Genomic DNA, 53,074 nt, shown 5'->3' with positions numbered 1-53,074 from the left:
TAAACAAAAGTTTTTAGAAGGGACTTAAAAGATGATAATGAAGTAGCAAGTCTGATTTCAATATATATAATATTATATATATAATATATATATTATATATATATTATTTATATATATATTATTTATATATATATATAAATTTATATAAATGTATATAATATAAATATACCCTAAAATAAATCAGATCCAACTGTAGATTTTGCAGAGTGTAGAGTTAAATATAGCTCTGTCCTCTCCACCTCTGGGCTAATGTATGCACACCTGGATGAGTAGACATGTGGTGCTGTCATCATCATCATCAGCAGCAGCAGCAGCAGCTCACCACAGAGAGAGAGAGAGAGAGAGAGCTGCTGCACCACAGCGGAAGTGCTGGGAAACCAGGAAACCGCAGGAAACCGCAGGAAACACGACACTAGCTATTAGTGTTATTATTACACTCAAACACACAGCTGCTAACTACCACAGCTAACCCACCACCCTGATACTCACACACATCTGGGGGATCATGGGGGGGTCTCCAAGCGTCCAGATCCCTGGAGGAGGAAGTGAAGGCTACCACGTCCTCAGAGTAAGAGCAGCTTTCTCCTGTTAGCTCCAGAGGCTCTGATAGCTCATGTTGTAGCTGAACTACATAGTGATGTTAAACATAGCAGATACCAGATAGCAGCTAGATAACTCAACATGTGTGGATGAGTGTTTGCAGGGTTTAGTTTGGTGTGTTATCGTGGAGCTGTTCGCTTGATATTCATGTATTTGATGTTACTCATGATGACGTATGAGCTGATGTGTCAGGTTTGTTTTTTTAAAGGACATTAATTCATGTGACCTGTCATGGTTATGATAGGTATTCAAACATGCACAGTCATGATTTCCTCTCTTTAACCAGCATTAAACCCAGAATAACCGGTGTGGCTACTATACTTAGTGAAGATGATGGGTGTGTAACCTTCATTTAGAAAACCTTATTTTTTCTATTACACACACAGAAGGGAAAGCAACTCTGATCCCGATGAAGCTGAAACAATAAAGTTGTTCTTTATACTACACTAGTTGCTGGAGTTTTGGACCTTAACAATTCAAAACCTCAATATGTTTTATTTACTATCAGACTAAGCCTTTAAATATTCACATTTGAGAACCTGGAAATGAGCATGATATGGGACCTTTAACTACCTGCCATCAGGTCTTCTGTGACTCAGTTTGAGGTAAATTGATTAAACACTGTTGCCTAGCAACGCAATTCTGTTGCAATTCCGTCAAAATGCGCTAAAACGGAGCGTTTCAGACAGAGGGTAAATACAGGCATATTCAGACTGACAGTATGAGGAAAATAAAGGTTTTATTGAACATTACAGCACGTAAATATGTTCTAGTAGAAACACAAAATACAAGTATGAACCTGAAAATGAGCATGATATGGGACCTTTAACTACCTGCCATCAGGTCTTCCGTGACTCAGTTTGAGGTAAATTGATTAAACACTTATTTATTTAGGGGATATGCACCATGTGAGCACAATATATATAATAATAATAATAATAATAAACTTTAATTATAAGGCACTTTTCTAAACAAAGTTACAAAGTCTTTTTCAGAGAAAAAAAAACAAAAAATAAAAACCCAATAAATCAGCAAAAAATAAAATACAATCAACAGAACCTGCTAAATATCGAGAGGGCAGAGATGAGTACCGGCAGCTTGGGAGAAGTGCCGGTACGCAAGAAAAAATCACGGTACGGAAAGGGACTCTTTATTACATTTGTCCAGGATTGACAGATATCTGATACTTATGATACAATGCAATTTCTTAAATTTAATCTCTTCAAATGGAAAAAAAAAGATACATAATACCTAAATGTATAGGCCCAAAATCATCTCGTGACACCTTGAAGGGTCCTGACCCCAGGTTGGGAACCACTGCCAACCACTTGATTTTTGAGTGACTGAGAATAGGGGAAGAATAGGGTCAATGTCCTGAATTTTGCATTCCTCTTTGATTTTTGAAATCAGACATGTATAACTCTACGGGTGCATATTTCTCTCATCACTGTCATTTTCTAGTATTTTGTCAGTTTTAAAATTTTAAAAGCAGTAATATTATACACTTCCACCTTAAGACTCATCTTTCTTTTCTTCTTTAAACAGCACCATTATTTATTTTTCCTCCAGATCTTGACATTTTCATCTATCTACGTTTGTCAAATATTTAATTTTATCTAAATTGCATTTTACTTTTAAAAATATGTAGATTATATTTGAATCCTTTGTGCAGCCATTCCAAACCATGGATTATACACTCAGTGGCCACTTTATTAGGTACACCTTTCTAACACTGGGTTGGTGTTAGACCCCCTTTTCCCCAGAACAGCCTGAATGTTTTTTGTGACCTGGATTCAACAAGGTGCTGGAAACACTCCTCAGAGACTCTGGACCATGTTGACATCATAACACCACACAGTTGCTGCAGATTTGTCGGCTGCACATTCACGCTCTAAATGTCCCGATCCACCAAATCCCAAAGGTGCTCTATTGGACTGAGATGCGTAAAACTCTGTGCAGATTCACGACTTCAGCCGTGTGTACGCACCTAGACAGAAATATGCATACAAGTCCTTTCATCACTCATAAAACTGCTTCTCAATCATTGTTGAACTGGGCACACAGTTAGCCATACTGTAAATAGATATAGAAACGCACATAAATCCGTTTGCATATCGATACTTGTGCCCACTCCACCACTCATGAGACCTGTCAATGAGAAGAACAGAAAAGAAAGTGCAATTTCACCGACCGCCAACACTAGGATCAGCATTGATTCATGGACAAACTTTTCGTCTGGTCAGCTAACATTACTGCCAAGCAGGTGAAATATAGAGTGATATTGTGGTTTTAGCTGACGTGTGTGACGTGTGTGACGTGTGTTTGACGGATGCTCGCTCACATTCAAGTAGCGCGAGCAAGTACGAGCCCGACGCTGACTTTCGTTGACTTAACGGCCATAGGTGTCGCTGTTAACAAGCATTTCTGATTCTTACAAACAGTCCCTTTAATAGTTGACAACTAATCGATTAATCTCTGCAGCTCTACTCAGAATGACCATTTTCAATGTTTGCAAGGCTTTATTGTCCTATCTTGATGATGCTGTATTTTACAGGTGCAAGACAATTCCCCCGGTCGCCGTGCAGGACTGGAGCCATTCTTTGATTTCATCATTTCCGTTTGTGACACTAGACTTGTAAGTTTACTATAAGTGCAATAATAACACTTGCTGCACCTATCCACCACCTGCTGGAGCTGCTTTAACAAGTGTCATGACTGATGATTAGCATGTTTTGATCTCTGACAGAACAAGGACAATGACACCCTGAAAGAGTTGCTGAAGATGAACGTGGAGAAGCCCGTCAAGATGCTGTTATACAGCAGCAAGACGCTGGCAGTGAGAGAGACAACCGTAACACCCAGCAACATGTGGGGCGGCCAAGGACTTCTGGGAGTCAGTATTCGCTTCTGCAGCTTTGAAGGAGTCAATGAAAATGTTTGGCATGTTTTGGTGAGTGTGTCTGTTTGACGAGGAAATATCCTGAAGGCTGCTTAAATGTTATATATGATTTTTAGATGTTTAACCATCCAAGAGCTTTAGGGTTTTAACTGGGTTGATCAATACTGAGCATCACAGATTTGGCAAAACATATTTCACATGTTTCATACATACAACCTGCAACTGCAGATTTTTGTTAAAAAGTAATAGCACAGTGTAAAATTACATTCAAAGATAAACATGAATGAGAGGTAGGTATTGCTATCAACTATTATGTTTATACGTGTTGTTTTGAGTCCAGGAAGTGGCACCAAAGTCTCCTGCAGCCCTGGCCGGTTTGAGGGCCCACGCCGACTACATTATAGGAGCTGACAGCTTCATGAACGAGGTACTTTCTTTGCAGATCAGTAGTGACGACCCTAATGTTGGCATCAGGTTGACCTGCAGCGTATATCTTCTCTTTCAACAGAGTGAAGATCTGTTCTCCGTGGTTGAAACAACTGAGGGGAGGGAGTTGAAGCTGTATGTTTACAACACAGATGCTGACAACTGCCGCGAGGTGGTTATCATTCCAAACTGTGACTGGGGTGGAGAGGGCAGGTATGAAAGTTTTAATTTTACTTTTGTTGCCAGTTGAAAGCCATGAATTTTGGTATGATATTGTTTTCTTTCAATGTGGCTAAGGCATGTACAGTACAATGAAATAATGTCTAATAATGTTCCAGGTACAAATCTGGCCCCTTTTGCTTCATGAATAACACAAACCTCCTAAACGTCAACGTGAAATGGCAAAAAAAAAAAAGCATAATTTTAACAATAAATGCTTCTCGTCAAGACAAGTCAACTTTATTTGTATAGCCCAAAATCACAGATTTGCCTCAGGGTGCTTCTTGATTTCACCTGATAAAATTGTCAGGTTTTAAATATTTGTAATGTAATTATGATTCTAATAACACTTTTATATAAAGTTAACATGTATTTACATTCATTTTTCAATTAGCATTTGGTAAAAATAATATTTAATCCCATTTGACTCTGAAAACAAACAAACAAAAACAACAGTTATTTTGTTTTTATTTTACTGCATTTTATATTTATACACACTTGTATTATTTTTCCAGTTATGTTTCCAGAAATTTCTGTTACTTTATTTTAGTTTTAGATCCCATTGCTTTTCTGAGTAAATGTTGAATGGAAACTTAAATGGTCTTTAAATTGTAGCATTATATCACAGCTTTTATACCAGATGATTTCCCAGAGTTGATGTTTTTTTTTTTTTTAAAGTCACCTCTTGCCATTTGGATCCCCCAGACTGGAAGTTTGTCATTTAACATCATCTTTAAGGCTACTATGAAATGTTTGGACTCTCGGTCTCTTCAGTCTAGGATGTGGGATTGGCTACGGATACCTGCACAGGATACCTACACTGCCAATTGAAGAGGACAAGAAAATCAGTTTCCCTGCACAGACTCCCAGTGAACCAGTAACTTCACCTAAAGATGACTTTAAAGAGGTAACTCGGCATCTTAAACTAAAGAAACAATTGCTTCCAGATCTTGTAAAAATGTACTGAGGTGACATATTTTTGGTTACCAGGTCCATCTCTCTGCTGTCACTCCAAACCCTCCAGTTGCTGTGTCTTCTTCTGCTTTGGCTGGAATAGAGCAGTCTCTTGCCGGCTTGTCAGTCAGCTCTAATCTGACCACTGTCGTTAACAAACTACAGACAGGTACACTATAATCTCTGACTGTTAGAAATATCCCGATTGAATTACTGTGAGGTTGACCAAGCTATTGCATGAAAATTAAAGTGTATGTGGAGAATTCATCAAGGTGTTGTGTTAATAACCAAAAAGAACAGTGTAAACAAACAGACAGTAACGTTTTGGTTTCAGGAGCCCCTCCCGTCCCACTGCCCAGCCAAGTCCCCGCCTCACAGAGCACTCCCCTTTCTGTCAATCCTGCTGCTATACTACCAGGTTAGTAGGAATTATTTTGGGAGGTTATAGCTCCCCAGGTGTGGTGCCAAAGCCAGCTACTCTGAAGCCAAACTTGCATGACATTACCCTGCTATCCTAGCATTGTTTAAAATATATAATATCTGTTGCACAGGTTTAATGCCCTTACCTGGAGGTCTCCCACCCTTTCCTCGTTTACCTAATCTAAATATCACCTTGCCAGACGTGGGCCACGTATTGCAACCTGGAGTTGGTGGATTACAACATACAGGTATTGTGTTGTCCTCTGTGCTTGGGTTAGTTGTAAATAACCTTAAAGGTAAAGTCTGGTGTTGTTCTATATTTTTCTGATTGTCCACATATCCCATGAAAAGACAAAAACTTAGGATGAATTGACTGTACTAACAAGTACTGCATGTCTAGCCAAAGCATAGTATAACTAATTCCTTCTATTGTTATCCGAAAAAAAGTCATAGTATAGTATGTTGAAAAAAAGTCAGTCTTGTATGTCGAAAAAATGAAAAAAGTCATAGTATAGTGTGTCAAAGTTTTTTAAAAAGTCATAGTATGTCTAAACAATAAAAAGTCATATTCATAATTCTTTTTAAAAAGTCATAGTATAGTGTGTTGAAACGTTTTTTAAAAAGTCATAGTATATAGAATTTTTTTTTTTAAAAAGTCATAGTATAGTATGTTGAAAAAAAGAAGTCATAGTATAGTATGTCGAAGAAATAAAAAAAAGTCATAGTGAAGTATATCGAAAAAATAAAAAGTCATAGTATGGTGTCAAAGTTTTTTAAAGTCATAGTATGTCGAAAAAATAAAAAGTCATAGTATAGTATGTCGAAAAATGTTTTTTAAAAGTCATAGTATAGTATGTCGATAAAAAAAAAAAAGTCAGTGTAGTATGTCGAATTTTTTTTAGAAAGGCATAGTATATATAGTATGTCGAAAATATAAAAAAGTCATAGTATAGTATGTCGAAGAAATGAAAAAAATTATAGTATATTATGTCGAAAAAAAAGTCATAGTATAGTATGTCGAGATTTTTAAAATAAAATCATAGTATGTCGAGAAAAAAAAAGAAAGTCATAGTATAGTATGTCGTAAAAAAGTCATAAAATAGTATGTCGAAAAAAAACTCAATATGTCAAAAAAATTTACTATACTAGTTATAGGTAGTTAGCCACCACATCTAAACAGACAAGAACAATTAAAAATGCAAGAAAAAAAACATCAGTGAAATGTTGCAAATTTTTATTTTACTGCAAGTAATGACTTTAAGGACATCTATACGGTCGTAGGTAACAGTTTCTGTTGTGCTCCACAGGTCTTCCACCTCTCACCCTGCCAGGTGTGGTCCCCGGTGTAACTCTGCCTCCACCTGACTTTGTTCTTCCCCCAATCACTGCCAATGCATTGCCTGCTGTTACACTGGATACCACATATCCCTCCTCCACTATCCAAACGAACAGTTCACTTACCAGAACCCCCATCCCATCACCAGTGGCCACTTCTGAAACATTAAATATCAGAATGACTACAGACTCATCTTAGCAGAGAGCCCTGTTTAAGGTTGTCAGCTTGCTCTTAAGTCTTAACACAATATAGAAGGTCTATTAACTGCACCACTCCGTTGACAAACTGTTCCTACTCACTGCTGCGATTGTTATACGAGCTCCAGTATCTCAAGGATGCTGGTCTTCTTACATGAAGCGTGTGTCCTGCAGCAGCAGTCCTGCATTTTAAGAGCAGTTTGTTGATAGGAGTAGAAGAAAAATTATAAAATTACATTAATCAAACCTCTCAACGGAGTTCCAAGTATTCACTCCGTCACTCAATAACTCAATAGTTTGTGTTAGCACACGTATTACTATGTGGGTTTTTTGAGCTTGGCTCAAAAACAAAGTGTAAAATATATGTGGGAAACAGGTTACTTTTAAGTGTGCAAGTCAGTATCGTTGCATCAAACTACCACAGAGCCCTTGAAAGGTCACAATGGGGATTTTTTTTTTTCTGTACTACTTTTGAGGTCCCTCGTAATATTTTTCGCAGTTAGTTTGTTGGGCCAGTCCAGCTCTAACACAGGGAGACATAATTGCTCATTACTCCTCTCAAAAGGCCGAACTCCAACAGCTGCTCTGCTTGGCTGTGGTGGTTGAAGCTGTGGTTGTGGATACGATTATTGCTCGGACTACGGTTGCAGTTGAATCTATGATGATATGACTGTGGCAGCTGCACAGTGACCAATCTTTACTGCTCCTGTTAACGATGCTTTCTCAGCTAAGGCTAAGCCAGAGGACTTGAACTGGCATTGCTTATATTAGATATGACATGCCTGTTACCTAATACACCACAGGAGTTCAGGAATACAGTAGCTTAAGTACAACGCTCAGCCACAACCATGTCAATACACTGCAAACATACAACCCCTGCATGTAGGTAGTGTTACCCATATTATAGATCAATTTGTCACAGCCATAGGTAGATCCACGATCACAGCAATGGCCAAAGATATGTCATCCCACAGCTACAGCCACAGTACAGTTTGTCTCAATCAGCCTTGGTAGCAGTCTGTGAAGGAGCTAGGTCAACTAGCTCTGCTTGTTGTCTATCCAGCTGCAACGATAGACTTTTGCCTGAGCCACACAGCTGAGGGTGAACCTGCACAAGGTGGTCACGAGCAGTCCACTATATGATACTACAATCATAATACAGCTCAGCCTCTCGATGGATCAGAGGAAATGCAAAAACATATTGCAAGGTAACAAAAAAAAGGAGTGGAGAAAAAATAAAAATAAAAATCACACCGTGACCTTTCAGTGGCTCTATAAACTATCGAATGTCTTCAGGGGAAGGTGCGTCAGTGACTTATGCTACTGGGGATTTTCCTTTAGAAAAGCAGGTTTGCTTGCTGCAGCACTATAGCCATTAAATATATTAAATGGTTTCAATTTTGTACAAAAAAAATAATTTGTAAAGTGAGATATCGTTACCTTGATTAAACTGATGTATTTTATTAATCTCAGCCTCTGGTCCCTGCTTTCTTGTGTTCGTCTCTTAAAATGGTTCATGTTGAGCATCCTTGGTACACCCTGCAGTACCAAACAAAGCCACAGGGTGTCAGTGTAATCTAAAAAAAGACAAATGCTGGCAGATTGCACCCTAAATGTACAGTGTACTATCATGTGAGTATGTGTGTTGACTTCAGAATGAACAGACTGATTCTTACCATTCACTGGGAGGGGAAAAACATTTCCTGGCATTTATTATTCACTCTTAGCAGAACTGTACAATTGTACCCGAAGTGGAACATACAGCCCTTGAAAAAGTAAGAGCAACAAAGCAGCAAAATGAAACACTCCAGGAAACTAGTTTTGCATGGGGAAATTTTAACTCTTTGTACACATTACTGCTGCAGTTCAAAATTTGAAAATTCACCTGTACAGCATATACAGTTTCCAATTTATCTGTTAATTAATATTCCTGCATAGGATTTTATACATTGTAATTTTTCTACATTTGGTTACTTTGTGCATTAAACATAAGTACGCTGCCCCAACCTACAGGTCACTAGATGCCACTTGTATGCTACACATTACATTCTCATGGCTAAGTAACTCAAATTAAAAGCCTAACATTTGTGAAAAACAAAACATTTAGCCAAATCAATAGTGAAATCTTTGAAGTTCTACATAACGACAACTGTCCTCCTCACAGTAAATTAACTTCTAGCAGCTGAATCATTTGCACCCTGGCAGGACCATGTTAATCTAAACGTCGGGCTGCCAAGTCTCCCTTCGGCCCTTTAAGGCTTTATCCATCTGCAACATCTGAACAGAGCGCCCAGTCACATTTTCTTCAAGGTACGTCGTCAGTTTCAGTGCTTTTATCGGACCCTCAAAAGATCCTTTTATCCATGTCCTTTTAAAACGTCCCCTCACTGTCCCTCCATTGATCAAGCCCTGGTAAACAAGTAGAAGCCTGGCACAGGTCAGAGGAGGCCAGGTGAGATCTCCCCACCAGTGTCCTGCTCCTCCTGTTGCCGGCTGTTCCTTCTCCCACAAGCCAGAGCCTCTGAGAAGCTCTACAGGCGTGGGAGCAACTTGGTCAGTTTGCCTTTTTGTCACAGTACGAGGCTGTCAGTATGAGATGATACTGGAGGAGGCAGGTCCTGAGCCAGCGGCATTCATCGGCAGATTTCCAGAGGAGCTTGACCTTCGCATGTGAGGGAGCAGGTACGGGTCGCTTCCCATCTGGTGAACATCGACCCGGTCCTCCTTCCTGTATGCCAGGCACCGCCTTATGAAGGCCTGGAGGGGGGAGGAATATTGTCAAAAATGTGCAGGTCAATCAGGTGTTTTAAGATATTTTTTCTTTGATAATACAAGAATTATTTTAAAATAGCTGTATCCCTTTTGTATGCAAGTTCTCCTACCTTTGCTTCATTGCTGGAAACAGGCTTGACAGGGAACTGAATGTCTGTAGCTTTCAGTATGGTATTCTCCTGCAGGATGTCCTGTTGTGACTGATTGTGGCCAAAAGGCTAAAAAAAAGGAGGTGCAAATTTGAATCCTCATGCAAGAGATTACAGAAACATTCAAGGCTAGAATCTGTATTGTCCTCCTTACCTTCCTTCCATACAGACACTGAAAAAAGATAACGCCCACCGACCACACGTCCACCTTATTGGAGATCTTTGGAGGTTCTTTGCCAACCACAAAACATTCAGGAGGCAAGTACCTGGCCAGAATAAAAAAAAAAGTTGTTTAATGGAAAGTAACTTTGCACATTTACTCTGTAAGTACTATAAATTAAATATAATTTTGAGTTACTTATCCTTTACTTGAACATTTCCATTTTATGCCCCTTAGTATATTGTACTTTTTACTCCACTACATCTATTTAACAAATATCACTGGTTACTTTTTATATCAAAATGTTATACATAAAACATGATCAGTTTAAAAAATATGATGCAGAAAGTTGATTAAACTACCCCAACAGTACATACAATAGTTAAAAGATAGTGTGTGTAGCATTTGGTGGCATTAGTGGTGTGGTTGCAGATTGCGACCAACTGAATACCGCTCACTCCCTCCCTTTCCAAGACTGTGGATGTTCGCCTCACTCAGAGGTCATTCTTATCATAATAACACTACTTTAGGAGCAACGGAAATCTGACACTGGCTGGCGGTACCACGGTTTTGCACTCTGCTAATCACATTACTGCAGTTTCACAAGCGTGTCGGAGAACTACAGTGGCTTTCAGGTAACGTAAAAACTAGGGCTGTCAATCGATTAAAATATTTAATTGTGATTGATCGCATGATTGACCATAGTTAATCGCGATTAATCACATTTTAGTACTGCATTTAGCATTAAAAAAATATGCTCAAATCACAACATGGCAAACTCAAACCCAACAGGCAACAACAGCTGTCAGTGTGTCAGTGTGCTTACTTGACTATGACTTGCCAAAAACTGCATGTGATTATCATAAAGTGGGCATGTCTGTAAAGGATTAATGCGTTAAAGAAATTAGTGGCGTTAAAACAAATTTCCATTAACACGTTATTATCACGTTTCACTTTGACAGCCGTAGTAAAAATGCAAAAGGCTCTCTCTAGATCCAGTGTTTGGTTTTTCCGTTTTGGGCTACTGTAGAAACATGGTGGCCTCCGAAGAGGACCCGCTCCCTATGTAGATAAGGGCTCATTGTACGCCAACGAAAACACAATGATTCTTAGTTTCAGGTGATTATACACTAATGAAAACATAGTTATGAATATTATATCACATTTCTGCTAATAAATCCCAGAAATGTTACACACGTTATGCCCTGTAAACTTGGCCCCACTGCAACCAACTACATTATTAAAGTACTGCTTACACGTTCATAAGATAACACTGAAAGGGACTGTTTTGCGTAACCACTTTTACTTCTGATACTTAACGCACTTTTTTTTTTAGAAAATTGAATGCAGAACTTTTACTTATAATGGAGAATTTTTAGTGTGGTATGGCTAAACTTAATGTTCTCATACTGTACGTGATGTATGTACATGTGGGATATTTCCTCTCACCAATAGGTCCCTGCACCCTGTGATGTCAGATCCATCCCATCCACGCCATAGTTGTCATCATCCATGATTTTTGACAGACCAAAGTCAGTGATTTTGATTTCCCCACAGGCTGTGCCGTCCACCAACAAGATATTGCCTTGAAATCAAAGTAAAAGATGTCAGCACTAAAGAAGCAATACCATCAATAAGATGGTCGCTTCAGCCCACTATATAACTGACACATTCTGATTTAATGGAAAGTAAATACTTAATTAATTAATGTGATGAGAGTCATCAGTAGTCTAGAGGGCCGTGTTTACCTGGCTTAAGGTCGTAATGGATGATGGGGGGTTTGATTTCATTCAGGTATCTTAGTGCGTTCACAATCTGCATGACTATAGACCGTGCCTCCTTCTCGGACATGAGCTTATGCTGTTTCAAGTAGAAATCCAAGTCGTTGCCTTCGCAGTACTCCATGACAGTGCAAAACCTATTGAATGAAAAAAAGGACTAAGAATTACGGCCCAGAACAGAAGACGAAGAAGAAGTGAAAAGTGCTGGAAATGCATGAAGAAAAATGCATGAACAAGAATGCATCAAGTGCACTAACGTGTCTGTGTCCAGTGAGAAGTAGTCGTAAAGTTTCACGATTCGGGGGTGGTCCAGCTCCTTGTGTATTCTATACTCTCGACATGCGTGCCTGTGGAGAGGAAGGTAATTATGCTTCTATTAGCAACCAAAGCATGAAGGTGTGGGCGCTGTATTCTGCGCTGACAGCCCGGCGTTGGGGCTTATGGAGAGGAATAACAATACACTGCAAGTAAAGGACATCAGAACATTTGAAACACTAACTATAGTATACTGCAGGTGAGGTTACATATTTCCACATGGGACGACATACTTGTGATAGTTCTCCTTTTTCTCTTCTCTCCAGTTCTTGTTAAGTTGGTGGATTTTCACAGCAGCATATCGTTGTTCAATCAAGTCAAAAGCCTGCAGAACATACGCACAAAACGTTGGCTTATACTTGAAAAGTAACACCTGCTAAGAGTATTATTTCACTTTGACATCACCAGTCAATGACTTACCTTGTAAACTTCACTAAAGCCCCCTCTTCCTAGGAGGTGTAGTAGCAGATATCTTTCATTCAACGTTGGATGATCTTTAAATCTTTGGATGGAAAAAAACAACACAAAATCAAATTTACGGATACTAACCTACGTGTCAATGACAAAATTCTTCAGCATTAGTTTTGCTGTGCCAACACATGACCAATGTGGAAAAAGAAAAGAAAGCTTCATCCAGTGGGCAGTTAATTAATAACACCACTGTGGATGAGGATATTGGCTTTGTGTGTACAACATGTTCCAATGTCAATGCAGTAAATGTGAAAGAAATTGATTCAGACTCACTGTGAGCTGTCTTCATTATTTATTCTCTTCAGCTCCCGAATGTGAAGGTTGCGCACTCTCTCCAGACGCTCCAGCTCCGCCTGGATCTCAGCTTCTTCCTATAAATGATTCAAGCGCACAAACACAAAAAATGCACAGAAGGAACTTCAGAACTCTGACTACAAGGAGAGGAGCTCATCAAAACCCACTTGTACACAGCTGACTAGTTCTGAATTAAATATTTAACGGTTGACTTAGTACAAAGTCTGTCAGGGGCTGCCTGTGATGCTTATTCATCGGGAAAACAATGGATACATACACAAACTACAGGCTCGCTACATCCTTAGGGTGATTCACACAAAAGGAACAGTGGTTCAGCTCTGGAAGCAGGAGAATCAGGCTGAATATGTTCAATTATCTTCATGCTGCAGACAAGGATTTGCTATGTTTCATAAGACACCGACTCGAATTAGGTTTCAACTTCCAAACTGTGAAAAAATGCCCTTTATCCTTGTTATATACTAGGTCCTGGATAAATTGAGTAACTTATGAAATGCTTTAATACATGTGGCGGGAGTGCACTGGAACAGGACAAATTACCCGCCAAAAGAAAGAAAAAAAAACAGTTTTAATATGTTTTTAATGTTGCTGCAGGTTCAGCATTGGGCAAACCTTCTTGAGATGTCCAAGTCGCAGTTTGAAGATCTCTTCCTGTTCATGGTACTCTGCTAGTGTCAGCCTTTCCAGGATAAGAGAGATAAAACACCACTGTCAACACCATCGCCATGTTTACTTAGATTACTACATTCAGTTATTCACTTGCTGTGCACACAGTCCTGTTAAACTTTACAACAGCAGACTATGCAAAACAATAAGCCAAAACTACACTGAATTTTATACACTGCATTTGCCTGGGGAATGGCTGGTCTGATATCTGTGATATATACAAGGCCTGGACTTACAGCTGAGGTAGGCTGGGTTTTAGAAAGGGATCACTTTCTGCTCCATTCACTGCCTTGGTTTTGCGTTGCTTTGGCTCTGAGTTTGTGGTTGGTGCTTGGGAGTTGCTGGAGGATGGAGGTTTCCTCTTGGCTAGAAGTTTTCTCTGCCTCTCAATGTCCTCTCTCTGTTGGTTTATCGACTCTTGCTGTCTGCAGATGGAAAGCAGTGCTTTTTGTTAGATGAGATTAGTACCATTTCCATACCCATGCTCCACCACAACATTTTAATTTGACACCATGATAAAAATGATGAGCAAATATTAAAGTTGTAACGTTACTGTTCGGCCGCACCCGAAATATCATTTTTCAAGTTGACACATGCAGAGAAGGTGCCAAACACTAAACTAATATAGCCTACATATCAGGAAAAACTAGAATTAACGCCTTGCGGTTGTATGCCTCCGCTAACCAGTCAAGTTGCATTTTACATCCATGTCTTTCCAAAATGTCATCACTTCATCATTTTATCTTGTTAGACATTTGTGTGAAATTGTCATAATTAGCATATGAATTCTTGAGATATGGCCAAAAGTGTGTTTTGTGAGGTCACAGTGACATTGACCTTTGACCACCTAATCAGTTCATCTTTGAGTCCAAGTGGACATTTGTGTAAAATTTGAAGAAATTCCCTCAAGTCGTTTCTGAGATATCGCGTTCACAAGAATGGGACGGACGGATGGACAACTCGAAAACATGATGCCTCCGGCCACAGCTTTTGCCGGTGGAGAAGAAGGCATAAAAATGCCATATAAAAAGTCAGAGAATAGTATGCCATAAAAATGCATAGTACTGTATGTCATAAAACAAAGTCATAGTACAGTACAACTAGGACGCACAACTTGAAAACATAATGCCTCCGGCCGTGGCTTTTGTTGGCGCGGAGGCATAAAAAAACTGCTTCCCCATGACAGGAATGTTTCTGAAGAAGAGAGTGTTTCTCTAAGGATAAATAAAAGTTATAAAAAATATATGTTAAACAACAACTAGACACAGACAATCTCATTAAAAGCCTCTTACTTCACAAGGTTTTGGAAGGCATAGCCGTCAGTCCACTGCTCTGTGAATGACGCTCCATGTCTCACTGTAGTGAAATGGCCTAAACGAAGTCTATCCTGCATACTTTTCTCCCGACAGGCCTGCTTCTCCTGGGTGCTCTGAAGGACAACACAAAATATAGGTTTGCAGACATATACTGTATGTTGAGTGTCCATAAAGGGTTAACAAAAACAATACATTTACCTTTTCTATGAGCAACTTCTTGCTCATGGTGATGCATTTATTCAAGCGTTCCTTGTACTTTTCAAGTAATTTTTGTTGTTCATCTATCTGTCTCCTGAGATCACAGTTTGCCTACGAAGGAGAGAAAAAAAACTACATCAGCAGCTGCACAAGTTATATCATGCTCCCAATCCCCCAATTATTTAAAAACCAGACAAAACAAATTAAGATCTGTTCTTTTACCAGACATTCTGCATTAAAGTGACATCACAGCCCAGAGTAAGACCTTCTCCTTACCCTCAGCAAATCGTCTATTCTCCCCTCCTTCTTCTCAAGGTCTAGATTCTTAGTGCTTTCAAGGGCAGCCAACTTCAACACTGTGAGGTCAGTCTAGAGTGGAAAACGACAAAAGAAGTTGTTTAAAACCTTGCCCAGAAATGTCAAACACATAAGAACGATTACAAAGAGCTGGTGGTGTCCAGACTATTCACAATCACCCCTCTCACCTGAACAAATTTGACTGCTAGTTGCTTTGGATGCGTCATGTGGTCCCCAAAAGACAGACTAGTAGGAGATGAGCTATTTTGTCTAACCTGCAACAGGAGAGAGAACCTTTATGACAGGGCAACACCAAATGGAGCAGCAAAGGAGATTTTGAGTACAAGTTTTGGGGTGACTTACAGCGATACCCTGAGCGGAGTGGGAATGTGAGTTCTGGGGCGAACGAATCACTGGTGGGACACCTCTCACAGGACTGGACCCATTTCCTCCCTGGAACTGAAAGATTAAGAGAAGAAAGGGGACATCACTGCCAAACATTCAATAACAACAGACCCACTAGTGGCTCCTTTTCTATTACAGTTCTGTTATTTTAGAGACAGGGAATGGATTATGCCTCAGTGGTTGATGACTAATATAGCAAACATTATTCGCTCAACACTTCCTTAAAATGTATGAGAACTCGGACACGAAACTGAAAACTTACATCAAAATAATCACTTATTTTGGGTCCTCGCACAATCGATTTCCCTGTGAAGGCAAAAGAGTGTTGTTATTTATTAAAATATTTCAAAGATATACTTTGAGCAAGAGCAGAAATATAACCAGTTTAACACAGTTTGACACTCACCTTGGCTGCTCTCTGATTGGATCTCAGGTTTCCTTTTCCTGCCTCTGGCTGTTTCGGACTGTTTCTTCTCCGGGGTCTGAAAGAGAAATGTTATTAAACAATGTTTTTTAAAACAATTACTACACAAAAGGCTGTTTTTCATCTTTAGACTTGCTGCTGTTGTAACTGCATCACACCACTGTGGTTATGTGAAGCTACCTGTGGAGGCAGTCTAAAACAAACCTAAATGTTTATTTCTTTTCAAGCTGACTATAAACTGAGGCTGCATTAAGCATTTATTCCAACACTGAATCAAATGACTCACTGTCAAAAGTACTGCTGACCATGACAGATGTTATCCATAACAATTACAGATCTCTTACTGCTCTCATAGCAGTTTTGTCCTGTCTGTTAAAGGAGGAGTCTGTGATGATTGTGATTGTCAAATTCAGCAAATATCTCCTCACGTTCAGCTAGCTGTCTGTTGTCTGTCTGCACTGAAAAAAACAAACTGTGTTCATACACAGCCCTGGTTCTGTAAATAAATTAAAGTGGATCAGACGGAGCCACTAGGGCTGTACCAAATGTTTTTTTGTTTTTGTTTTTACATCTGAAGCTTCTATTGAGGTTTTTGAATGAAGCAGGTGTGTGCCTCCCTTTGTGTGTGGCAACCAGAAAAACAATTGTTTTTTGGTCGCAGTGACAATGTTGTTTTTGAAAGGTCAAATGCCAAGAAATATGGATTGAAGCAAAATATTTTGTTAAATAAAAACATGTTGTGAATTTTGGATGTGAGTTTTCACTGTGTAAGAGAGAGAGAGAGAGAGTGACAGAGAGGGGAAGAACAGGTATTTGGGTGTTGCGTTCAAATATCATGTAACTTTCTCCAGAATCGCTGAAAATCCAAACAACAGCACTCATCAGCATAACTGCTGGTTTTCAGATTTCATCATATACCTACCGAATAAGCAGGAGAACTGCCTCTTTTCACATCTGACCCCTATTAAGTGAGAAAGACAAGATTTTTAGACAAAAATAATTGGGTGTAACCAGGATTAGACATTAACCATGGCCACAAAATGTTACTCTGTGGCCACCAAATATCCCCTGTATTGCGATCCGTGATAAAATCCTGCATCGTCCCATCCCTACCTTGTTGTATTGGATCTATGTTGTATTCTTTAAAGAAAGTTGATTCAATAAAAAAGACTTACTCATTTGTATCCGGTGAATCCCTTTAATCAATTGAGGATTTTGTTTGAGGATTTTTTTAGGGTGATTACGTCATAATATATAATGACAGACATTTGAAGCTTCATTCAAAAACCTCAATAGAAGCTTCAAATGTTAAAAAAAAAAAAAAAAAAAAGACAATTGGAACAGCCCGAATATGTTGAATATTTCAAGTTTGGGACCGTTATTGAGAGAGCAGATATACCGTATATACACAACTCTGTCACACTATGACACACTGGTCTACTTTCCAGCTGAGGAAAACTCTGATCTGAGGCAATTGTCACTCATTAATTGGGCTCAGCTCTACAGCAATAAGCAAGAATAACATATTTACTTATAAATGATAAATTAACATATTCATAATGATTCGTCAATAGTTCTTGCCAAAAGCTTAGAGTACCTCTGACTCCTTGTCACTTGAGGATCCCAGGCTTCCAAAACTGTGATTTGAACATTCATTATTGGTCAAACCCTGACAAAAAAGGAGATCATTTTAGGATAAGACTTGGACACTTAAAACAGTATTTTGATCAATTCTTATGTACAAACGCTGATACAGCTAAATATTCACTCACTTTGGTTCCCCCGCTTGTGCTGCCAGTGCTGCCCCCTGTGCTGCCGCCGACCCCGCCCATAAAGCGTGCCTCCAGCAGCTCCTGTCTCCGGGGGTCCAGGCTGTGCAGCTCCTCCATGGTGCCTGGGAGGATTAGAGACAATTCACAGTGTGTCTCAGTTATTCAAGGATCAGCTTAATTGAAGCTTTTGAATGCACCCACTCAAGAGCAGATGACACAGTGTAGCAATGAGCAATGATAATAAAGGTGACTTATTTACAATCTCAAACCCTCACAGTTGATAATATTTTAGTGTTGATCAGAATAGACCAAATTCATGCCCATTTCCTAGAGTCATGGGTTTCTCTACTGTGAAGCACTGAGGAGATGAGCAAGATCTTCATTATGATTACTCCTGTTACCACGACCAGATCTACTAGGAGCAGCTTAATACTACTACTGCCGCCAAAATAATTTATAACTCAAAATGCAGAATAAAGGTCCAGAAGTAACAGTGCCACAAACACTATTATACTGAGAGTCCAAGAGCAATGTTTCGACTGCTCGGCACTGATGAATACTGTGCTCCTGTGGGACTGTTACGTGAGCTCCCTGGGCTTCAGTGTTGCTGCTGACTCAGAGGGGTCTGCCCACTAAACCTGTGCTTTAATGAGACAACCATTTTGAATCTACAAAAGGAATCAAATTAAATGGAGGAGAACATAAACACATTGAAGAAGTATTCTTAAAAACTACAAAATCACAGCAGCTGGGAGTGGAGCAAAGTTGTGGTCAAACAGAGATTAGTCAAATGATGAATGTGTACCAAATATAGACAAACACGCTCATAATCCATTTAAAGCCACACACCAATCAACTATAACAGCAACATAAGGAGTTAGTTTTCACCTCCAGAAACTAATTGCAACATACCAGTAGGTGAATGAGAAAGGTAGAAAGTGAAATACACCATACCATGCTGACTAGAGAAGACATGCTATGATATCATCTGATATTATGTGATATATAAGATATGCGTGCCTTCAGCTAATCATAAGGGAGGCAGGACATTAGTGCATCTAAGGCTAAGAAGTGCTTGAGGGAACCGACAGAAATGGCGGATAATTAAAAAGACAAAAATCTCTTTCAGATGGAAGGAAACAATAATGAGAATGTGGTTGTCTGAATAGCAGGGCTGAGATGATTAGTCGATTAATTGATCAACAGAAAAATAATTGGCAACTATTTTGATAATGGATTAATCATTTCAGTCATTTTTCAAATGAAAATAGTGAAACAATTTCAATACTCTCAGATTCCAGCCTTTCAAATAAGATGATTTCCTGCTTTCCTTTGTCATATATCATTCTGAACTAAATATGTTTGGCGTATTTGGACTTCTGGTCAAACAAAACAAGACATTTGAAGAGGCCTTGTTTTTTGACGTTTAGTAGACTAAACGATTATTGATTGAAAAAATGACAGATATAACAGAGTTCACACCAGAGCAGCTGCGAAGTGCGGCCTGCAGCGAGTTGCCATGAAATGTTTATGAAAAGCTGCTGTGGCCAATTCCAAGCTCAGCGAGCTGCGGCCGTTTGAGTCTGCGAACTAAAAGTTGGGAAAAGTTTAACTAATAGCTGCAAAATGCAGCCAGAGAGGACCCGCAGCCAATCAGTAAACAGGTCCTGTGACATGTTGACCTATATTACAAAGAATTTTCTTCCCACCTGAAACACATGAAGACGTCTGCATTTCGCCGCTGCCTGGTGTGAATTCCGCGTAATCAATAATGAAAATAATCGGTAGCTGCAGCCCCACTGAATAGCTCATTTCTTTACCATACGTTTATTATAAAACCACAGACTTAACAAATGTACTACTCAATAAGTAGAAGTTGTGGAAAGTCAATTCTAATTCTTTGTTGACATATGCAAATAATAAATAAAACTGCACAAGTTTCACATCTCAAAAACCTTAAATCATCTTATAACTGCACTGAATATCGAACTTAATTGAGGTCCACAGTTGTAATGTCCCGATAAAACACAATCAAGCCTTAGCAAGAATAGCTAAACAAAAAGCCATTGATCATATCTTCTAAAACCAAAACACTGTCTGCTATCAAGTTATACAAAGTAATGCAGCGGCCACACAAGCCCACTTCAGTGCAACATGAACTACTTGAGAAATGTATTTTCAGGAGTTTGACAATATAAACTAACGTTTGCCAACACACTTTGCCCTGATAACACCTAAAGATCACAGTTACAGTCACTACCATCCCGCGCTTGGAGACACTTGCGTAAGTTAAAAAAAAAAGTGTGAAAAGGACAAATCTTAGTAACAACCAGGCAACAGGTCCGTCTCCTCTTCTTAAAGCATCTCTTGGGGTTCTTTTCATTATGCTAACGTGTCTCCTTCATTCTTTTCCTCGCCTCCTCTCCTTGCGTCTTAGTCATGCCAATGGGAGATGCAAGCAGGAGGCAAGGAAGAGACGCGAGGAGAGAGGAGTCGAGGCAACAGGCATTTAACAAAATGAGGAGCCGCCTTTTTGAAGCGATGTCAATTAAATATGACGAGTGGCATTTGTGACGTTTGTTACACTGCTATATTTTATAGTGTCTGTCAGATGAGAATAAAAGTGTTCATAACAACTTATGCATTTAACAACAACTTATATTTAGTATTAATTCAATTCACACATGGCATAATGTGAAAATAATATACGGATCTTTTTATTTTTAACACACATATATTATAACCTTTATATATTTTGTGTGAAGCACTACAAATGTCTGTATGAAAAGTACTATTTTAAATTAGGAGTGACATATTATATGATTGAGTATACACAGTATATATATTAGGCTATATGCACACAAACACACTCCTGTCTATCTATATGACAATATGAAATAATTCAAATTAGAGCTGAATGTAAGAGGATATTATTGACATAATAATTTGCCGTTAGCAGCTGTTTGCACTTGTAAACATCATGTCACGTTTATAGCAGTTGAATTGGATGTAGCCTACGATAAAAACATAATATCAAAGTGAAATGTCATTAAGGAATGCGGTTGGAACGGCACCTTACAAGGCTCTACACAAACAATGAAGGGCAGAAAGTTTGATTGTGCATTTGATCATCTTAAATACCTACAACTTATGAATACAAAAGGAACAGTTGCATTTGTAGAGTCCTGTCATGGTTTGAGATAATCCCAGCCGTGTGTTACGCCTCTTTTACGTCACCGGTGGCGAAAGACTTCCGCAAAGGATACACCCGTGATTCCTCGCTTATAGCTCCTCCAGAAGGTTCCTCTCTCCTCGAGGTGGATATCCAGGTCACGGGAGGAGAGAGGACACCAAGGCCTATTGAAAAAGGCTGGGACACGGGTTTTGGGGTATGGGGTATGACACATACGCAGTGTAACTGGAGCGGCGGTCATGCGTTGCGATTGGCTCAATTTCGGCGAGTGCAGACGAGATTTTACACAAATGTATGATTGTACCCCAAAGATATGCCGCGTTGATGACGCGTGCCATCTCCTCTTTTCACCCTCCTTGGAGGACACGAGGAAGCATAAGTTAGCATAATGAAAAGGACCCATAGACAAAGTATGCTTGTCACATTTCCCATGATGCGTCTGTGGCTTCTAAATCACATTTGCAGTCTATTTTGCTTAAGAAGTCAATTACTACAGTCATCAGTCTTACACAACTAGAGGAACAAGCAAGACTATTTTGGAATGAGCACATACAACAGCAGTACTAAATATTCCGCCTTATAATCACCTAGACATACAAAGACAAGTTTTCTCACCTCATTTGCAACTATTCAAATGAACAGCACAATTTTCACCTTTCACCTCAACACAGTTTGAATGGCAAGTATAACTCATGCTGTGAGTCAGCACTGCAATACTCACAAGAAGCAGTTGTTGTAAGCGTTCAATCTACCCTGTTGAAACGCACCATTTTTACGATTTTACCTATAAAAAAAACAAAGTTTTACGGAGAAGGAGCAGCTTTAAGCCTGTATCACATCATAACTACAAATCAGCTGTGTGGTGTTCCTCAAGGATTTCCCTTTGTTTCAAACATGAAGGCCTCAGTGCATAACTATTATCTATATTCAAGCCCCTGCAGGAACATGTGGTTGAACCCTTACATCTCTTGCTGTGGATGTCATTTTAACTGTGTGCTGCTCAGTAGGGTGACCACCTGTTTATGGCACACACTTGGAAAGTCTAAAATCTCTGGCATAAACTGGGTTGGTTTACTTCCACCTAGGGTTCACTCATTGGCAATGTAAGCAATAACACAGACAACAACAGTCTCACAATTTGCAATATTTACCAGTGGAATACTGTGATGCAGCCATAATATATAATACACATATACATATTACCTTCATGTTAAGGCTATCGCAGCAGTGGGCACTAGCTTATTTGCATTTAGCATGAGGCATTTAATGGGAGTGTGTGTATTAAATTAAGTGAGGATTAATGAATTTTGCAAAGTCTCAAAAAATGAATTTGAACTTATTTATACTAATTTTGTAAAATTTGTATATTTTCTTTTCTATATTTTTTCTATTTCAAAAGTTTTTAACCTAATGACTAATAATAATAATTCCCAAATGAAGTGAACTTTCAACTCAACCTACAAAATAAAGGAGGGAAAAAGGAGAAGCTGTGTGTCATTGAGTGGATTCCAGTTAAAAATCTTCGAGTGGATGTTTCAATCTCTCTCAAGTTGGGATACTGCACATATTTAAACAATAACTTAATTGTAAATCAATGTATATACACAACACTGATAATACTAAGAAACGTAGAAGCTGCATTAATGCCCAAAGCTAAGTAAAAGTCCTCAATCATTTGCATTAGCCAGTGAAAACTACTGAGGGTGCAAAGTAAGTAATTAACCTAAGTGACAACTACATTGGGGTCACCAAAACTGACCAAATAAGCATCAGCTATGTGTATGCAGTGTGGGTTAGTATGCTGTATCCCATGGGTGCCCCCTCATTTCGGTCGTTAAATGACGGTCTCTTTACTCTAAGTTAGTAATACTAAAAGGTCAAACAAGGCTACCTACCATCCAATAGCATCTATAGCTAAGGACTATCTTAAAAAGGCCATAACTACACTTAATGTTTGCATGTTTAAAGCCGATTTAAGACCCTTATGAGCCGTTGAGATGATGATCAATGTCAGTTAGCTAACGTTACATACATTGTGACCACTGTTTGGTAGGGAAAAACCACATCTACACACACAAAGGATTGCTAACACACCTAACTTATACGGTGATATAACGTTAACATTACGAACAAAAATGCTTGATTTCTCTTCTTGTATTTACTAACGTTAATCTGTGTTTAGCATCCATCTGTAAGTAGTCTGCCATGGTGGCAGGTGACCTGAACTTTTTACCTGCAACAGCCAACATTAACCCTGTATTTGGCAGGTGGCAGGTGCCAATTTCATTCCCTGGATGCAGCTATGCATTGTAAATCAATGTATATACACACACAACACTGATAATACTAAGAAACTTAAGAAGCTGCCTTAATGCCTATAGCTAAGTAAAAGTCCTCCATCATTACAATAGCCAGACTGAGGGTGCAAGTAGGTAATTAAGTTAGTAACACTAAAAGGTCAAACAAGGCTACCTACCATCCAATAGCATCTATAGCTAAGGACTATCTTTAAAAGACTATAACTACACTTAATGTTAGCTATATACTGTCATGTTTAAAGACCCTCATGAGCCATTTGGGATGAGGGTGCATGTAGGTTAATTAACATAAGTGACAACTACATTGGTTCACCAAAACTGACCAAATCAGTCATGTGACTGCAGTGTGGGTTAGTATGCTGTATCCCATTGGTGCCCCCCTCATTTTGTTGCAGTTAGCGTTAAATGACTGTCTCTATACTCTAAAGTTAGTAATACTAAAAAGTCAAACAAGGCTACCTACCATCCAATAGCATCTATAGCGAAGGACTATGTTCTAAAAACCAGATGTATTGATACGGTTATGATTACATGGGATGTTTTTCTTTGACTGCCAACCTATTTTTTTCCTTACCCTCTCTTCTCATCGTCCCCACTACACATTAACCACTTACTACAGAAGCAGTGGTCACATTTTCAGGAGTTTGACAATATGAACTAACGTTTGCCAACACTTATCATGTTAGTGACAACTACATTGGGTCCCCAAAACTGACCAAATGAGCATCAGTTATTTGACTGCAGTGTGGGTTAGTATGCTGTATCCCATGGGTGCCCCCCTCATTTTGGTCGTTAAATGACGGTCTCTATACTCTAAGTTAGTAACACTAAAGAGGTCAAACAAGGCTACCTACCATCCAATAACATCTATAGCTAAGGACTATCTTTAAAACACCATAACTACACTTAATGTTAGCTACATACTGTCATGTTTAAAGCCGATTTAAGCCCTTTATGAGCCCTTAAGATGATGATTAACATCATATATTGTGACCACTGTTTGGTAGGAGGAACACCACAGTCTACACACACAAAGGATTGCTAACACACCTAACTTATCCGGTGATATAACGTTAACCATTACGAGTAAAAATGCTTGATATCTCTTCATGCATTTAACACATTAATGTGTGTTTAGCATCCATCTGTAAGCTGTGAGTTTGCTCGTATAAAAGCAGCTTGCTTAAAGAAGGATGCACACACTAAACAGTGTTAACCTCTCAGCTGTGGTGCAGGTTTATCGCCATTATGCTGGTATTTGTCTTTAAGGTTACAGCACTGGCCTGAGCACAGAGAGACGAGCTAGTGTACCGATAGCTAGCAACGCTGCTTTCCTCGCTCGTTTTAACACCATTTCTCCTCCATTCTGCACAAAATTACCTAAACGAGCAAGTAGAAAAGACATACACGTGTTAATATGTTTAACAATACCTTCCTGGAGGCCTTCAGCACCGCCGTGGTGTGCTGTTGAAGACACAGTCCGTGTTGGGGACGTGGAGAGCTGGGACCAAAGATGGCGTCCCCTCCAAACTTCCACTACTTTGGACACTCATCAAAGCTACTTTTCTGTGTTGGTTACTGCAGCTGCTGCACACGGTTCATCTTCCACACGGGGCTGTGGCATTAACCCGAGGTTTTCTTTGTTAACATGGGCACGGATTACGGCAAACTGGGTGAAAAGAGTAGTTATTATGTGTTTTTTTTAGGGCACAAACCTCTTCACACCTCAGCAGCACGTCTCTGTCTCTGTCTCCTCCAGACTCCTGCAGGGCCACCTCTACCCAGTCTGCAAGTGGTTGTTGCCTATGCGACGTCACGCATCGTGTGCAACATTGTTATCGCGAGGGTAATACATTGTTTCTTTAATGTCAACATGAAGAAGAAAGTCCTGCCTACTTTTAAATTATATGCACTATGCACATGACTTATGCATAACCACGTTTTAGGTACTAGTTTGTAGACTGATGGGAAAACTCACTGGAAATTATGATGATCAAAACTTAAATTTTCCTTTAAAGATAAATCAAAAATAAATGATAAATAAATAAAAGGTCGTGGAAGCCCATTTCAGCCTAAGAAAAGAACTCAACATTATGATTTTATATAAAAATTATGAGATACACATACACATTTACACATTTTAGATACAAGTTGCAGACTGATGGAAAACTCACTGGAAATGATGATGTTTATAGATCATTTACTTTAAAGATATTAAATAAATGATATGCACTATACACACCAACTATGCATAACCACATTTTAGGTACAAGTTTGTAGACTGATGGAAAACTCACTGGAAATTATGATGTTCAAAACTTAAAAGAAATATCTGGCAGAACTCAACATTATGATTTTATATAAAAATTCTGAGATAATAAGTAAAATATGTCAATATACTCATCTCATAGACATTATAATCTCCAGTATATAAAACCAGATAACATAGCTTTGTTTCACATGTTTTATAAGTTTATTGCATACAGTGTTAGGGTGATCAATGTCAACATGAAGAAGTTTGTAGACTGATGGGAAAACTCACTGGAAATTATGATGTTCAAAACTTAAAAATATATTCCTTTAAAGATATTAAATAAAAGGTCGTGGAAGCCCATTTCAGACTACTTTTAAATTATATGCACTATATTCACCAACTATGCATAACCACATTTTAGATACAAGTTTGTAGACTGATACTGATACTGATTAAAAGTAGTCTGAAATGGGATTAAACTTAAAAGAAATATCTGACATTTTCCTTTAAAGATATTAAATAATAGGTCGTGGAAGCCCATTTCAGCCTAAGAAAACTCAACATTATGATTTTATAAAAAAATTCTGAGATAATAAGTCAAATATGTCATCATTTTTATCTATTTCATAATTTAGTACCTTACAAGTCAAAAGTTTGACATATCTACATAATAATGCACACAGTGCACTTTCATAGACTAAGATACTGGAGTTACCCTGCACTATACTAATATTTAACAGTCTCTTCTGCACTATACTCATTTTTAACAGTATCTTCTGCACTATACTAATATTTAACAGTCTCGTCTGCACTATACTCATCTTTAACAGTTTCTTCTGCACTATATTCACTTTTTTAATAGTCGTGTATCACAGCTGTTACCTTGCACTATATTCACTTTTAACAGTTTTCTTCATCTCCTTGTTTTCTTATATCTGGTATATTTTTTGTACTTTGAACTTTGCACTACTAACCTTTTTACTAACTAATGTTTTGCACTATGGAACTGTGATGCTGGAAACTTGAATTTCCCTCGGGTTCAATAAAGTTACTATATCTATCTATCTATCTATCTATGTATCTAATCAAACGTTTGATTTGTCTGAATTTTGACGTCATGCGTATTTTTAATCATGCAAACACCATTGTCTAGTTTTTCCCTTCTGTAATATTTAGCCCAAATTAAAGATGAAAATAAGGAAACATTTTATTTTATTCCATTCATAATCATCAGTCAAAGTTTTCCATTTTTAAAGTCTAATGCATGTTCATTGTATTTCCCACTTGGACCTAACAAAATTATTTTTGATATAGTCAATATACTCATCTCATAGATATTATAATCTCCAGTATATAAAACCAGATAACACAGCTTTGTTTCACATGTTTTATAAGTTTATTGCATACAGTGTTGTTGTAGTACACATACTCATTTGGTTAAAAATAGTTTTTCAGGTTTGAATAAATAAGCAGCAAAGTATGAATATAAAAAAGACATATAGCTCCAAATTATGCTGTGCATAGTGGGGTGTTAAGATGGTAGTGGTGGATATGATTTCCTGTACTTGCTCTGCATCCAAACCCGGTGCATTGCAATTTTCTTTCCTCTGTTCACTTTGAGTCGTCTGTCCTCCAGATTCTGAATTTCTTCCAGTCCAGCATTGGAAAATAAATCATGAACCTCTTCTGCAATAAATAAATAAATTTAATCAAATTAAATAAAATTTTATTTCATTCTATTTAAATAAATACATATACATAATACACACACACAATAACACAGTTACCACCAGGGCTGTAGCAAGGATTTTTGAAATATAGAGGTCATGAGTCCCACCAGAAAAAATTTACCAGACACCGAAAAAATAAATAAAGTCTCAAAATATTTTAATTAATTGTATTTAAAAAATATTTAATTATTTGATTTGATTTGATTTTTTTTATTTATTTGTTTGTAGATTTTATTTCCCGGTATGAAGGTCTAAATGCTGTTTTAAAGTCTTTTGCTCACTTCCAAGAGAAAAATTCTGGTGGGGGAAAAAAAAACAATAATTTGTTTATTTATTAGCCTAAAAATGGTCAAGCTTAAATATACTGCGTCAGCCTATTCCAGTACCTCCAAATACCTGCCCATGTAGTATATAAACTCCCTCCAGGTTCCTAAAATTCCCAGAAAAAACAGTAAGGACATGACCCCAGTGTCCTCAATGGTAGCTATGGTCCTGTCAGTAACTAATTACTCCATGTTTTGATTTGTTACTTCCAAGAAAATGAAGATCTCATGGTTCAGAAATACCTTTAGTGAAAAAGTAGACACAGGTTCCATCTCCACGTGTATAGAAATTCTCTGATAAGCACCGTCCTGATGAAATGAAATGTATTAATTTGTCAAAAACACTCCACACACACAGAGGGGTATACAGAATATACAACAAATTAGGTAAAGTAGATAAAATGGCTGTATTCAGGTGCGTGTTACTAATTGGAGGCTCACCCTTCTTAAACCGGAGCTGTGATAAGTCATATCTCCCGTAATCACGGAAGAGAAATATCCCTCCATGTTTCAGGTATGTAGATAGTCGGTTCACGATTCCTTGCAATCTGTCAATGAAATGTCAATTAATGGAACAATAATGTTGAATGGATTACAGCTAATGGACAAAATATAGGCTATATGGGAATATATTCATTAACAAACAGCTAAACATGTATTACAGGCTGAGGTGTCTTACTGTACATGGACAGTACTAAGGTGCCAATGTAAGTGCATTTAGTCAAACTACAGCTTAAAAATTAAAAAATGGATGCTATCGCTACCATCCCTTAAATGTCAACCAATCCACTGTACAGTTAATATTTTGTACTCAGTGAAATAAGACCGTTATAGACAGATTTATATTTGAGTTTTGCAATGACAATTAGACAAAGCTTGGGAAAAGTGAAGGTGGGTCAGGGTGTTATAGAGGTTGTGGAGGGGTCCACACAGATCCCAGAAATTATATTAGGCTCTCCTCTGTCTCTTAATCTTCACTTACCGCTCCGGATGAATGGAGGAGAGCACAAACACTGCCAGAATAACATCCAGGCTCTGAGGAGGGAAGGGAAAGGAGGCCATCTCCTCACAAATGTCATGGACAAAGGCATGACACACAGAGTCATCGTAGTCTGGATGGTCCTAAATGAGGAAAATAAAGTAGGCTATTTCCGTTTTATGGTCACACAAAGGAAATTTCCAAATGGTAGCTCAGACACAGATTTCAGCAACTGTTCAGTGTTTGTATTTCAACTATCTATAACATTTAATACCATTTCCAAATTTCACAGCACTGAAAACAACAAACCTTTCTTCCTGGCCATCACTTTTCTATCATATTGAATGTGTCTTAAAGGAACAGTGTGTAGGATTTAGCGGCATCTAGTTGTGTGGTTGCAGATTGCAATGATATTGTCTCATCGATTGCATTGAATCAAATCGGAATCGTATCGTGGCAGACTTTGTGATATCAGCAAATATCGTATCGTTATCCAAAGAATCAATATAATATTGTTTCGTGATGGAACTTGTTATTTATAACCCTAGTATTAACCTCAATACTGTGCATGTTCATACCAAACAATATTAGAAAAGCTTACCTTGACCAGCTGAATGGCACATGTGGAGAAGTCACAACAGTATAGAAATGCATCCGTTTGTCTGTGTAACAGAAAAGCCAATTTAACATCCTTACTCATTACAAATACAGCACAACTGCAAAGTTCCTGTCAACGTTTACAACTGTGAAATGGTCTATACACAATAAAATGGTATATAAAACTGTATTTTACTGACCAATATTGTGTGTATTTTAAATGTTTTGCTTCTGTAAACATACGTTGCTCTGACAATTGACATGTGGAATATATGGAAATATAAAATATTTACTCACTTTATGGAACTAACGATGGGAAATACACTGTTACCCACCCCACATCCAACCTGTGAAGACAAAATATATTCTGTTGATATTTGGTATTTATTCGTAAGTGCTGTTCTGTTCTTACATTTTTAGTATAGCAACTTGCAGCCTGCTATCACAACCGTGTTACGGTCCACAAGCAACAATCTATATTAAAACCATCAAAATGAATATCAATACATGTGAGTTTTGAAAACCTCCAAGATCCTGAAAGATGCATGCTGGCCAGGGAAAGTAGTAGTCTGTACGGCAGCTTCATGTTTTTCTGGTGCTGCTCCATGACAGACACGTCCTTGATCATTTGAGGTGTCTGGGTTTCTGTGATGGTGTGCGGGTCTGTTGTGTTGCCGGTGTCTGGTCTCTGTGTCTGTGCTGGATTCAGCAGGTTGTGGGTCTGACACATGCTGATCACCCAGACACCAGTTTGTGGCTTGACTTTTTGCACCTGAAGGAAGCAGCTCTGGGAACTCTAAAAACAGCCACTTGCGATCTTTAAAGAACTTATCCTGGTGCATCTCGTAAAACTTGTCCCAGTACTGGCAAGCCTCTGTGTCAAATTTACCTGTATGGAGAGGATTTAAGGGTATTTTACACAAAAGTTTAACCCAGTCAAATCTAACTTGAAAAATATTTTTGCGGGAATACTTTCTTGCCTTGTTCCTCGATAGGAATTTGTATACAGGAATTTTCTTCTGCCTTCTGCCGTGCATTTTCTTTATCCTCCTCTGTCCATTGCACATGATCCCTGCAATATAATACAAAAGCAATTGTTGATACATCTAATATAAAACTGTAACATATAAATCCACTGTTGCATTTTGAACTTGATCAGAAAGCTCAGTGTTGTTCCTATTATCTCCATAAAAGGCATATACAGATGGGTGACAAATTAAAGTCTTACTACAGTACATCACTGACCACATGTTGTGCTTAAAGATGTCATCAGGATTGGTCAGAATCCGTGACCCCAGTGGAGCTGAAGGTCTTCCTCCGGTACTCTTTAGTTTTGATGATAATCTGCTGAAACCTTCAGCCAATTTGGCTACCGAGAAGCTTCGCAGTTTATGCATTTACTCTGTAAAAATGCAAATAAACAGTAACATATTTTAAAATGCTTTGATAGTGCACCTACAGCTTATAAGGCTGGTGCTGTTTAACGCAAACAAAATAGTTGTTTTACTCTTCTAGCAATATGTTGCTACCGGATACTGTCATCAACATCTTTATATTTTTTCTTTATCACATGTATTTTATTTTCAGGAACAATTTCCAGTTGAATAAATACATTCAATATTAAGAAGAATAGCACATTTCATGCAAAGATGCAGCCCAAATGCTTAACAAGCAAGCCTCACCAGATTTATTGTGGGACACTTTAGGAGCTTCTAAAAAAAGGACAGAAGATCTGAGAGTTTTTGTTGGGACATAAAATGAAAGGCAGTCATTGATATATGAAGGTGCTTGATTATGTAAGGCTTTATAGATATTTAAAAATACTTTAAAATCAATTCTAAAAGATGCAGGTAGCCAGTGCAGTGATGTAAGCAGAGGCAAAATGACACACAGAACCATATATTAAATAGAATTTAAAGATAAGACAAAAGTCCTTGTGTGCTCTAAGAACTTTCCCACAGAGCAGCATTTTTGTGTTGTTATCTTTTTTTGATGAGAACACATTTCATTTTATGTTTCACTGTCCTATATACAGTGGCCTAAGGAGACGTTATTTAAAAAAAAATACAGTTTAGGAATTTCGATTTGTTTTGGTTGTCTGATAAGATAATATACTGGAAAAGCTTTTCAACAAGGAGGTTTTTGTTTTGGAAAGATTAAAATAAGGTTAAGACAGAACACCCTGTATCCGTGACTGTTACTGTTATATGAACTTGATCTTTTTGAGTTGTTTTTTAAATGAACTCACTGACCTGCTGGTGTGTTATACCAGATTTAGTCTTAGTCTTTGATGACACTGATTGTTCACATTTATTTCTTACCAGAGACAATTGTCAGCAAATATGGCTGCATAATAAATTGGGGAAAAACATAAAATCACATTCATAGTGCAGCTCCATTTGTCCTTTTTTGTCAAATGGAAACGCCCACTCAGCCATTGCACAAAGCAGTGATGTAGGTTACCAAAGTAAACTAATCGAAGCTAATCAATAAGGTTATGAATTACTATGTGAACTAGCACTAGCTGAGTCAAAGTTAGCTGTGCAAAGTTTGGAAATAACTGAAAGGGTTAGTTCTGATTTTTTTAAGTCGGGTTGTATGTATACTCCCGCGCTCTGTGAGGTAAATTTACTGCTATTTTAGCATATAATTATTGAATTGTGTTTATAATAAAGTCATTTTCGATTTACTTTGAGGTAAATAATTTTGGCAGTGATTCCATAGAAATTTCAAATAGGTAACTTGCTATTTATCACCTAATTACCATGAAATTTGTGGTCCTGTAAAATGAAATGCTACCAAATATAGTCATGGATCAAGGTTACATGATATATTCCATAATTCTACAGTATGGTACCACTGACTCAGGACAAAATAAACTAGAAAATGCATTTCCTGCTGAAAATGTGTGGGAATGCTGACAGCTGAAATTTATTGCAAAGCACTGCTAAAAATGCAGAAATGGGAAATGACTTGCCTAAAAATGTTAAAGCTCAAATGCATTGCACTGCTGAAAACCCTAGAAGATTAAATAAAAAGCTTGATATTTGAAAAAGTATAAATAGTTGAAACAAGAAAAGTCATAGCACTATTGTCCTTAAAGAGCTGAATATTTTGATAGTTGAACGGTTTCTGTAGCTGGAAGTATGCAGGAGTAGTTAAAGGGACTATTTGTAACTTTCAGAAATGCTTCTTAACAGCGACACCTGTGGCCGTGAAATCAACGAAAGTCAGCGTCGGGCTCGTGCTTGGTCGCGCTCAATATACCTGAACGAGCATCACTCAAAACAGTGAGGCGACACAAGTCAGCTAAAACCACAATATCACTCTATATTTCACCTGCTTGGCAGTAATGTTAGCTGACCAGACGAAGGTCTCTCCATGAACATGATTTAGATCTGATCCTAGTGTTGGCTTTTCCTGCCTAAGTGCAGGCTGAGGCAGCGGGGCTCTCCAGCGTGTCTCCCTGCTCTCTCCGCCCGCAGCCGGAGAGAGCAGAGGAGACACCGGCACCCGGTCGGTAACGAGAAGACAACATAAATCTCTGTAGAGCTCCGTCACTTCACAAGACACGGAAAACCTCTGTTGGTCTGGAGGAGCTGCAGCAGTTATTTCTGCACAAATGTCCACTGTACATTCACTAGATATTCTCAGAGCTAAACTAACTCTTCTGCCGTGTGGAGTGAACGCGCGTTCACGTCTAGAGGTGGAACGAGCTGAGTTACAAAGTTACAAATAGTCCCTTTAAACTGCAAAAAATGTACGGAAGAAATAGTTGAAGTTGAATAAACCTTAGAAGAACACAATGAGTGGCTGGTAGAAATGTTCAGTGACCTGCCACAGTGGCAGGTGAGGAAAAAAGGTTAATTTCATTCCCTGGGTGTAATACATCAATGCGCCATCGCTTAGAGGGAGGCGCTACTGATCCAAGATGGCTATCCATGTGCCTTTAATTCTCCAGCAGAAGAAGAAGAAACAAACAACAACTACAAACATGGAGCCAGAGAGGGCAGTTAGCAAGCATGGTTCACCAACTCTAAACAGCTGATTATCAGCTCTTTATTTCACCTCTAGACAAATACCCAGTTCAACTAACGCTAGGGTTATTTATAACCAACCAGGTACGACTTTTAAACGAAGTAAATATCGATTGTGGTCGAGCTGAACAGTGCTAACTTTATGAGGAGGCTCCACGTGTGTCTCTGAAGAGATGGACACTCAGTGAGAGACGTTATCTGCTATATCTCTGACTGGGAGGTCGTATAGTCATAGTCTTACCTGGCTGTGTCTCTGCTCTTTGGTGGGTCAGCTCTGGTTGTCTCTACCAGACAGACAGTCCTCCTCCTGTAGAGACTAGTTCCTCCTGATGATGGCGCCGTACCGGAGAAACAGAGCCGTAAACGCGGCTGAGCTGCTGAGCCAGAGGAGTACAGGCATGGGGGATGCTGGGACTCTGATCAGACACAACATGAAGCTCCTCAGAGGAATCCTCCTCCAGGTAATGATGGAAAACAAACCATGCTTTTAGTAGATGTTCACTGTAGCTACCTGGTTTGGAAATGCGTTGTAGGCAACGGTGTGGGTCCATGTTTACTTCCTGTCAGCTGATGATACCATGAACACATTTAACAATCAAATAATTGCATTAATTGATGTATAAGCTCCCATGTTCTTTCCTTTTCAGTGTTATATTTCTATTTTGTGGGAAGACTTTTCATTATTAAAGTAGTGCTTTTGTTCATGTAGGATAGTTGTTAGTTTACTGTATCCCTTATGAAGTGGGAAAAGTATTTGTATTGTACAAGAGATGTTACTTTGCTATATTAATTTATATCCTATAAACTGGGACACATTTAGAATTTTTACGTTTAAAACCGTGTTAATTGTCTAAATATTGTGTATTTGTGACATCACAAATGGACAGAAATCCTAAAGGCTTGTTTCAGATGCACAATTTCTGAGTACGGGCTGTGTGTGTGTGTGTTTCTCCGTATATAGAACGTTTTGATAGTTTAACAGGATTTTTATAGCACTTAAACCTGCTTTATAATGTAAAGATTATCTGGACTATCTGGACTATCTTAAACTTAAAACACACACTATCTGGACTATCCTGACTATCTGCAACCACCTCTCCTAACCACTGGTGCACCTTAAACTTTAAACATCCCATATACCATTTTATAGACTGCACATATTACATCTATTTATTGTACACTACATTTTTTTATTGACGGACAGTACACGCTATGTCCATTCACTATGTTCATTCACATATGGGATCTTTAATGAATGCTTTAGTTACTATCTTCTTTATTATTGTTGCATTGTAGGACAACAGGGATTTCGTTAGAGCATGGAGCAAGACCTCAAAATCCCCAATAATGTATGAGAATGGTAAAATCTACTTTGAAAATTACCAGAACTGCTACAGCTGGTGAGTATGAATAATTCCTTATTTTTCAGCACCACATACTGTACAATACAAAATAACACCTTAGAGCTACAGATACATTAGTAAAGCATCTTTAAAACTGGTGTAGAAAAGTCACATAACACACAAGTCAAGTAATGTATCTCAGCCTGCTTTTGTCCCTTTGTTTTTTTTTTGTTATTTGTCTTTCTTTGTATAATATCTTTTGGTATTTTATATGTCCCCATACTTGTCTTCTCCTGTTTTGTAATCACTTTATCAAACAATAAAAAAAGTCAATAAAGAAAAGTCACATAATACACAAGTCAAGCAGTGTATCTCTGAAGAAATCAAAATCTGAGAATCATTGCAGGACAGCTGTGCGATGCAGATATTTTACTTACTACTACTACTACTACTAAAAGAAAGCGATAATTCCACACCATGATTTAATCTAAACTGTGCAACTCCGTCATTTAGGATCGCCTGCTTTTATGAATTTGGTGACAGGCCTTGTCCCTCTCAATACTCAACTCAACTTTATTTATATAGTACTTATACAATCATGCAGCCCAAAGTGCTTCACGGAGCAAGATTAAAACAGCACAGACAAAACAAAAACAACAAATAGAAATAGCATGAAAACCAATGATTAAGACTTATAGACTAAGGCAATAAATGATGAGGCACCTTAAGTAAAAGCCAGGCTAAAGAGATATGTCTTAAGATCTCTTTTAAAAGTGTAGACATACTATAGCTTGCCGGATAAAATGTTACCCACTTTATTAAGGTCAACGATCAAATGAAAAGCGCTGTGTTTTTAGAGCAACGTGAGAATTAGTGTATATCGTCATGATGTTTTTGTACATGGCATTCAGGTGTAAACATGTAAGGGACACTGACAACAGAATGAAATGTTTTTACGCTGTCACACAATGAGTGATTAAGTCTTCTGGTTTCAGTGTTCATTCGGAGCCTCAAGTTCTATACAAACTGCCTAAGAGATCTAAACTGGAGAAATTTGAAGATGCCTTGCTGTGTCAGAGCCCACTTGTAAGTGAAATTAAACACAGTGAAGCTGATTTTTCAGTGACCAGATTTCAACAACCCAAGTTCAGATTGTTGTTTCATTTGTCTCGTCGACAGGACAGCACATTAGCCTCCCCGTCTGATCATAAACCCAACCTGTTGGCTTTGACCGCCAATAACTGGCTGTATCGCCTCTCAGCTGAAACAGGAGAAGAGCTGCAGAAGGTTTACCTCTCTTCAAACCACAAGTTCAGGTATTGTCAAGATCTCTGCTCTTACAGTGGAGATGAATAAATGTATTTTCAGTTTTGGTGAATTTAAAAACCTTTTAACATTACTCTGTTGTTTTTTGGTAGGTATCTTGGCTGGGATGTTGCTCAAGAGGTGTTTTATGTTAAATCTGTTCAAAACAAAGAAACCTCCTTAGCACGACAGGTAGGTAATTATTTTCATAACTTTTGTGCCTTATGGAAGAGGGCACTTTATTAAGAGTAATAAAGCCTTGTATCTGGCTGTACATAGATTTTTGGCAGTTCATGAATTTTGATAGGCGCATTGCATATATCTAAGAAAATAGATATAAAAACTTGTAATGATCAGTGAGGGAATTTAGGAATCACTTTTCAAGGGCTGCTAGGGCTGTCACAATATCAGATTTTCATGATTATCATGGCCAAAATAATTCACAATAATAGAAAATAATTAACAATAATACTATCAGTCAAATTCATCTTTAACTGTTTATTATGCATTTTGTCTCTTTTTGGCAAATTAATTACTCAAAATACGAGTGTAGGGAGGTGGAGAGAGAGTCTGTAACCATAACTGTACATATAACACGATATAAGCGGCGCTGGATTATTTACATAATATTATCATATGTGTATTATTAACATGATATAAATTGTTTTTTTTCAATATCAAGGTCATCGTCAATACTGTTATATCGTGACACCCCTAGCTACAACTAAATGAAAAGAAAAGATAACAAATTCTCAGAGTTCAAGGTGAATAGCTAGTTTTGTCCCAAACCCCCAAATATTAAATTTACAATAATCAGAAAATCATAAACAGCAATGAATCCTCACATTTGAGAAGTTGGAACCAGTGAAAATTTTGCATATTGTGTTTCCCATTGTTTTTTTGTGGATTGACTAATCGATTGATCAACTATTCATTTTACTTCTTGTCCCATGAAGGGATCTCTACGACGGAGTAGGGCCACATTGAGGGCAAGAAAAATCTGGAAAAAGTCGTAATATTACGAGAATAAAGTCATAACTTTATGAGAAAAGATGAAGTATTTTGCTATTTGTGAAACCTATACTAAAGTACAACTTCACAAGATGCGCCACATTCGTCATTTTCACACAGGCACGTAAAATTACTACTTTGACTTTATGACTTTATTCTCATCATATTACAACTTTTTTCTCGTAAACTTATGACTTCATTCTCGTATTATTATTATTATTTTTTTTTTAATAATAAGAAACTTTATTTATAGAGCACTTTACAAGAGATGTAGCTCAAACTGCTTCACAATTAAAAAAAAATGCAACACATTTAAACAAGGGCAAACAATAAAAAACAATCTGAGCCTGTCAGCGGCAAAAGTAGGGGGTTAGGTGGGAAAATTCTTCCTAAAATCACATACATGGACGTATTTTAAGATGCACAAACAACCAATGGTGGCGAATCCTAAAAACATCTGTATTTAACCCTAAATGAAATCCTGTCTTATTGTGTGGAGATCACCTGAAACTAACTGTTCAATTAAATAGAATGTAAACATTTAAAGAACAGCGGTCACTGTGGAACTCTGCATGAGTCAGATAAAATGGAACTGTTTCCACAATGTTTGTTTGATGTCATATTTTAGTCAATATAAGATTGAAAATATCATGCTGTATATTAAAAAAAATAATATTCTTAAAAAAAAACTGGTGATGAACCAACTTTCCTGCACTTTATTAATTAATTCAAACAGCATAGCACCATCTAACCTAATGTTAAAAACAAAAAAGCCAGTAAGACCTTTAAGTGATTAAATGAAATATGATGCATGTAACTCTGGTATGTAATTATTATTATTTTTTATCTTTTTTCTTATTGTTTTTGTATGTTAATACTAATGTATATGAACATGTGTACAGTAAAGAAAGTGTATATAAGATGTTTGGAGTGCTTTGATGACATCATCGAATGTTCCAATCGTTTGATGACATCATCAATTGCTACAAGTACAATGCTTCCCCAACTTGGCTTTATGACATCATCGAATGCTACAAGTGCTTTGTGATGTCATAAAGCCAAGTTGTGGAAGCTTACATGTGTCCCTGAAGACAGAACCAACCATTGAACTCACTCGAACTCGAGATTACACCTTTGTGATAGAGAGAGAGAATTTTCAATTGAGGCAAACCACAGATAGAGAAGGAACTGTTCATCAGTGACAGACTGCATCTACACAAGAACAATGCACCAGCAACAAATCTGCGAGGATCTCACAGTGATCAGCTGTCAACAGCTCTCTGCAGAGCTCCAGGCTGAAAAAGATCAAAATGATTCTCTTCAGCTGCAACTAGAGAAGCTGAAAGCTTCACATGAGATCGACCTGAGCTGTCAGGAGGAGAAGGTGAAGCACCTTATCAATGAAGTGGTCCGCAAGATCTTCCAAAACGGGTCCCTCCAGAAACAAGGGGACAACTTGAATAAGCTCCTGGACGAGAAAGACAGCACCCTGCTGGGGAAAAAACGCGTGGCTCACAAAACCAGCGTAAAAAAGCTCCAAGCTGAGCAGGAGGACCTCAGCGACTTTCAGGACGTGAAGCTGAAGATGCTTACCACCGAGCTGGAGAAAGTGCTCATCCAAACGGGGTCCCTCCAGAGACAAGTGGAGAATACTATGCTGCTTCAGGAGGAAAATAACACCCTGCGGGAGAAAAACCTCTTCTTTGCGGACAAATACCGCATCCTTCAGAAGCAAGACAGCCACCTGCAAGATGAAGTGGGGGATCTCAAAGTCAGACTAAAAGAGCTCCAAGCTGAGCAGGCGGTCAATCAGGGCCTCCGAACTGAACTCAAGGTCGTTCGCGACTTTCACGCTGTGGAGCTGAAGATCCTTACCACCAAGCTTGAGGAAAGTAAGATCCAAGCCGAGCCGCTCCAGAAACAAGTGGACAACTTGAATAAACTCCTGGAGGAGAAAGACAGCACCCTGCAGGAGGAAAATAGCACCCTACAGGAGAAAAACCGCACCCTGAAGGATGATGTGCTCGTTAAAACGGGGTTCATCCAGAAACAAATTAAGAAAACTGCACTTGTTCAGGAGGAAATGAGAAGCACCCTGCAGGAGGCAATCCGCACCTTGCAGGAGAAAAACCGCACCCTGCAGGATGATGTGCTCGTCCAATCAGGGTCCCTCCAGATACAAGTGGAGAAAACTGCGCTGCTTCAGGAGCAAAATAACACCCTGCAGAACGAAAACCGGATCCTTCAAACTGAACTGGATGACCTCGGCGAGTTTCACGGCGTGAACGTGCAGATGCTTACGGCCGAACAGCAGAAAAGCAAGACCCAACAGAGTCGCTCCAGAACAAATTGGAAAACTTGGTTGAGGTCCTTCAGAAAGAAAGAAAAAGCAGCAACCGGCCAAATAAGAGAAGAAAGCAGAAGGGAGCAGGACGCCGTCCCTAAATGAAACCACATTTTGACTAATGCTGTGGCGGTACTGAGTTCCCCAGACTTTAGTTGTTCAGTCAGACGACTGAACAACTGTTCCCATCCACATAATAATATAAAATAAAATGCCTTCTTAATAATAATAATGAACAAATGCCTCTTCGCTAATGAACAAATGCCTCTATATTAACAAACAATTAAGGAAACTGAAATATTGGTTTGTGGTTTTCCCAAATAAAATACACTAAAAGAAATGGGTATAAAGGGTTTCATTGAAAATCAACAAATGAATAGAATACAAAAATACAGCCTGCAGGCGTTAGGCTATTTTAAGGCAAGCCAGATCGCTGCACAAATAGTACCTAAACGTCCCAGTGCAGGTAACCCAATTGGTTGGCACTTAACTTGTTTCCCCAACTAGGAGTCAACACTCTCAACAAACAAAACACAAAGATCACAGAATCCCAAAAGGGCCCAAAACAGACCAGAGTTTCTGGTAAAGCTGATAATACATGTTGCATTGAGTGAAGGAGAGATCAGAATGACACTGGGTGTGCAATTTCCCTCCTCTTTTAAGCCCTACAGAAAGGGCGTCATTACACCCTGATTGGCCAAGAGGGGAATGCACCAAGCTGCTCTCAACTATCATTTAAGAGCCAGTCCCCACACCCTGCGCAACAGGTGAACTGAATAACCCTCTAATCACTCAGCAACTCAACCAAAAAAAACACCAGGGAAAAGGGAAACAGCAAGCACCAGAGAATTGGCAGCTGCCACAATGCTATACATATTTAAAATATATATATATATAGCATTAGTCAAAATGTGGTTTCATGTGCATATATATATGCATATAGTGTAATATGCATATATATATGTATAGTGTAATGTGTATATATATGTATATAGTGTAATATGCATATATATATATATACTGTATGTATAGTGTAATGTGTATATACAGTATATGTGTTTAGTGTTATATGCATATATAGAGTGTAATGTGTACGTATATGTATATAGTGTAATATGCATATATACTGTATGTATAAAGTGTAATGTGTATATATGTATATAGTGTAATATGCATATATATATATATATATACAAACAATTAATTAATTAATTAAATAAATAAATAAAAAAATAATAATCATCGTCATTTGAAGTTCAATAAGTCCTCGGACCTAAATACATCGACACAAGACATATGAAATAGGGTTGTCAAAGTTAACATAATTAACGCGTTAGCGCGAATTCGTTAATTTCTTTTACGCATTAACGCAAGTTTACATTTTTAGGTTGTAGCAGGCTCAGTTTTAAAGCTAGAATGAAGATACAAATACTACTAAGAGGTTAAATAATGCTCCAAACTTGCATGTCCATTTCCAAAGGGGTCCCTTGACCTCTGACCTCCAGATATGTTTTTTGTTTTTTTAATATTATTTTTAATGACAAATTGACAAAACACATACATCAAACAAAAATCAAAACCCGCAACCAAACCTGAAAGTTCACGCACTCGCACACTCACACACACACACACACACTTTTACACCCGGGGATGAGTAATACAAATCCCTAAGAGAGAATTATCTAAACCGCATGTTAAGGACAAAACATACATATCATTACATACAGTATCATCCATGTGATAGTTAAATGCAGGCCATCCATAGTGGGAGTATTCAACAGCAGAACAGAGAAAAGGAAAACAAAACAATCAATATGAATGGAAATATTGTCAAACTGAGTCCAAATATTGCGAAAAGGGGCCCAAAGATTCTTCCCATTTATTCTCGTAATATTATGACTTTATTCTCGAAATCTCAGATTATTTTTTTTTCCCTAAATGTGGCCCTAATACTCCATCGTAGATCTCTGATGTGGAAAAGAGATGAAAGAATTTAATTAATTTGTTTATATAATTCACAGGCAGGTATCACTCAGAATACGGTGATGCACCTCGCCATCTTTCATGTCTTCCCCTTACAAATTGTGGGCATTTTGGAGATCAACAAAAAGGTATGCAGATTTGTTTGTAGTTTGTTTTTTTTGCCCGAGGGAGTGATATGTTATTTTAAAAATGTAAATCTTATTCTTTCAGGTGTTTGGAAATGGTGTTACTGATGTTGTTCTGTCTCAAGGGCTCCTTGTGGTGTCATACAGCAACAAGTCAGTGAAGCTGTACAGCTTTGAGCACATTGTTCAAAGGGTACGTCATTTTTTTTTTTATCCTAAAGAGTTTCCTGCACACCGTTGAGCAAGTTGAATATTTTATATGATCCGATTTTTAAACATTGCATTAGAAATACATTTGTTGAAAATGTAATATGTGTGAATGTTTGCATATTCAGTGTTTTACTATGCTTCTGGCTCATCTTGCTGCTTACAGCTCTGTATATCTGAGGAATATTTCTTTTGTTTTCAGTACTTGACAGAGAAGTTGACGCTCGGAAAGCAGAGTTCACTTCTTGGTGGCAAAACCGTGGGACATGTTCCGTTTGGTATCCCAGTAAATATCCAGATCACAGGTGAGTCCGTTTTAAAGGACCAGTTTTTAACGATTAGGGGAATCTATTGGCAGAAATGGAATATAATATCAATAAGTATGTTTTCTTTAGTGTATAATCACCTGAAAATAAGAATCGTTGTGTTTTCGTTTACTTAGAATGAGCCGTTTAGGGGGACTCTACATAGGGAGCGTGTCCTCTCCACGGAGTCTGCCATGTTGCAATGCCATGTTTCTACAGTAGCCAAGAACGGACAAACCAAATTCTGTTACCTTTTCCTGTTTGGGCTGGAGTCGATAACATTACTCGCACCCCTCGCTGCCGCTCTCTCTCTCTTGCTTCACCATTCACTTCCCACGTACACACACACTCTACCCAATGGCTCTGCTCCAATGAATGAGAGAGGGCTATTCGCGTATTCGCGTCGGCCACCGTAGCGCTCCAACGCGTTTGGCACATGGGAGAGGCTTCAGTTGGTTGCAATCTCCTCACCTCACCTTTGTCTTATTGTGCAGATTGGCCTCCAGTGCTTTTCGAGGTGTCATGTGCTAATAACAGTGTCCAGATTGGAGGCTACCCGTGGCACTACATCTATACACCACTGCATAAAAACCATAAGGGCACTCACCACATCTGTTCACTCAAGGACAGCACCATGGTAAGTTTAAAGAATCCTCTTTAACCATACACGATAACATCAACAATAATTTTGTAATCTGAGTACAAAATGTAGCACATGCTTGGCAATGATGGATAAATATACCCTATCTTGTTGTGTGTAGAGCACCAAATTGGCCAGAGCTCATTGAAAGTGTCAGGGTAAGAAGGGCCTCAGATGTTTGTGACAGTCTTTGTATTCAGCTGCTGGACAGCGCAGCACAGAACCAAACCTGTAATCACCATTCACAACCCCCCAAAATGGTCTAACTACTTTTGTGCAGATCTTTTCTGTTTATGTAACACAAGCTTCTCTGTATTTTGTCCAGATTATTCCAGATTTAGTGTCTTTGATGACACTGTTCACACTTATTTCTTACCAGACACAATTGTCTGCAACTATGGCTGCATAATAGATTGTTTAGAAAAACATTAAATCAAATTTAAGCAGCCACAGTTTCCAAAACACAAGAAACCATAGTTTTGTTTGCCCTGATCAATGTGGTGTGCCCGAGATACTGATGAAAAATACTGCTTAAGCTTTCAGCATAAAAGATAAATACATGTGTGGTATTATTTTTTAAATGGTACGACACACACTTCATTAGCAGAAACCTAATTATTACACTGATACTCCACCTGAAAAGTGTCAAACGGCACTATCACACTCCTTCAAGCTCTAAAACTGCACCAGAAGCAGCGTTTTACACAACCACCTTTTTAAGTCAACAGTGGTTAAGCTGTACTCAAACAATAGAGTTGGAGTGGAGTATCACTTAAATAAGTCAAGTGTTGTCTTTCTCACAATGCTGCGTGCACAGGTTGTTGATGCTGTGCAGACTCTGAAGTGCTCAAATCCAGTTACACATCACAAAAAAAACTTGTCAGTAGATTCAGTGTGAAAAAAGAAAATCATATTTGACTCAACACCTAGATTTTCTTTTAGATTTTTTTCAAGAACTGCAAGATGAAACCGATTATAGTTATGTCCTCATGGTACTATGTGCAGTTTGCTATAATTAATAATGCATATCCTAGTTAATGTGTTTTCTTTTTAATTTGATGACATTAGGCAACAAATGGAATACAAAACATGGACTGCTGCTCTCTAGAGAGTGATGGGATCTTCTTCCACCCTGACGACTCAGGAAGAATCATTCATGTTGGACCTGCCACCATAAAGTGAGTACTACAGTCAACATTTACATAAAATGAAGACAGCAGTGAAATGTGTTGTATTGTGTTGCATTTAACTGTGCCGCTTATACATACAGTGTGAGACTTTTTTCTTTTTATTAACATGTTTTTTCCTCCAAAGTGTCCTAAAAATCCTTGGTGAACCAAACAGTGGTTTGCCATCAAAGGTAGTTGAGGACTTCTCTATGAAAGTCCATCGAAACAACAATGTAAGTGTCATTGTTTACCTACTAAGTCAACTAAGTGCTGTACTCAGTTTACCTTGATCATGAATGAATCAGCTTCATATATGTACAGTATCACATGTGCACTACAGTATGACATTGGTCAAAAATGAATGTTTCTGCTTTCCATCTACTGCAGCCGACCTCACAAGTCACTGTCACCTCATCGGGCCGCACGGTGAAGAAAAGATTTCATCAGTTGGATGATGACCCAGATCAAGAGGTAAGTGATTACGCCTTTATTATTGATCCAGTATCTCTGCAAAGAAAATACTTACTGTGCTGTCTTTTCAGTGTATAATCACCTGACACTAAGAATCACTGTGTTGTTGTTAGCTTAGATTGAGCCCTTCATATCTACATAGGGAGCGGGTCCTCTTTACGGAGTCCACCATGTTGCACCATCATGTTTCTACAGTAGCACAGAACAGACAAACCAAATGCTGGTTCTTATGAGAGCCTTTTACGTTACCTGAAGGTCACCGTAGTTCTGCGACATGCTTGTGAAACTGCGGTAACGTGAGCCGCAGAGTGCAAAACCGTGGTACCGCCAGCCATCGTCTGACTCCCGTTGCTCCTAAAGTAGTGTTATTATGGTAAGGCAGCCACTGAGCAAGGTGAACGGCGTTACCACGGTTTTGCACTCGGCGGCTCACATTACCGCAGTCTCGGAAAAGGGAGGAGTGAGCGGAGGGGTACTCGGCTGGTTGCAATCTGCAACCACACCACTAGATGTCGCCAAATCCTTCACACTGTCCCTTTAAAGAGACTGACAATAAGTAGCAGGATACAGGGCTTTCGTCCCTATATATACACAGAACTTGGCAGAGCTTCACAACAATGAGCCTTTGGATTTTACAGACTTTCCGTATGGTGGAATATGAGGATGAGCTGGACCTTTTGGCAGTGGTGGTAACTAACGGTGAGGAGGGAGAAGGAAGAGCCCAAATTCGACTGCATGACAACCAGAGCGGGCAGTTACTGCGGACGGTTGATCTGGTTGAACCTTGGGACGAGGTGAGCGACCTGACATGATTGTACCAATGTTAAGCTGAAGTGTCTGTGTATATGGATTCATGTGTGCTCTCATCTTTGGTTTCAGACTTATCGACATGAGCTGTTCTTCGACAAAGACACAATTGGTCATATTGAACAAAAGAACAGTAATTTCTGCTGTCATGTTTACAAGCTCAAGGCTGCCAGAAAATAAATGGTATTTGCTTAAAAGATTATGTAAATATTTCTTTCCGACAGTTTTTCTGTGAATACTGTGTCATAATGCTGTTTTTCACATCTGGATCACTGTTGTTATTTATTTTGTGTGAATAACATTTGCACAATCATTGTAGGTGATGTAAATCATTGTAAGTCTCTGCACTGAATTACTGATTAACACGTTCTGAATCACACCTGTGAAAACTTTTTACACTCTTTCTCTCGTATTAAAATCTTATATTTTTCCAAGTTACTCTGTATTTCTGCCTCCTTCCGTGTTTTCCCCATGCCCATCCAAAATCTTAAGATATTCAAAAGTCCATGTAATGTCATCAAAATTGTGCATTATTGGCTACTTGCTTTCACAACCCACAGTACTTATGTGTTTGTTTATTCCATAAATAAGATGGTACAACCTGGATATTCTTTACAAATGTAAATTAGCATTCCTGCTAACTCTGGCATGTTTACATCTTGTACTTTTATACCGATATTTATCTCTCCCTATAAAGTAAATAGATCAATTTGAAATTGCAGTTTTTGTATCAAGCAACAGGTGTACCCAAATGTAGTATGTTAAATCAGCTTCTTACTATGAGTGATGACAGTTTTTCTGCCAAACTTAGAATAGTTTTGGTTATTAGCAAAGGTTTTTTTTGTACTTTTGACTTAATTACTAATAAGTAATACTAATATATTTGTTTCCCCCAAAAGTTAAACATATATTAATTACAACCTTCATTTACACCCTGAAAAACACATTGGGTGACTTGAGCCCTCCTTTACAAATATGCTGAGTTTACATCAAACGGAAATCAGAATCAGTTTTATTTGCCCAGGACGTACAAGGAGTTTGACGGTTTTATGCAACTCTCTCAACGTACTTACACAGAAATAGAAAAAATAAAAGCTAGGAACAATGACAACAAAGCTGTACAATTACAGGTGAGGAATAGACAGGACTGTTATGTACACAAGTAGTGGAAAAAATAGCTGTGTATATAAATATATGAATTAGGGCTGTCAAAGATATCACGTTAACGCAAAATTGTTTTAACGCCACTAATTTCATTAATGCATTAACGCAATTGGTCTGTGGAGGTTGTAGCAGGTTTTTAAAGACAGAGTGAAGATACTAGCATCATATGAAACTAGAAAACCTAATGAATCCATTGGTACCAACTATGTCATACTCGCTTGTCGCCAAGGAGGTTAAATAACGCTCCAAACTGGCATGGACATTTTCAAAGGGGTTCCTTGACCTCTGACCTCAAGGTATGTGAATGAAAATGGGTTCTGTGGGTACCCACGAGTCTCCCCTTTATAGACATGCCCACTTTATGATAATCACATGCAGTTTTGGGGCAAGTCATAGTCCAGTCAGCACACTGACACACTGACAGCTGTTGTTGCCTGTTGGGCTGCAGTTTGCCATGTTATGATTTGAGCATTTTTTTTTATGCTAAATGCAGTACCTGTGAGGGTTTCTGGACAATATTTGTCATTGTTTTGTGTTGTTTATTGATTTTCAATAATAAATATATACACACATTTACATAAAGCAGCATATTAGCCCACCCCCATGTTGATAAGAGTATTAAATAGTTGACAAATCTCCCTTTAAGGTACATTTTGAACAGATAAAAGTGATTAATTTGCAATTAAATACTTTAATCGATTGACAGCCCTAATATAATTACTATATAAATATATATAAAAAAAACACCAATGACCAACAATAAAATAAGAAATAAAATAAAACATCTATATACAAGTCAAGTGTTCTGTTAGCTGTAAACAATGCAAGTAGTGCAAAGAAATGAATACTGAATGGATATACATGGACTGGAGGATTATGAACAGTACAGACAAAGAATCAAACATTACAGTAACAGGCAAAAAAGCACTGATAAAAGAATATCCAATAATAAAAGAAAATGGTCAGATGTTTGGAACCCAATTCGACCCGGATCCAATTTGTGCCCCTTTTGGTTTAATACCAAAGGAATCCAGTGCTCGCCTACCAGGTAAGGCCTGTGTTGTCGTTGGTTTTACTACACACCTTGCGAGACGTTTGATTCTCCTAAAATGGAAACACTCCATCCTTTTCTCACTGGGTCAAAGAGGTTATGTATTTCTTAAAACTAGAACTAAATTAAATACACGCTGAAAGGTTCCTCTCAAACCTTTGTTAAGATATGGAGGCCCTTTTGGGGTTTCTATGACTCTCTGCAGGAACCCTTTGATGAAGAGCAGAGTGGAAAACATGAATGTCATATTACAGTAGTGAGCAGCCCCCCTCCCCCTTCTTTTTTCTCTCTTTATCTTATTTGTATTTTTATTTTTTTTCATTTATTTATTTTATTTTTATTTTTTATAAGTTATTTTCCTAATTATTTCTCCCCCTGTCTTTTGTTTATAGTATATCTTTCCTTCATGCACCTAAATGTATTCTGTAACCTGTGGGTGGGTGGGTAAGGAGGGGGATAGGGAAGGGAATTTGGACTTAACCTTGTAAACAGATCTGATGATATCTATGATGAAATGATATATATTTTGTATGACTAATACATGTTTTGCATCTGCTATTTGTGTGGGATAAAATCTTTGAAAATCAATAAAACGTATTTATAAAAAAAAAAAAATGGTCAAGATCAGTTTCAGTAATAGTAAAAACATAAGTTGGAAGTATTACTCAAACGCATCAGTGTGTATAGGTCAAGAGCACCTGTTATAAGAACATGTAACAGCGCAAACCCGTTTTATTTATTTATTTTTAAGCTTACTGGTCACAGACTCTTCCGTATCCATAAAAAGCTTCAAAACGTGTTTCCTACAAAAAAAATATCTTACAAATATTGCTAACAGCAGCAATTAAATGTATCACAATTAAGTGGCTAAAACCTGAGCCCCCAACATACAATTTATGGATTGACAAGGTATGGGAAATTTACCACATGGGACAAATAACCTATTCCCTAAGACTCCAAAAAGATATATTTATTAAAAGTGGAGGCCTGCCATGACCATACTAATACAGTGATCGGTGATCTGAATATTTGTATATATCCTGGATCATACTTGTATATTTGTCTTGACCCATGTTATCTCTCCAAGCACATACACACACACACCCATAAAACACACACCCACCCTTCCACACACTTCCCCTCCCTGACCTCCTTCACCACATTTATTTTTATTAAAATTAATTAATTAATTAAGAGAGTAAAATGAAAAAACAGTAGGAAAGAATGTGATGATGATTGTATAAGTTGCTGGAACTGCAATAAAAAACTGAGTAAAAAAAAACAAAACCTTCCACACACTTCCCCTCCCTGACCTCCGACCCTTCACCACATTTACTTGTATTTAAATTTATTTATTTTACTTTATTTTATTTTAATTCTCCGGATTGTTTAAGTATGTGTCCTCCCTTTTTCTCTATATTCAATTGAAATTATAGATAAGTTGAAGTCTTGTTTTTTTGGTGTGTGTTTTCTCTCTCCCCCTTTGTTTTGAGTTGTGAAATTTTGTGTAAAAACAAAGAAACAGCTGTAAAATGAAAATACAGTAGGAAAGAATGTGATGATGATTGTATAAGTTGCTGAAACTGCAATAAAAACTAAGTTAAAAAAACAACAACCGTAAACTATAACTTCAATTGAAATGATAGTTTAAGATGAAGTCTTGTTTTTTTGTGTGTTTCTCTCTCCTCTTCGTTTTGAGTTGTGACATTTTTTATGTAAAAACAAAGAGACAGCTGTAAAATGAAAATACAGTAGGAAATAATCTGATGATGATTGTATAAATTGCTCAAACTGCAATAAAAACTAACTTAAAAAAAAAAAAAAAAACTAAGTAAAAAAAAAAGAAAAACGTGTTTCCTCCAAACATTTGCTCAGCTGAGTCATGTGACTGAAGTCCCTCCTCATCGGCCACTACTTGAAGGAGCTGTAGTTTAGAAAACAGCTGCTGGATCAACTCGGTCCTCAGTCTTCCTGCTGCTCCTGTTGCTCCTCCACCACCACACTGCCTTCATCATGATGGAGAACTGGAAGCGGTTCGTGGTCAGTCTGATCGCCGCCGCCACCGTGGGGATCATCGCGGTTATCTTCGTGTGCAGATGGGCTGTCCAGTACCGAGGAGGCTTCGCCTGGGACGGAGGACAGGCTGAGTTCAACTGGCATCCGCTCCTCATGGTGGTCGGGCTTATTTTCGTGCAGGGAATAGGTGAGTCTTTCTTCTTTAAAAAGTTTGGTCAAACACCACGTGGGTGTTGTTTTGAATAAGACATGTGTAAACTACTGAAAGATTGCTCAAGGGCGAGTTACACAAGGCTCGCTTTTATTACACAAGGGTGAAGTTCAGGGCCAACTAATGAGTGCGTAATTATAAAGGTGACAAGTGAACCTCCAAATTACTCTCAAGGAAGCATGCACTTGCACCATACTGCAGTAAGCATGCACCTTTAAAAAGTAATTTATATAATGACAAAGTAGTGCTTTCTTAAAGTGGTTACCCTTACCAAAATGACGTTTATTCAAGTGTGCAATTAGTATACTTCTTTTGAAATTAAAATAAGAGTATACTTTTAGTTTACTTTTTATGTACTTATCAGAAATATACTTAACAAAAGTATACTTGGCTCACGCGTTTTTAGATCATTCTTATATATATTTGGCTTATACTGACAAGTATACAGAAAAGTAAGGATACTTGGCTTATAATAAGTATACTTAAAAGTATAAGTATACTTGGCTCATACTAACAAGTATACTTAAAAGTCTACATGTGGGCCTACTTGGCTCATACTGACAAGTATACTTAAAAGTCTACATGTGGGCCTACTTGGCTCATACTGACAAGTATACTTAAAAGTCTACATGTGGGCCTACTTGGCTCATACTGACAAGTATACTTAAAGTGAAAGTATACAGAGTATACAAAGTATACTTTCATGAACTAAAGAGCAGAGATGCTCACAAGTCATTTTTTTGCAAGTCCAAGTCAAGTTTCAAGTCTTTTTTTGCTCAATGATGCCAAAAACATTCTGCCTACTGCAGGTTTAAACAATGTAATGGCAATTTTATTATTTTTTTAATTATTATTACACGTAATCTCAAAGTGCTTTACATTTAAAGGTCTCATTGATAACATTTTTATGTAGACAAATATTTTACATCCACAGAGCTTTTAGAAAGGTGCTGAATAAAAGTATGGCTTTTCTTGAAAAAAAAAAAATAATTATGATTGTGCATTAATCATTTTTAAATTTTGGCGGGTTCAATATGAATATTTAAGTTTATATCTGTGGAAACCATCTGACGGTTGGTTCCCACTTCTAACAAGGCTTGTGAGCCAATAGTAAAATGACGTTGGTATCATGTGGTATCTCTGGGTTATGTTAGTGTGGAAAAAATGGATAACTGGCTGAGATTGACGGCAAGTGCCTGCCAAAGACTTCTTGTGAAGTAAATATAATGGAACGAGGGAGGGAGAATGCAACACCTAGTGGCTGAATGTTATCAATGTCGTCAATGGCACCTTTTAAAGACAAAATATAAAAAGATAGACATAAACATATGTCAGCCTAAACAACATAAATATAAGTATACAGTAATATACACAAGCATACACTCAACCACGCAGCAAACAAAACAAAACACCAAAAACCATAATGGCAGATGAGCCTACTTTTTATGGGAAAAATGTGTTTAATGTTGTAAAAATTTATAAAATATGCATCATAATTGCATCAAGAATTGTCTGAATGACACTGTGTTACCTCCTCTTGCAGCCATCATCGTCTACAGACTCCCCTGGACCTGGCACTACAGCAAATTGTTGATGAAGTGCATCCACGCAGGCTTGCACATATTAACTTTCATCCTTGCTGTCGTATCTCTGGTGGCCGTTTTTGACTTTCACAATGCTGCCAAAATCCCCAACATGTACAGTCTGCACAGCTGGGTGGGCCTGATAGCTGTGGTTCTCTACAGTCTGCAGGTAAATAAACTATTCATTTTGTACCTAAATGAGCTTTATTGTTGCATGTTTCAAACCACTGTACATTTACGATCTTTAACAATCTTTTATGGACTGGTTCAAAACAATACATATAGAGCACACTGACAAACAACTTACTCTTCCTAAAACGTCAAGTCATAGTGAACAATAGTCTCATTTAGTACAATATCTGATAGGTGGATTTTCTTTTTCTCCTTCAATGAGCAGCTTGTCCTTGGAGTTGGCATGTACCTGATACCAATTACACCTGCGTCCTGGAGAGCAGCGTATATGCCCCTCCATGTCTACAGCGGTCTTTTACTCTTTGGCAGTGTAATAGCTGTGGCACTCATGGGCATCACAGAGAAACTCCTTTTTAGCCTGTAAGTATTAAAAAAAAAAGAAATAAAGGCTTATAATAGTTTATAAAAATTAAACTTTTGAAACTGTTAATGTGCTGCTTAAGTATAACTTTATTTTTGTTCTTCATCACTAAGGAAAGACCCAAAGTACAAGGACTTGCCTCCAGAGGCCGTTTTTGTGAACGTGCTGGGACTCCTGCTTGTGGTTTATGGAGCTCTTATCCTCTGGATTGCCACTCGACCGTCTTGGAAACGCCCCAAAGAGCAGATCTTGCATGCTCTGCATACCAATGGGGGAGAAGAGGAGCGCAGCAAGGAAGTTCCAGACCTGTCTGATCCGTCTGATCCATCTGATGAAGAGCCCAGTGGGAATGTCAGGAGGAGGAGTTTCAAATTAGATGATCAGACTGACTGATTACAAAATAACTGACTGGGAGCAGGTACTGTCTCCAGTGTTGAATGTATGTACACCCAGTTTACACTGGTCAGAGAAAGTCAAAATGAAGAAATCTATTTTTTACTGATCTTTCCATACATAACTTTATCTTGTGCACCTTAAGTTGGTATTTTGTTGTTGTTTTCTCTAACATGTATTGTTGTAAGCGCATGCATATAATGGTGAATTACTTTATAACACGATTCAGGTGATGAGGGAATACACTTTATTGACAAACACTGTACAAATATTCTATAGAGTGCTACAGGAATGAGTCCTAAAACGCAGAAATGAGTTAGCATTTTAGCACTGCCGGTTCCCTTGCCTGAAAGTCAGTGGGTTTTTTTAGGTAGATGCCTGAAATGAGGTCTGTAGTTAACACAAGCTGAAGAGATTTTAATGTGTTTTACGATATACATCAACAAAAAATCCCATTGGCTTTTTTTTTTTTTTGTCGAGGGAACCCAAAGCGATTCTAACTTCCTGTTTGGCCTACAAAAATATGTCCTCCCTGAAGCACTTTATACTCTATTATACTCTAATTCCTTTGTATTGTGATATCTGGATTTTTGAGATATGTTCAGAACCTACATTTTACAATAAATATTTGCAACTTCTAACAAGCATCTTACTGTCCTTGAATATTTAGAAATATATGCAGAAAGAAGGGAAAATATTCATACAATAGAACACATTAAAGCTGCTGTGGGTAGGAATGGAGCAAATGTGATTTAAAAATAAATAAATTATAAAACAGTCACTATATCCTGACAGTATACAGCATGAGACGGGTAATCTGAAAAAAAAACATGTGCCTCTGTGTCCTCCGGGGCTCCTAACGGCATCTGTAAG

At 38.1% G+C, this 53,074-nt stretch overlaps 5 protein-coding genes and 1 long non-coding RNA gene across 6 annotated transcripts; 3 read left to right on the top strand and 3 right to left on the bottom strand.

Moving 5' to 3' along the window:
• Positions 1-325: 325 nt before the first annotated feature.
• LOC141782695 (Golgi reassembly-stacking protein 2-like) lies at positions 326-8,518 on the top strand. Its single transcript, XM_074659329.1, has 10 exons — positions 326-568; positions 3,155-3,235; positions 3,347-3,550; positions 3,840-3,926; positions 4,008-4,138; positions 4,919-5,051; positions 5,135-5,267; positions 5,433-5,516; positions 5,650-5,766; positions 6,826-8,518. Exons 1-10 carry the CDS (start codon positions 506-508, stop codon positions 7,050-7,052), a joined length of 1,260 nt encoding a protein of 419 aa, XP_074515430.1. The 5' UTR covers positions 326-505; the 3' UTR covers positions 7,053-8,518.
• Positions 8,519-8,734: 216 nt separating this feature from the next.
• tlk1a (tousled-like kinase 1a) lies at positions 8,735-25,352 on the bottom strand. The gene is given in 23 exon segments (XM_074659324.1): positions 8,735-9,808; positions 9,934-10,041; positions 10,127-10,238; positions 11,582-11,717; positions 11,881-12,050; positions 12,171-12,260; positions 12,462-12,553; positions 12,649-12,730; positions 12,973-13,070; positions 13,624-13,690; positions 13,914-14,102; positions 14,970-15,106; positions 15,192-15,302; positions 15,468-15,560; positions 15,677-15,763; positions 15,852-15,947; positions 16,156-16,199; positions 16,300-16,375; positions 17,240-17,278; positions 17,915-17,986; positions 18,090-18,211; positions 25,032-25,110; positions 25,112-25,352. Coding segments are annotated over 23 exon segments (2,313 nt in total). The 5' UTR covers positions 25,154-25,352; the 3' UTR covers positions 8,735-9,637.
• A 1,875-nt stretch (positions 25,353-27,227) lies between these two features.
• Positions 27,228-31,236, bottom strand: mettl8 (methyltransferase 8, methylcytidine). The gene is made up of 10 exons (XM_074659323.1): positions 31,166-31,236; positions 30,729-30,885; positions 30,464-30,555; positions 30,008-30,372; positions 29,781-29,830; positions 29,488-29,548; positions 28,890-29,029; positions 28,349-28,455; positions 28,151-28,216; positions 27,228-27,540 (listed from the first exon to the last, which is right to left on the bottom strand). The coding sequence occupies exons 2-10, from the start codon at positions 30,878-30,880 to the stop codon at positions 27,386-27,388; spliced, it is 1,188 nt and encodes a 395-aa protein (XP_074515424.1). The 5' UTR covers positions 30,881-30,885; positions 31,166-31,236; the 3' UTR covers positions 27,228-27,385.
• A 2,209-nt stretch (positions 31,237-33,445) lies between these two features.
• Positions 33,446-45,668, top strand: dcaf17 (ddb1 and cul4 associated factor 17). The gene is made up of 14 exons (XM_074659322.1): positions 33,446-33,981; positions 34,817-34,920; positions 35,859-35,949; positions 36,043-36,179; positions 36,282-36,360; positions 41,545-41,634; positions 41,717-41,824; positions 42,041-42,143; positions 42,638-42,780; positions 43,852-43,961; positions 44,098-44,185; positions 44,340-44,423; positions 45,062-45,217; positions 45,303-45,668. The coding sequence occupies exons 1-14, from the start codon at positions 33,850-33,852 to the stop codon at positions 45,408-45,410; spliced, it is 1,533 nt and encodes a 510-aa protein (XP_074515423.1). The 5' UTR covers positions 33,446-33,849; the 3' UTR covers positions 45,411-45,668.
• Positions 45,669-46,252: 584 nt separating this feature from the next.
• On the bottom strand, positions 46,253-48,589 carry LOC141782690 (uncharacterized). The gene is made up of 2 exons (XR_012597157.1): positions 48,497-48,589; positions 46,253-46,377 (listed from the first exon to the last, which is right to left on the bottom strand). It is a non-coding gene; the product is annotated as an uncharacterized LOC141782690 (long non-coding RNA).
• A 769-nt stretch (positions 48,590-49,358) lies between these two features.
• cybrd1 (cytochrome b reductase 1) lies at positions 49,359-52,654 on the top strand. Its single transcript, XM_074659321.1, has 4 exons — positions 49,359-49,648; positions 51,216-51,424; positions 51,653-51,807; positions 51,922-52,654. The coding sequence occupies exons 1-4, from the start codon at positions 49,459-49,461 to the stop codon at positions 52,199-52,201; spliced, it is 834 nt and encodes a 277-aa protein (XP_074515422.1). The 5' UTR covers positions 49,359-49,458; the 3' UTR covers positions 52,202-52,654.
• Positions 52,655-53,074: the final 420 nt, after the last annotated feature.

This window comes from Sebastes fasciatus, chromosome 14 (assembly GCF_043250625.1).
Source record: "Sebastes fasciatus isolate fSebFas1 chromosome 14, fSebFas1.pri, whole genome shotgun sequence".
In the NCBI taxonomy this organism is placed as follows: domain Eukaryota; kingdom Metazoa; phylum Chordata; class Actinopteri; order Perciformes; family Sebastidae; genus Sebastes; species Sebastes fasciatus.
Note: the sequence above shows the minus strand (reverse complement) of the source record. Positions and strands in the feature narration are given on the sequence as shown.

Coding starts and splice junctions, on each gene's coding strand:
- LOC141782695 (XM_074659329.1), top strand. CDS start 506: ATGGGGGGGTCTCCAAGCGTCCAGATCCCTGGAGGAGGAAGTGAAGGC. Junction 5,052..5,134: donor CTAAAGATGACTTTAAAGAG/GTAACTCGGCAT, acceptor TTTGGTTACCAG/GTCCATCTCTCTGCTGTCAC. Junction 5,517..5,649: donor TCCTGCTGCTATACTACCAG/GTTAGTAGGAAT, acceptor TCTGTTGCACAG/GTTTAATGCCCTTACCTGGA.
- mettl8 (XM_074659323.1), bottom strand. CDS start 30,880: ATGCATAAACTGCGAAGCTTCTCGGTAGCCAAATTGGCTGAAGGTTTC. Junction 30,373..30,463: donor AATTCCTATCGAGGAACAAG/GCAAGAAAGTAT, acceptor CTCTCCATACAG/GTAAATTTGACACAGAGGCT. Junction 28,456..28,889: donor TCCTCCATTCATCCGGAGCG/GTAAGTGAAGAT, acceptor TTTCATTGACAG/ATTGCAAGGAATCGTGAACC.
- dcaf17 (XM_074659322.1), top strand. CDS start 33,850: ATGATGGCGCCGTACCGGAGAAACAGAGCCGTAAACGCGGCTGAGCTG. Junction 33,982..34,816: donor TCAGAGGAATCCTCCTCCAG/GTAATGATGGAA, acceptor GTTGCATTGTAG/GACAACAGGGATTTCGTTAG. Junction 44,424..45,061: donor ATGATGACCCAGATCAAGAG/GTAAGTGATTAC, acceptor TGGATTTTACAG/ACTTTCCGTATGGTGGAATA.
- cybrd1 (XM_074659321.1), top strand. CDS start 49,459: ATGATGGAGAACTGGAAGCGGTTCGTGGTCAGTCTGATCGCCGCCGCC. Junction 51,425..51,652: donor TGGTTCTCTACAGTCTGCAG/GTAAATAAACTA, acceptor TTCAATGAGCAG/CTTGTCCTTGGAGTTGGCAT. Junction 51,808..51,921: donor GAGAAACTCCTTTTTAGCCT/GTAAGTATTAAA, acceptor TTCATCACTAAG/GAAAGACCCAAAGTACAAGG.